We start from the raw sequence: 64,429 nt of genomic DNA on the forward strand, positions 1-64,429 counted from the left end.
GTAACATTAAAAATTTATACTAGGCTTATTGATTGATAGCAACAATCTGACCTGTCGTTCCTTTTGCTAACTAAATTATAAATGCCTACAGATGGAACTATATTATTATGGCGTCTACATTGTATTGTGCTATTAAAACTATTTTAATTGTAGCTTGATCGATTCATTATTGCTACATTATTATTACAGACAATAGTATTTAGTAATAAATCTGCATTCAACGGCAGCGGAACATTCTAGAAATCCAAAATGGCGCGCTCTTAGTCACCGCTAAAGTTTATTGGCACTGCGCGTCGCCACTGCCGCGTCACCCAAAATTGCACACTTTAGGATGAGAAATCAGAAACGAAATTGCTCTAAACACTCATATTCTTGATGTTAGATAAATTACTTCCTGCTGGTTGGTACAATGGAGGCATCATTACTACCCGACCTGGTGAATAGGCCCTGTGCCGTGGGAGTCTCTCACGACTTTATTACGGATATATATTTTTTGTTTGTTCTAATTAACAGTATTTCTAATAGCCAGCTTTTACTTTAATTGTTCGTGTGTATTCAAAATCGTGATTATTTTGTATAATTTTAACGAATTAACTTTATGTCGACTTCATAATTATTGCTCCCGTTGGAGTGATTTTTATGTTCTCCAATTATGGTACCTACTCGGGCCAATATTATAAAACATATGCTTTGAAATTAGCAAACAGATTGAATTGTATATCCCTTAGATATGACGTCATTCCCATAATCATTTGGTAATTTTGTGAACACATCACTTGTTCATGAATTGAAAGCTCACTACAACCCAGCATTTTAAGTGCATAACTTGAAAGGAGATCGATATAAATAAAACACCAAATATCATTGTGACTCATGTTTACAACCACTCACAAATGCAACTTTTTAACTTTATAAAAGCAAAATTAATAAAACAAACATAATTATGTCTCCAAACTCATGGCATAACATGCGACAATCATTTTACACTTGTTACTTAGCGTATCATTAAATAAATACAAATTTACTTACGATTTATTATCGAGCAAGCATTTTAAATAATTGGGCACAATCCTAGAAAGTAACGTCCATTCAAAGAGACTATGTATAGTGAAATTCTACATTTTGTCAATTGTTAATGTTAAGCTATGGAATTAAGCCCTTCGGTTATAAACATTTATAAGAAATAAAATATTTCGAAAATTATTGCAATACAGAAGTGAATGTGTGAACAATAAGATTTACATTTCGATACAAACGTAAGGTAGTGTTGGATAATCAAATCAATACTTTCCTCAGACAAAGCATTTTTATAATTTTGCTATATTTTTGGTGTCACTTACTATACGTAAGCATACAATTATATTTTTATATTTAAACTTATTTAAGTAACTAATACCAAAAATTATAGATTATTATAACGCTCAAATACAAAGTAAAGATTATTTCGATTGGAACTTTGTTTTAAGATAATTCCGATGTTATAGAGTTTATGAATATAACGTAGCAGAAACAAAGACTACCTAACTACACAATTGGAAAAGAGTTTCTAGATATCAGAAACTATTTGGCCGTAAATAAAAACGTATACCTTCCAACATGAATGCACTCTGCAAATAATGTTGCAAGCCCAAAAATCGCAGCAGTTTCATTAAAAAGGCGTGATTTATTGTCTATGGTATATAAGTTTTACAAAAATATATATGTAACGTACCTTAAATACAACTTGTTTTGTCGCTAATCTATTAAATATCCAAAGCTTTCTATGAAAATGTAAGTAAATTGACATTTATTTCTCACACTACCTCAACACCTTATTTATAAATACATTAGACAGATCTTTTATAATATCTAATATTAAAATACGTACTTGACTTCCAAACTTATATAATAGCCTTTGATTAATGATCTATAATAAAGATATATGTTATATATATAGCCCAAAAAATACTTCATTCAATTCCGAACAACAATCAATAGGTGCACCTAAAATGTTGTCATTTAAATTTTACAAAATATACTTTTTTGCGATGGACGGATACATTTAAATGTTTAAGTGTTCGTCATCGTACAATACGTGCGTATATTGTAAACGCAATGTGAGAACAATATACTTATCGTGTGATGTACCAAATTCGCAAAATTGCAAGCGTTTTTTTTTTCTATAATTCTATCAAAACAATTTAGTAATATTTCGCGAAAAGCTTGCGAAACAAATGATAACAATTATTTAAATCGTACAAGTAGATAGATAAAATATGAACAATGGTGTATATTTATCAAAATTTATAAAAACCTACCTATTAGGGGTAGAACTAATTTTGTTCCTTTGCCGACTCTACGATCCGTCGAAGTTAGAAGCGTCATCAAAACCCTACACGTATAACCACTTATACTGACCATACAACTAAGTGTAAGATTTATTTCACTCTCACAGACCGTTGCTTATTCATGTTCGTAAGCATCAGAGATATGTATGAAGTTAGTAAATCGTCCATTTTGTATCCTAGCGAGGTTTCGCAGAGGAGTTTTGAGCCGCGCACGAGGTTCCCAATAGTCATGTGGAAGTATGTGTTACCTGACGACCAGTTCGATATTCTTGTGAACGGATGTGTGACGAGAATGTCCTGGAAAAATATTTAAAAATCTAGAATAGGCATTGCTAATAGAACACTTCATATTTTTTATTGTTGTTTAAAATTACTACTATCATTTTCAAAACTATTTCTTTCTATAAGGTCAATAAATACTATACGTTGTCATTTATATTTTTATAAACAAATGTGAATATTGAGACTCTACCCCCCTATATTAATAAGTAAAGCTCTTCCATACACTCAAGGTGACATCTTGTATGACTCTATGTAAAAGGTATTTTGGTATAGTGATACACTAATTGCGTATTTTTGGACAATGATAATCAGATTACTACGATTGATTGCAATATTAATCACATTCCGTGGCTATTAGCCAATTGCTCTTATCGTCTTAAAAAAGATAGGTACGTTTAATCCCCTTGAACTTTCCACGAACCGAAAAAGAAATTATCTCACCATAAAATATTGCCAAGTTACATAAAAAGAGTTAATTAAAACAATTACAAACATCCGCAACTAACAATAGTTTATTAATAATTCATTTTGCTTTACGGTTCGACATAAAATGCAACACAAGAAATAGCTGTCAATTGTTTTTTTTTAAATAATGAATGAATACCAATTTGTCAGTAATAATACATTATCATACCTTCGTCTGAGGATGGATCAGGCTGACACCATGTTTGTTGATGGCAATGAGAAGTAATTCAGGGTAGTTTGGCTCCGTGGTCTGTTTGACCTCGAAGAAGGCCGAGCCGAAGGTGGGCCACCGATAGATGACCTTGAGGAAAGTAATCTTCGCGTCTTCGGGGGTCATCCCGGCGTCCTGGTTGTATGAAGCGACGATGGCGCGCTTCCAGTCCGCTGAACTCTGCAGCTTTATTAGATCTGACGGCACTAGCTCGCGGAGCATTTGGCTGAAAATAAGTTAGTTCAATGTTACTCATTTTTGTTTATAATAGTTTGGTAAATGTGGATACTCTTAAAAGCCGTTTTGAACTAATGTAAATTTAATCTACATTATTTAGTTCGGAGATAAGATGATCGCGTTACAAAATCTTTCACTTTTAGAGGAAAATATAACGTTGGATTCTAGATTGGCAAATAAAAATCAACAACTATCCTGTCTCTTAACCGTGGATTTAAAAAGACGGTATTCGTTAAGTGCAGCATACTCGAAATTAATTTCGAAAGACTGAATAAATTTCTGTGAAACTAAAACCAAATTCGACTTACGGTATAGCCTGTAACTCTTGCTTGTTGTCTCCGAACCTGGCCCGGTACGCCAGCGCCGCCAGCCGTGCAGCCTCCTCGCGGCCGCAGCGGTGGTACCCGCGCAGCAGCTTCGGCAGCTCCTGGTGGAAGTGGAAGATCACGTCCGCCGCGCGATCCTTGCCGGGTACTGTGTTCGTCCATAGCTTCTTCATAAAGAACACCTAAAGAAACAGACATTTGTTAAGAAATATTTTTTGGCCATCATCAGTAATATTAAATTGAAGGGGTTTGGAAACTTTTAAGTAACCCATTCAGTTTTAGTTTTAGATATTCAATATTTCGGCTTAGGGGTATAAAAAGTTCTAATGAATAAGAATTAACATAAAATTATAATTGTTGAACGTATGCTAACCTGGTAAGTGAATTGCGGAATAATGCCGTCTCGTGTAGGCCGCGCCTTTTTAATCCAGTCAGTCAAGTGCCTCACGAAGTCAAAGAAGAAATCTCCTTCCGGCACCGATATTACCTTATCAGCTATCTTAACGAACAAACTAAACCCTTCACTGGACCTGAGATTCAATCTCTGAGCAATGTTCTGACAGAAGTCTTTCGCTCGAGTCGATGAGTCCACTTCGAACGCCTCATCGGTATCATCTGGAAAGTAGACTTTGTGAAATATCTGTGTAGTCTTGTGTTGTATCGCTTCCACTTCCACTTGGTGTGGCGGATACTTCCGCTGGCCGTTTCTTAAAGTCTTTTGCAGTCTTTGGAGTGAGTCTTGAGCAATTGGATATCTTCTAGTCCTAAGGAATAGCGTGAGTTCGCGCAGCAATCCCTGACTGCACGCGAAAAGCCCAGCAGCGAGCCACATCAGCTCCCAACCCCTTTCCTCCGACATTCTGTTCCTATTGTCTGTTAATTGTTTCATTATTTGGCAGTAAATTTCATCACGAAGTATTTCATGTTTCAAAGGCCCATCAAAAATATGATCGGTGTATTCGTTTCCTATACGAGGACGCTTTGATGGTAAGTCACCCATGTATTTGAGTATCGCTGTGAAGGCAAAGCAAGCTTCTTCAGCCAATTCTTCTTTAGCTTGCAATTTCTTCAACAACGGTTGTTTTATTGGTTCTCTGGAGTGTCGCCATAATTCTTCCGCACCACCCCTCTTGGCTGTGGAGAGTGTGAGCGCTTTGGAAGCGGTGCGTTTTGGCGGTAATCTGAAGTGATCTAGAGCATACTCTAGTAGCGTATGAGGTTTGTCTCTTGTTTCAGTGCCATTGAAAGTACTAGTTGGCGCTCTACGGCCATGTTGTGCGCCTTCTTGACAGAACAGGGCTAGAATGTCTGGTGGGGGTTTGGTTAACGCAGGCAATACGTACACTGTTTCCGCTGGAAAATCACCTCTCTCCATACTCCGTTCACAACGTCCGATACACCAACCATTATTTAACACTGACTCGCCAGTGCTGTCTTCCTCTAAAATTATCAAATCTCCCTTTTGGAATGTTAGGAAACTGGACCCTTCACCCGGCGCTTTATAATCTTGCAATGCGATCACAAACTTCGATCTCTTTTTCAAACCTTCAAGGAAATAAACTACTAAGTCCCGAATGTCTTCCGCATTAGGGCTTTGGAACGTGAATTCCTCTCCTCGAACAGTGGAGAGGCTGAAAGTTTGCGTAAACACTTTATTTGTCTTTTGACTTGACACAGTTGTGATCTCAGGAAATGACAATTCTAACAGCACTTGTTCCTGATCATCCACTACATAAACACCAGTCCAATTAACCGCGATTATGACGTCATTCTTGGGTAAATTAGGACCAGAATTTCTATACGCTTCGTAAAATCTCGAGAATAGTAACGGCCATTTGAATTTTGCGTAACTTACAACGTCTTCTTTAACCCTGTACGCGGGCACTTTTTCTTTCACGTAATAACTCTTTTTATACGCTTGCACAACAAGCGCACCCCATCTATCAACCGCTTTTTCGACACCTGTCAGACAGTAATCGGGTATGTAATTAGGTAACAGCGTATACAGACGTTCAGTGTTCATATCTTGCCCGTATTCAATGTAATACTGTTGCGCGGCGATCATTGCCAAGTCTTCTTCCTTGTCGCATCTGTATTCGCCGAACTTAACACCCCTAACCACTTGTTGGTAAATGAGATTAGTTGCGACTTGATCTTCGGTAGGGTCATGCCACGGAGCGAAGATTTCCTTCCTGAAAAATAGCCTCCAAGGAGCATTCCTTTCCTGCGCACCTTGTTCTTTCGCATACTGCTCACATTGTGATATAGCATCCATTACATGGTCGCCTCCACTGCCAAGCGAACTAACTTTATCAAACAGGGCAATGTAAAGAGAGAATCCGAATTGATCTCTCAATCCTATTTTGTCAGACAACTGATTGCATAGTTCTCTCGCAGTTGTCGCCGAATCTGCTAACAATGTCTTTGTGTTGCCATCCATAAATGTAATTGGTAACATTATAGGCTTTTTAGATTTAGTAGCTTGCAGTTCTAGCCAGGACGGAGGCTGGTTTCTAGTGCCATTGTTGAAAGTTCTCTTCAAACGATCTTCGCAGTATGGCGCGTATCCAGGTGGTCCTTCCCTTATAAATGCTCTGAGGTAATTGACAAACTTTTCACTAGGAGCAAAACATCCAACGCATAAAGAAAGCAGTATCCAACCTCGAGCATGTGATGATTTCGATGGATTGTTGGTGAGCTGTTTGCAGATCTGACAATATATTTCATCTCTGAGTTCCGCGCGAAGGATACCGTGACCGATAATGAAATGAAGTTTCTCTAAGTTAGAAGTTGGCCGTGATTCTAGCCATGACTGATAACTGTCTGCGGTATACTCCTCGTCCTGAACAAAAAGGAATATTTTATGACATTATAAATTTAAAGGAAAATATTTAAATGTCACCTTTCTATTTTGGTATTATTTGTAAATATTTTAATCTGAACTAATCTGATAATTGCCGGCATGCCAGACAGATTAAAGTAAATATTATTTTAGTAACATAATCCATATTATTGAAGATATAGTCTACCAATAAATCAAACCTACCTGAAGTTTTCTTCTAACATCTTCACCAAGTTTGTTCTTTCTTTTCAACGTTAACGAAACCAATTTATGCCTTATCGACCTTGGTTTTTGCTTATTAAGATATGCATCAGGGTCCACTCCCATCATCTGCGCCTCCTGGAACTCCTTGGACCTTATGAAATTCCTTCCCAAAGTGGCAGTAACTTTGGACATGACCGAAGTGTTATCTCGGTCCATCGTGTGATATCGAGGCTCCGGCAAGTCTCCAGTGAAACGCAGTATCGTGATCCATAAAGCTTGCGCGGCCTGGAATGTGATTCCATTATCACTTCACGTAGAACTGATTGATGTTTTTGATAATACTGAGATTTTATGTTACGATAAATTTATAATATAACCAGATAACATGGTAGAATGAATCGGGAAAGACATATAGGATTGCAATGCCATCATAATTTGAGATCTTTTTGCAATGACATATTCGATTAAACTTCTGTTGTTCAGATTCGAAAAGTATTAAATTTAGATTTTAACATTAAAAGAAATTTAATTTTGGTTATCAATTAGTTATAACGTTGTCATTATTAATAAGAAAATATATTAAACCGATAAATTATGCCGATGATTTACTTAGATAAAACAATTGATCATTATTTGTCACTATTCACAAAAATTACTTACCAACTGGTCTCCTTGAGTGTGTAACGGCAATAAAGGATGCTTGAGTGGTTTTCTTGAATATTGATGTGTGACATTTCCTTGGAAGTAAGTCGCAGCAAACTTCTGGAATTTATACTCCGTGAGGTCTTCTTCATCTTCCGAAGTTGTCTGCATTGGCGTCACCATCTGTGGCAGATTTTGTTAATAGTTTATTAATTGAGTCTAAGACATCTCTTTAATATTTTTCTTTCATGACTGGCTTTTGCTAGTGTATAAGCCCGTTCCAAGGATAAAAAATGCCTATAGGATTTAGAGATGAAGTAACTAGTAGTTAAAGAATGTTTTTGGATGGGATTACTAGGTCCGGAGATCACATCCTACATTTAAACTTTAAACTTATTAGTGAAGACCATTAATCATTTATTTAAACGTGCCTGAAAATACACATTGTCATTTCGTCTTTTACGAGAGTCATCAAAAATTCGACTAATAATCCACATTAGTTCTTAACTATTGACACAATATGTTAAAATCCAACACGACCACTGCACAAGGAAAATACGTCTAACACGCGTGAAATTCAAAATAAAAACGCATAAAGTTAGATAGCACTAATTTAATTTAAGGTGTACTTGACGATATGCAATCAATTAATTTCGTTAATAAAGATCTTCTGATATTGTGAATAAATGCACAATGTACAAGTTGTTCCTACCTTCTGCTGCTGATAGAATCGTTGCGCTAATCGAAAACAAACTGATATCGATATAAAAATGCTTTAACGCGTAAATGGAAGCGTCATTATTCATATTGCGTTTTAGAAGTGCAATAATATATTATTAGGTTCAGTTTATGTTATCTCTATATCGTAGCTTAGAGGACAGCGTGTTATGTTGCCGCGTAGTTGTACAATCTGACTGATATTTTAGTGCGTTCCCGCCATTGCACTGGTCATCATTATCATCATCATCAGCCCGTTACATTCCACTGCTAGACATAGGCCTCTCTCAAGGTACGCCAGAGAGCCCGGTCTGCAGCATTATCTATGGTCTTATGTAAGTTGCCTTATATTTGCAAAAGAATTTACATTCAATCCTAAATAATTATAATAAGTTTCTGTTTTAGATCCCTTTTATCTATATTTATTTTTATTAAAAACATATTACTAATGCCACCTTTAATCGTGGAACGCATAATTCATAGATAACCATAAGCTTTGAAATATATTCGTAATATTAAGTATTTTGCAAGTTAGCCCGGCGCGACACTTCCATTTTTACAATATACGAGGTTCAAAAGCAATAGATCGAGATGAGATAGTATGCCATTAACTGCTTCCTTGTAAGTGTTTTTGAATGTACAATCAATATTTAAAAATAATTCTATTGTTAATAGATTAATTTAAGATTGCATATCGTATATCTCTTAAGATATTTTAGGGACTTTTTGCTGTTGGTAAAGTGTTTTTTTAGCCTGGCAATGTGACAACAATCTGGCAAAAACGATAAATCTGATACCGTTCAAAATTTCCAACAAACGACATAATGGCTCTCGACGGTCGTTAAAATTATGTCGGCCTATCTTAAAGCATCTGAGGTTTATTCAGTCGTCGAAATAAACCCACCACGGCAATTTTTCACTATTAATACAATCGGGTAGAAAGGTACTACACCTGATAATACAAAGAAAGAAGAACACAATATGAGCTATTTTTATGTTATCTTTACTGCTAATTCTCCATCAGATGTTAATCCAATTTAATTATATAGACAGACATTAGGTCACGTATATGTCAGAGATAATCCTTCATGCTTCCATATTACAACGACCTAATTATTAATTTACAACTAGCAGTAAAACATCGATAACTTGAAAACAATACCGATAAGATTTGCGGTCTCATAAAATATCTAGATACTAGTACGTTTACTTTTATTCAGTGTAGATTAGGAATCTTATTACATCGTTACAAAGCATATAATATCTGGTACCTAACCGGCTGGCATAGGTATGTCGAATGGCGCGGGATAATTATCTCTCGTCAGTCGATACTCTCTGGACCCCAATCCGCTTACCATCAGGTGCGGTAAGGCCACTTCGCCGTGACTTTATAAAACAACACCAGTAATAACTCAAAATTACTCAATGTAACGATAGTTTCGATCTGTAGCATGTTTGTACATAAATATGTCCCAAATACTTGTATTTACTATGACAATTCTGATTCCACTTCAAGACCTTTACGCCGTGCCTGTCATTATCGAGAAGCTTTTGGACTTAAAGTAGGTACTCGTAAATTTACAGATAAATAAATCTCTTAATGCATGAATTAAACCACGTCTCATTTTACAACCGACCACGATTCTACTAACGAACAAATGAAAATGCTTACCTCTTGTTGATCCGCTCTTTGCTGCGGCAGATCACTGAAGACAGAGGTATCTTTGGGCGCCGGTGCTTCGCTGCTAGAGTCCGGTAAGAAGTCGAACATTGCCTCAACCAGTTTACTGTCGTCAACAGGTTCGTCTTGCTTCCTCGCCGCTTCTTGGAGCAACGTCCTCTTGGCTTCCAACTGGCGCTTCTCTTCAAGGGCTAATTCTGCTTCGCGCCTTTCTAGTTCATACATGCGCTCCTGCAAAGAAATTATAGATTTTCTCATTGTTATCATCACGATACTCGTTTTACCTTGTAAAGTTGTGTCTTGAATACAGTTGTAGTATGTTTAAAATATAATACCAAATTAACGAATATTTCTGCAGAAATCTGTAGGAAAACGACGATTACTCGATTTCGAATTGACGATTAAATTGTGAACGTGCTAGTAACTGCCCAATACTTCTAAGTAGATAAAGTCACGGTCGGATGAACGTGTATCATGTTTGTAACCAAATCACTTCACAACATATAACTGATATAAATCAGGCTTAACGTGGATATGACACTTCAAACAATTCTACAGGGTATGCCAACACTAACATAGCGTAGGTCCATGACCATGTTCTCGCACAGGCACTTGAGCCACACGTTCATCATATCGCGCCGCCGCGTCCGGCCGGGCCAGTGGATCGCGCGTCATTACGTGTCGGAGACGCCTCGGTTACGTGCCGGCCGTCCAACCAAGACGTTTCATAACACTTATGCTTGATTGACCACTTCACCTTACGCGAAATATTAATGATTGTAAATTAGCGTGCCATTGCGACGCAACAGTCGATTTGCGGATCGTTACGGACTTGATTTGTTTGTTTTTAATGTTCCTTTCATCGATAAATCTATATTTTTTGTATTTGGAAGGAGTTGTTACGTAGTCCGTGACAAGTTGATTAGGCAACAAAGGACATGTCCGCTTTTTGTATGGGCGCTAGTCTATTTCGAACAAAGTCCAACCAATTCCAAAATCATTGGATATTAAAGTGGAAAAGGAGGATAAAAGGAGGATAAAAGGGGAAAAAAATAATTAACAGTTATTCTCTTATTCCAATTTCTTATGAACATTAATTTAAAGACAAATAAACTAGATTTTTGATAACTTTACTCTTATTTCAATAGGCGCGTTTTAAGACTTATCCAAATATATATAAATTATCTTGGCTAGAGTTTCTGTTAAATACAAAACCGTTTTTTACGAAGTCCTTTACTTAAGTTTAACTCTTAAGAAAAACATTGTTAAATTTCCTGTAGGTACCTACTAGGTATATTATTCAAAATGCTGTAGCTGTCTTAAAATTATTTTAAAAAAGTTATTGAGGTAGTCTCGCTGACTTAATAATCAAAAAATAATTACACAGATTTTGTAAATACACAATACAAATTGTAATTGAGACTGTCCCTTGATTAATGCAGAATTTCTTTCCGTCTTTTTCATATTTACCAAGAGGTATTTTAATACGCAACAAACTACATACATACCTACTCATATTTTATTGAAACGATAATTATAATTACATAAGGAATGAAATAATTCTGAGCAGTCATTGGGTTAGGTATTTTGTATTAATTTTCTTTTATATTTTTCAATTTAAATATTATTCATTTATCATTTTTTTAATTTAGAATCATTAAAAATTTTAATTTACTATAAACAGGCGAAGGCCACTGTCCGTACAACCATCCTTATTACTTAATTAAAAAATAGTATAAAAAAATATTTACCTGATCGTAAAAGCCATACTGAAAGTTATCACATAATAAAGAGCATGGCTTCATCAACAATACGCAGTGATTTTTCAAACACATTATAAAAATTATATGACATTTTGGCAATAACTCAAAACTGATATAATTTTCGACATAGACCGCTGAGGATCTAGGCGAACGTTTACGACAGATGTCGATTATCGAATGTGATATATTGTCGCTTCGTTTATTGCCCAGCACTTAATTTGTATATCTGCACTGATAACTATTTTCATATTGTGATTGGCAGTTAGTTGGCGAAAACAATGCCGCAAAGGATCCGCCCAGAAAGTTCGATTGTTTGTCTCAGGGTTGTTTTTTAAGTTCCATACCTAAAGAATAATGATAGAGATAATATTTCATTATTTATCTAACTGTGTGTACGTGGATTCTTTTCACAAATACCATTGTTACTACCAATTTGTTGTGTTAGGAAAGTTCAATCCATTTATAGATACCACTTAAGGTTATAGCTTAAGGTCCATTTTTCATACATTTTGTTTCACCTTTAATCTGGGTAACTAAACAATTTCGTCGTATTAAATTTTAAAGGCCGAAATATCCATGCATATTAATTATTTTTACGTTATTCTTTCAACTGCGAGAACTAATCACTAACTAGACGTGAATTTAAATTCTTTACTTGTCGATACTTGTTTAGTTACCCAGATTAAAGGTGAAACAAAATGTATGAAAAATGGACCTTAAGCTATAACCTTAAGTTAATTATTAACAATTTATAATTATATTAATTTCATAATCAAAGCAAATTATTGATGCTCCTTTACTGTATAAAGGAATAAAATTAAAAGAGTTTAATTAAAGTGTATGTGTCAAAATAAATGTACGCAACGAAATAGTTTTGACTAAATATTCTGTATCATGTCTTTTTTTGTTTGTCTTAATATATTCGTTCTATCAAATAATATAGAATAAATGTATTTATACAAACAAAAAAAATTATGAGATAAAAAAAATCATAATAATATTTCGTTACCTACATTTATTTTGGGAAATACTCCGAAACTTATGTTACACCTTTGGCAATTAAAATCGAATTTTATAAAATGGTTATCGATCATTAAATTTAAGTTTACAAAGAAAGTTCTTGATGCTGCCAATAATGTTATTATAAATCGTAAGTATTTGTTGCAATTTTTTAAAATATTTTTTTATACCCTAAATGTAATATTTGTACATCTGTTTTCAGTGGCTATATTAATATAAATAAAGTACTGGTCGCTTTGGAGTTAGTAAACTAAATAGCACATGAACTGATTCTGTAGATTCAAAATCACGAAACGATCTTCGATATCTTTCGCCATGTCGTGATATATGGTGATTCATAATCAGTAAGTGCGATTTACGGTGGCCTAAACAATTTCTTCTTTTATTTCTGTTTCTTTTCTTAAAGACCCGGCATTTGCTGCCGGCTTTAAGGAAAATATCATTCAATTCAATTTAGAAGTGCACTGCTAAATATTGGCCTTCTTTAAAGATTTCCAAACTTGTTAGATATCCATTATTCTACTAATATTTTCATTTAAAAAAAAATGTATCTAGGTTTTATTAACTAGAGTAATACTCTGTACTTTACTAGTTTTGCCTAAACTAACTAGTTATATCAAGTTTTCTATGGATTTCCAGAATTTCCTCATACTCAGGTACATTAACGTATTAATGTACCTAATGTATAAAATTGGATATAAAACCGTTTTTACTATAAGAACTTGTTTTTTCATGGGTAGGCTGTAAACATTTTACATGAATCCTTAATTATATAATTACATTTTATATTTTATTCTTTCACATATTCTTCTACATTAAAAATATTTTCTTAGTGATAAATATTTACTAAATATAATTTTTTGTTACTTATCGAACCATTAAATTATAACCAGATCTTTTCTTACCGATCATATTATTACGAGGTTAAATATTTTTTTCTTGCCAGATATATAAAAACTCGTTAATTTATATAACAATAAATCCGAAATCATATAACAAATAAATCATGAATAAAGCCAATAAATTGCTGATCAGATAAAAATCAAATCAATCTGTAGATGTACACTACCAAGATATTAAAGTTACCTCGAATTAGCGCAAAATGTAATAACAAAGAATAATTTGACCAATTATTTGTCACGCAGATCTTAATTATAACTATCTAAAATCTATCGCAAATCAAAATGTAGTTTAAATTTGATTGTGATTAGATATTGGACATCAATTGAATGCCGACGATGATGAAGTGTGTGATTCTAAGCCTGTATCATGCGATTATGATCTATAGGGTACACTGCGGCATGTACCAAGATTAGAGTAGCCTTGTAGGCCTCAGACGGTATGGCGCTATTATATCGAACGGCAAATAATAATTTGTAGACACTTTATAAGGACTAAGATTTTTTTTTATTGAATTATATCACCAACCAAAGCTTATTTCAGATCCAAAACCTCCAAAAAAATAGTAATAGGGGTTTTTATTATTACATGAATGTTCAACAGTAAAATACAACGACTAATTATTTAATTTCAATATATAATAAAGAAATATAAATTCACTAACCCTGTAGTTCTGTTCGGCGATCTCCTTAGCGCGCGAATTGCCCTGGTGGTGCAGACGCTGTTCCTCTTGACGGCGCAGGCGCAGCGCCTCATTGTGCGCGAGTGTCTCTTGCCGCAGTCGCCGGTAACGCCGCATCGCGATCAGTCGTCGCGCGTGACTTTGGATCTTCACGATCGCCCACATCTTGTGGCCGTAGGATCGGCGCACCAAGTAGCCACGGGCTGCTGCCTGGACGTATCAAATAAAGATTAATATAATTTTAATTAATAGCAAAATTATTAAAACGGTGCAATTTTAGGAGGATTAAAACAAGTGTTATTACTCGGCCCATAGTAATATCAAGAGAAGTAAGTAAAAATCATGTAATTCGAAGAGAAGACTAAGTCGAATTTATTTTAATTTCGCCCGATTACTCACTTGTAACGCAACAATGTGACCTCGCAGATGCCGGAATCTATGTGCGAGCACCCTCGCTCGAATCAAGGCCTGAAGTCTTGCGTACCCTACTTTCATCTTCTGGTACCGAATCCTCTGCAACTTGCCTCGCCAGTGACGTTGGATAAGAATAGCCGCTGCCCTCATTTTCAAAAATCTTCTACGATACACCCAACCCCTAATAGATCTTTGGAGGATCAATATTTTTCTTGTCAACACACGGTCTCTTTCTTGCTCTAGGAACAAATCATGAGCATCTTTGAGGAACACTTTAGTATGACCTAATTGGTAATCAGATTTACCGAGTACTTGAGCACATATCTTGGCAGTGGCCGATCGGCAGTCAGTCTTGTGAGCTGGCGGTACACCGGAAATCAAGAACCGATATCTCTCGACGAATTCTTTGAAGCTATGTCTGATTGGGTAACCGGCTCTTCGAATCCTGATTGTTTCCATCATTCCTGAGTACCGGAGTTGCCTGCAGCATAATCCACGGTCGAACATCATTGGTTTCTTGAACTCGTTTGGTTTAATACATCGTATGAAGAAAGGCTGGCATGTCCCTAAGGTCCTCATTAGTAAGTCTAGTGACTTTTTGAACTGAGTGGAAAGAGTTGGAGTACGTTTTCTAGTTTCCGAACCCATCGCTATATCATCCTGGAATATGTGCTGTAGGAACTTGTTAGTAGAAATATGGATGAGCTGCAATAAATCAGCACTAAATGTGTCCCGATTTTTCTCCAGAAATCCTCGAGTATCGTAAAACACAATTCCAGCGAAGTGGTTCAGACCGAAACTCGTATTGATGTCAGACTTGGGCTTGAGGTAGTTTCTGTGAAGACCGTGTGTCTTGTGAAGTTTTGCTAGCATAGTTTGGTCAGTGCCCTTTGGGAATTTAGATTCTTCGTCGATTAACGCCATGATATTAAGCTGTTTTAACGCAATCAGGTCTAATGCATCTTGATTATCAACGAATTCAATATGTTGCCAGTTGATACCTTCGTGGTTATATTCTTCCTGTTCTAATTTAAAAATGTGTCGAACGAAAAACTGTTGAAGATTTTCATTCGCAAAGTTAATACAAAACTGCTCAAAGCTGTTGTGGTCGAAATTTTCGAAACCGAATATGTCTAGCACTCCTATTGCTGTTCGCATTGTTGCTTTCGGTTTGTAGATAGCTGCGTTAATCTTCTTTACGATGGTCACGAAGAGTCTACCGTAAATGCCTTTTACAAAAGCATCTCTAATATCTACCGACTGGTCTCTACTTAGAGTTGATATGACTGTTTCACCGTGGGCGAACAAAGTCTTTCTCGTCAATGCACCAATCAATGATTGTAAAGGAACACCTAATAAATTCGCAACTCTTCTTACGTTCCCTTCTTCTTTTATTTCAGTTGCGTCTAAGTTATCTACGACCGTGGCTTCATACTTTATGTTCCCGCAATGTAGTACGGCGGCTAATAGTTTTAGTATTTCCCATATTTCTGGTTCTGTGAAGAGCAGCACTTTCATGGCAGATCGTATATCCGCAAACTCTGCGGCGTCATCTCTACCTTCACATGTGAAACTGCCTCCCTATAACAATGTAGTATAATTTACTTAATTTTTTTACTACGGAGCTTTTCAATAAAAATATTTATATTTAGTATTTTTTTTCTTTCAAAGTAATATGCACAAGGACGACAGCGACAAAACAGGAGTCCTATAACTAAGTTTATTGATAACAGTATATTATCCATTTTAACTGACATAATTTAAATGTTATTTCTTATATAAAAATTCTTAGTCATAAAAGCTATAAGTCGAGATATGAAAATTATTTTAAAGGACTTATGGAAGTAGAGATGAATTTAATAATACAGTTTAAGAATACGACTAAAAACTTGATTTCACTGCTCCAAAGTTATACGTATTTTTGATCTTTGATTTTGTATTAGATTATTTATCGATAATAAATCTATCTTATCTTAGTTAATCGTAGAACTTCAATAGATTTGTCATTAATTGTACTAAGCCGGCAATATTCATTATGTTTTTTGAAAGTTACTGCTACTCTCAAATTAATTCTACTTTTAACACGGAACTCAACAGTCGAAAAAACTGGCGCCATTTGATTATCTAATAAAAAGTATTTTATGATTTATTGTTAAAACATGGCAAGCAACAGGTTTGATAATACAAATATTTCACACTGAGAATAATTTTGGTTGGTATTTATATAATTCCTTTTAGTGATGTATTTTGTAATGTAGGTTAGTGTTTAAGTTGTAACCTATTTATAAATATCTACTATAAAAAGATTGGTAAAATCTGCAACATTAATGAAAATTTAATCTCAAACTGCAATTTCTCTGGTTCTAAAATGAAAAATAAATTTTACTACGTAGTTTCAGAATAGAAACATAATTTATCTATGTATTAATATATGCATTTCCATAATATAATTGTTATATTTGTAACAAAGAAAGGAATGAGCTTCATATCGTATCTTTAAAATCTTATTACATTTAGAGTGCAGAAGTTTAGCAATTATATCGAACTATCTATTGTATTTAATACTTACTGCAGACAAATATCTATACTCCGAGGGATCTCCTAATTCTAATTTCTTCTTCTCTTCCTTCGACAGTCCAGCAAGTAAGCAGTAAAAAACGTGGTAATTCCTTTCTTCAGTTCCTTGGGAGACTATTCTAGATTTTTCTAGAAGATATTGTTCAATTTTAGCTCCTTCAATGACTCCGGAGCTGCTAAAATGAATGTCGATATATTTGCCGAAACGCGACGAGTTGTCGTTTCTTACGGTCTTTGCGTTGCCGAATGCTTCTAAGATTGGATTGGCTTCTAAAATCTGAAATTTAAAAACCCTTTTATTGGTATTGTTAGTTTATAATATTATAGATTGATAAATGTGACAGTATCTGTCCCTATTTGAAATTTCAATTACTTTGATTATATTTAGCTATTAACAGCGGCGATAGCCTAGTTGGGTGTGGAACGGACTGCCGAGACGAATGTCCGCAGGTTCAAATCCTAAGTCAGAGGCACACACCTCTGACTTTTCTAAAAAAATCATGTGTGTTTTCTTTGTGAATTTATCGTTCGCTTTAACGGTGAAGGAAAACATCGTGAGAAAACCTGCACATCTGAGAAGTTCTCTATAGGAATTTCGAGGGTGTGTGAAGTCTACCAATCTGCACTAGGCCAGCGTGGTGGACTAAGGCCTAATCCCTCTCAGTAGTAGAGGAGGCCCGTGCTCAGCAGTGGGCAAGTATATAATACAGGGCTGTCATTATTATTATTATTATTATATATATTTAGCTATTTACAACTTGATTTCAGTATCAATTTATAGTATTCATTGAGAAATAATAAGTAAGTTGCTACTAATAAACCAACCTGTTGTTCTATCCAAGAATGTTTCCCGCTTATCGCAGCTAGATACTGCAATATCAATTTGGTAGATTCAGTCTTGCCCGCCCCTGATTCCCCGCTGATGACGATGCATTGGTCCTGGCCATATCTGCGCATATGCGCATATGCATTGTCTCCTATAGCGAATATGTGCGGAGGCAGTTCGCCAATCTTCCGTTCCTTGTACAACTTGATCTGGTCTGCCGTGTATATCGGCAGGATTTGGTATGGATTTACTGCTACTAATATTGAGCCGGTGTAGGTCTGAAAGATAATAAGTTAGCCGTTATTTGTTTATTCTAAAATAATGAGTGGTTTAAAAAATTACTGCCTCGGCGCGGCGGAGTAGTTGTCTGACGGTACGACTGCAGTTCGGAAGTCTCGGATTCAAAATTCCCGGGTCGGGCAACTTGATATTGTGTTATTCTACGCTGTTTGAAGTCTGGCATTTGTTCCTAATAAGGCGATAGGTTCGCATCCTATCACATCATGGGATCGAATACACACGGCGGAAAGTGGGTGCAGTTCAGTTGCGCTTCTGCCTACTCCTTCGACGATTAAAGGCGTAAATATGTATGTGTGTAAAGTAAAAAAGGATACTATACCTACTGTTTGAAAGGTTTAAAATCAATAAAAAAAATCTTTTAAATATTAAAAGTTCGAGACTGTCAACATCGAATTCAACAGATAAAATTTCCAGATATATGTATTTAGTTTTATGATCTCCTAACTATGATTCACGCTGTACCCAACCAAGTATTACTTGCACGAGTTCATCAAGCATCCTGACTCAGAAGAAAAAAGTTTGCTGTGAACGCCCTAACTGATATACAAACTACAAAAATTCTAGACGTTTATTAATTATAAATTCAAAATTCATAAATATAACAAATAACTTTATTCTCTCTGTACAATAAATCTGTAACTCTAGTTTTAATTAAGTAGGAAATTTGTCAATTAATTTATAATCAAGATTATCATTATCTATATAAAATGATTTTTGGATAAGACACGTAACGATGTCTGAGGTGTGGTTTAAACGATTTCAGAGCCAATGAATAAATGTTTCGTGATTTGTGGTTCATTTTAATCAAAATATGTATAAAAATTATCAGATCTTGACAGATACTAATTAATTTCTTTATCGTTAGTTACGCAGTTTATTATTTCCAGATATTTCTACATCAATGTCGCGAATATGGAATTGAGCTTGGTGACATGTTTATGGGCATAGAATCACTATACTATAAATAAATACAGTCTTACATCCGATGTTACCCACTGCGCTGTTTTCTAGTTAGGTCTACATTCTGATCTATCATCGCCATCATAGATAGAGGCTACCTTAGCTTTGTGCGTCGCAATCACTGCTTTAATATCATAGATTTTTATAGGAGCTGGTAAACTGCGATCACTATCACGCATAGGCTATTCGATACCATTAAATAATAAGTCCCGAAATTGAAAATAAAACAAATACTTACATAAATGAGATTCTCGTTGTACCGTATGAGCAGATTCCTGAGTATGCCGGCCTCGTGGAGATCGCCGAGGGAGATCATATCCTCGACGCCGTGCACGGAGGTGGCGTGCATGGCCTTGATGCGACGCTCCGGCGGCAGCCATTGCTCCTGGCCGTCGTCATCGCGCACTCTGATGCGGCGGCCCTCGGCGGCGAGGACGCGTGCGCCGATCGCCACGTCGAACTCCCGCCCCGACACCGGTTCGATCCATATGTAATCGCCCTGGAAAAAAAAACATTTACATTGTTATAAACCTTGGAATATCTTTCCAACTACTCCAACTTCTTCACTCCTATCATTTCAAAGCTATATCATTCTTCCTTCTCTACCGTAAGAACGCAGTGGAAAATCCATATGGACTCGGTCCAATGAGGAGACATGGTATAGGACTATAAAACCCTAAGTAATTTTGGTGTGAAATTCATCGTCTTACGTTCGTCAGCATTAGGTATAATTTAAATTACCCTATTTTTTGCATCCGATCTGGGGGAGTGTTTTTCATGTTCTATGAAATGTTAGTCACTAATCCATCAAGTGTCTAAATGGAGTTATCCTTTGGCACATGCTAAAAGACGTCCTATATGTTGCGTTTTCTAACTTGGGCTTACATATATATGCTATCGAATACTGTACCTAGTACATATATTATGGCTATAAGTTATAAGTATATTAATTGTTGTAATCGTAGTGTTAAGTCTGCTGGAAAATCTAATAATAATTAATTATAGGTACATCAATGTAAACACAAAGCAGTGATATTAAACATAAATATAGAAATTACATCATTAAGCACAAACAGGTATGATTAGTAGAATTAACAACATTTGGTATTCAAATTTTGAAGTAAGGAATTCAGCTTTATTCGCTGTATGTAGTATATTATTTAGATTTAATTATCTAACTGTATTTTATTTTACGTACATATATTAACTCAATTAGTAGTCGCAAGCACATTTCACGCATTAGAAGGTCCATCAAAAATGTTTAGATAACACTTTTCATGGAATTTATTGATGGAAATGTAGGAGAGAAACTAAGAGATTTTCTTGGTGGCACGTAATGTGGGTAAGTGATAAAGCGCAAGGGCACTGCTTCACTAAGCTAAAACTCCATTTTTGTATTGCACTGTGAATCAAAAACTAGATGGAACTAGATTTTATATCACAATAAAAATAATTCGACCGCGATTCTATAAAATTAATCTAAATAACCCTGACAGATTTCAGGACACCTAGGACTTGTTCATAGAATTATGAAAGAATCCGTATTACACAACAAATAAATTATAAATCAACATATCTCAATGGCCTCATCTTAGTTTTAACAATCAGTGGGGACATCCACTTTCTACAAGCGGTCTATCTACACACAAAATTAACCGGTAACCAACAATGAGACGTATCTAATCGCATTAGGAATGTAATATTGCAATTCAATCAATAGTACGTAACCAAATAAAAAGAAAGTCATACAGCCAAAAAGATCGCAGTTTATCGTTGATGCATCATTTGATGTTGTGTTCCATATTTAAATGTATGTAATAAAAATATATTATAATTAAAAATCCGTACCATTACGTATTAATTTAATTAAGTTATGGTCGCATTAAAGTGTATAAAATATTCGGTGGAGCTGATCGTATGATGTTTGTTGAACTGTAATTTATTCATTCATTCATTATTTCATACATTCGTTCTCGTATTCATTCGTGTTCATTCACCATATACACAAACGGCATAATATAGGTAATTTACCTATATCCGTAACATTGAACGTCACAAAAGGCAAACGTTTATCATGGGACACTCATTAGGTGAAAGCGTTTATTTGGAAACGATTACAATTTATGTGACTATTAGGTGTTGCTCGCGGCTCCGTCCGTGCGAATGTCCTTCTCCAGAATAAATACAACTATACCCTCTATCCTTATGACAAATTTTAACCAAGTATGTTTAGCAGTTACCGCATTTATTTCTAAATTTTAACAAATATAAACACACAAACATCTTTATAAACTGTCACCTTCGTAATATAAGCAAGAAATAAAATTACCTGGCCAGGTAAAGTTAATTTTTAATATTCAATTAATATACTAAATCTATAATTGATGTTTACACGTATTTAACGTTTATGCATCAACCATAATATTTAAGAAAACGCCGAACGAACCAATATCTACTCAATTAAAGTGTACTCTCAAACAATAGTAAGTAGGTAGTAAAAATATAGAAAGTTGCATCCATGTTTGTGCAACCCATAGACGTCTGCCGATCATTATCTTATAAATTTCGTGAAAGCGATCGTCAATGGCTCCAATACGAACGGAATGCTTAAGAGAAGCTATTTAATGTAACATATTATGTGTTAGACACGCATTGCGTAAGGTTCAAGTGAGATTTCCTAAGAAGTAAATGCATTCATCCGACAGTTGCATTCCGATAGCATACTAGATATAAGATAGAGCCTAGATACATACTATCAACCCTATATTAAATACCGTCCCACTGATGGGTCAGGAGCCTCTTCTACTACTGGGAAGGATTAGGCCTTAGTACACCACGCTTGCCTAGTGCGGATTGGCACACTTCACAAACCCTCAAAATTCCTTATGGTTAACTTCTCAGGTATACAGGTTTCTTCAAGATGTTTTCCTTCATCGTTTAAGCAAGCGGTAATTCGCATAACTTTAGGAAAGTCTGAGGTACGTTCCCATGGTTTTTAATTCTTTGGACATTCGTTTCGGCAGTTCGTCCCAATCTTTACTAAACTATGGCCACTTTAATAGATATACATATCAGATTGTATATACATAGATATGATTTGAGATAATAGCCTTTATTAATATGAAACGGTAAAGGGAAAATCGGCCCTAATTGGTGTACGGTTCCGTGGTAATTACTATAAACGAAAACTGTGTCAACACCACACTCGATCTGATACATTGTTCATCCTTTTTACTTTTCATAAATTAGAGATATAAAATATTTTTACAAAATATGTTTTTTGTAGCACTTTAGAAATAAATACTTAGAATGTGTAGGAGCCTGGTTATCAACGATATTGCATAAAATAACTTAATATAAATTTAAACTGATGAACTCATGCCCATACGTAAGGGCTTCTGGTATAGGTACAGAATTCTAAAATTATTTCCCCTATCTACATAGGAAAATGGTGCAATAATATCGCTAAGATTGATCTTGAGGGAAATTCCAAAAGTGGTTTTATATAGTTATGTAGTTACCTATTTACATGCCTATAGACATTTTCGCTTGCACTCTTAAAATATATCTATGTATAATATATCTTATAATGTGTATTCGCATGTCATTGATATATATAACTCCTTAGATCTATATAACCTTACTTAACTATATCAAGACTATATATTTTATAAAATAAGTCGGCTAAAAGTCAGGTAGTTAAAAACAAAGATGAAAATTATATTTAAATAACTTACATCGAAAACTACATTACTATCCATGACATAATGTTGCACTAATAACTTGAACAAGCACAACAGATCGAAAACATAGCAACGCGCGGACTGGAGTCAATAATCTACAGTTTTATCACAAAAGCTGACCGCAATCGTCACCTAACTCGTTCAATGTCATGTCAGATAACTTCATTCATATTCATGCGCTTTCTAGTTTTGAATACATTGTCAGTTTGCATACATCCTTGCATATTTGTGTAAAGTCAGAATTGTCTTTTCTAAGTATTTATCAAAGATTTTGTCAATTCTAAAGAACAAACAGATTAGGCAGATTTGTACGCTGAAATATACATTCACATACTAATCTTAAATAAATTATACTAGAATGTCTCAACTTTCAATTTCATTTATCTATCTGTGACAAAATTTTCACAGAAATAACGTTGTCAGCATTTACGATTAAGTCACGAACGGTTACTAATTAGGACGTATTAGAGCTTTGCTTCGAAGACACGAAACCTAGAAAATCTCTGCTGTTTGTAGATTTTGCGGAAAACCTCTTATTTTTCTCCAAAAAATTATGACTTTTTTAAATAACGTATAGAGCTGGCTTCTAGAAACTTTTAATAGGTCATAATGTGGAAAAATGTAGGTTTTAAGCGAGATTTTGAATAGTAAATTTGGAGCGGTCGACTGCCGCAAGTAATTCTTAACGTGGAAGCAATCTTGGATACTTGGACTACTGCAAATTTTGCAGCTTGCAATTCTTGCGCCAAATCGAATGAGTATAAAACTTTTAAAATATTGCTGCTAGTGTTAACGCATCTTACGAAATACATTGGTGCAAGAACTTGCTAGCCCAAACGTAGCACCATTACACTGGTTATTGTTGAAAACCGCAGGAAAATCTACGGACGTAAAAATCATCTCCGGTGCAAATTCTTACGTCCTACTTACCTAAACAGAATTGACACAAATATTTACTTCAATTAAAATCGTAAGATTATTTAAAATTATGGATCAAAATTAATTAAAGTTGATTAGCGTAAAATTAGTAAGTAAATATATCTAAACGAATCTACTCGACAAAACTGTCAATGTTCAGATACGTTTATTAACTAAATTACTCGCTACTTGACTAAAATATTCTTAGCGTAGTTCAAACTGACTTTAAATATGATGCCAAAAATCTATATAGCATCAAAATAAGATTATTCCACAATTTAAGTCGCTAAAATATACTTTTACAACTGCGCAAAAAGCGAATGATTCCAATACAGCCACAAAATAGCTGATCATATCGATTCTAAAACTATCGGATGTGTGCAAAAACAACTGTAAATGTTATATCTTTAAGCTATAATGCATCACGCCGCCTTATAATATTTCTGATAAATCGATCTTCCTCCACATTACAAAGGTTTTACTTATCTGCCATACTTTTTAAAATCTCTGTCATATACAGACTTTTTTAAATACTGCTTTCGTGTATTAATATTAGGTACAGTTTTCATATACAGGGTCATTTTGACATTGCGTTATTAAATGAAACCACATACTTATCTATTTGGATAAAACACTTTACAATAAGTTATTTCAGCCGTAAAAATAAAAAAGTGAAAGTGTTTCGAACAAAATAAATATTAATAATAAGTATTTTTAATTTTACATGCCCTAATGCCACTACTACTACTCTAAATGAATTCGTCGCAGCGGCAATATCGTACTTTCAGTCAGAAATACACTCACATACACGCCATATTCGCATTAAAATACAAAATGATCAAAAAACAGAAAACTAAAACATGGATTTATGGTGAAAATATTGTATGTCAGCAAAGGTGAAGACGAATATTATGTAGTTTAATTGAGTAACACAATGTCAAAATGACCTTGTATAACTAATATTGTCTTAATATTTTAAAACATTTTCTGGATATACAAAACCTTCAATAAGCATGCAGACTTAATGTGCCAGTCGTGATACTTCAACAGCAAACGTGTAGAGCACATTACACGTTTATACCAAACACACGATATTCGTTTGAGTACGTCTGCACTTGCCGACGATCATTCTCCGCCTTTTTTAGCGAATGTCACCGGTTTTTCCGGTAAATGATGACCGATTGAATAACAGAAATGTTGAGTGATAGAAAGTTCATATAATATTATACATACATATGGAATAGATTTTTTATATTCAGTAAAAACTGTCCCTTTCCATTAAAATGATAAGGAATGAAAGTTTATGTACATACGAATACGGATATTGAGGATTTAATGTCGGAAGTAAGAGATATAATTCAATTGGCTGTATACGTAATTTTGTTACGTATAGAGGTTATTTTTTATGTAATTACGTAAACTAAGGTCAAATGAGAATAACTTTTTTATAAATAAGCACTGTTCGGCCAAAACGAATTAATGCCGTCTTACAAACAGCTTGATTTAACACAGGTAAGTTTTATATGTTAGTCAATTCTACAGTAACAGTCTACAGATTTCGCAGAATGAAACAATAACCCAGTCTCATTTTTATGACGCAATTGTTTTATGTGAACCAGTTTAGATATTTCGTCAACAGTTCCGAGCTGTGAAACTAGTTCGGTCCTAGTGTCCCTCCCACTCGCGACAACTTGATGGTTAGTTTGGACAGCGCACTCTCACTCTCGTTTTGGCAATGTCCTAATTTGTAAAGCCATTACGGATATAGATACTCTAATTATAAATAGTTTGATTGTTATTGCTTCACTTATATTGATAACCTTGGACAAAAAACCGCTGAACAGGATTACGTTTTTATACAAAAACAATTTTGAAAGTTATTTTAAAATTAATTTTACGTTTTTATTTTTCTAAAATCAAAATGTTCCCGTACGGACTGCTTAAAGCAATTGTGTTTAAGAATAAAGAATCTTTAATTGATTACATTGATAGAACATAATGCTTCGCAAACGGATCGTCAACATTCCCGCCATAAATCACCGATCCCAACACAGATAAAGAGTATTATAACTAGAGTTCAACGTAACAGCGACCACAGAAGGCTTTACTGACAGTAATTATAGATTGTTACCCGATTACGCAGAGATAAATTAAAAACGACTCAACATAATTGTTTTCTTTGCTGGGGTTTGGATTCATTTTAATTAATACCTCACTCTCACATTTGCACAGGTGTTGTACGTATTCACGTATGTATTGGTCAGAGAGGTGAATGCCCCCGAACCGAGTGCTGGATTCTGTGGCTGGCTGATGGAATGTGTTGCCAAACGCATTGATCGGAACTCGACGAGAAAACGTTACCGCTTTGGGGAATAAGTAGGCTCACGGCGTCATAATCGTAAAATATTTGCCGGCAAATATTACATTGTACGCGGAAACGTCTGTTCGTGTGCCCCCGACCTCGTTATACCCAAGTTTTCGTTTAAGCGTGTTTTACTTTACACAATATGACAAAATTAGGTTTCCTTTTCTTAGTGTAATTATTGTTTACGTTCGTAATCACTCGTACACATGCAAAATTACATGTTTGCTCGAGTACTCGTTCTTATAGACATTGTGTTATATGAAGCCATATTATACACGGCAAGGTGTTTTAAAAGAGCTAGGTGTAAAAGGATTTGCACATAAATGTTAATATGTAGATATTCTAATTTAAGTAATCATCAAATGTTCCAAATATTAATTATGGATTGTCCGAAAGAACCATAGATACTGGTGAACTCTATTTAAAAAAATGCCCCAAAACGTAAACTAAAAAACTCATTTCATACTTGAAGGTTTGCACTAAACCGTCGGTCATCTACTGCTGATGGAAATTGGCCAAAAATTATGATTAAATGAGCCATTTGCTTATTTAACAAAGTCTTTTAATAATAATATCACCACAATATTATATACTGTCCTATTGCTGGTCAAGGGCCTCTACTACTGACAGGGATACTCGGAGTCGTTTACCGGTGAAGAATTATATTTGATAAAAACGACGAAAAATGATTTTGGCCAAGTAACATTTTTTAGGTTGTTACCTATTTGCCAGAATCGTAAACATGCATATTTAATAAAAGAAACCGAATAGATACACGAATATTTCGTCTGCAATCTACATACATTCTAAATTTCGACAACCTGTAATAAAAAACATAAACTCGTATCAAAAAAGACAAGAGCCATCGAAACGACAAAGCAACTTTTACATTATTTGTCTATTATGAAGTTGTTAAGTGAAGAAGCCTTGAACTTGGTTCGATGTTAAATTTATGCTGTCTCGTCGTGTAGCGGTATCCGGTTTACAAACACCGCATACATTTTATTATAATACGTTGATAAACTCGATATTGTATGCTATAATCATCTTACTTTCTAATGTTTCCAACTGTCAACATGAACTCAGTCGACGCGTTAATCGAAAGGTTCTTTCAAATTACTACCACGCCATTGAATTGCTAAGAACTCATTTTGTCAAATAGTAACAGACCTACTTGAGAGCAATATAAACTGTTCGGTTATGGCAAATCTATTTCACTTGCAAAAAAATCAACGGAAAATAATACCCACGTTATTATTTTTTAAGACGAAGCAATTCATAACATAAATATAACAACAAAAAAATTAAGTGTATTATAAAATGCGTGGATGTTATTTTTACAAAGCATTAAAGGCGCCAAGCGTAATGTCTAGGAAGTGGCTTATAAATATTAATGACCAAACTAGATTTATTATTTGAAAATATAGTGTAATAAACTAATAAAGTAAATGTAAAAAATGGACATGACCACACCGGATTATATACATTAATCCAAAAACAGCGCCGACCGCGTGTGAGGGAGTTATCATGCGCAATTCCTGCGCTCACCAAGTACAATGAAATGGGGTGAATGGATTCATGGGACGAAACGACACTTACAATATTATTACATGCTTCAAATAAATATTCCCATTTGCTTAAATATTTTTACGTTCAAGCAAATAGGAATTTATTTGTTATGAAAGGTTAACCTCGCTGAGGGATACTAAAAGAATGTTATTTGGGAGTTGATTATAAGTACTGACATTATTGGGCTGGATTTATGAATTAAATTTTATTTTTATTCACACTATCCCCCCTCCCTTCTCATTAACATTCAAACCTAACTTTTGATCATTTATCGTCAAATCTTACCTTTGTGACAGGTAAAGTAGCAGGTATACAATTTGTAATTTAAAAGACGCCACTTACCCTGGTAACAATCACCATGATGACGGCGGCATGTGGTCACCGGCGCGATCTGGAACCAGGGGAAAATACGTCAGTCTTGTTGCACGCTTCACAATCGAACAAATCACATTATAGGGTAACAACTTAATACATAGACAATATATTCCTACAGGCACGGTGGCATCTTCGGTATTTAATACTATATGAGTCATTTTCCCCAGTTGTTAACTCAGTCCAGTGTTCCCAAACGCGGAATAACGATTAAGAAAACGATTTCCGCATGCGGGCCCCTAGTCCTACGGAATGATTAATATAATATCTCCCAAACTCCGCATTCGGGTCCCACCGGCTTATAAAAATGATTTCCGCTTGCGGTCACTGTGACATGATTAAATAAAAATCTCCTGTACTCCACATTCGGGTGCCACTACTTACGAAAATTCCACATACGAGCCCAATGACATGCGTGAACAAAAAGTGTTCCGCAACCCAGAATGCGGAATTTATGAAATAAGCCATAAAGTTTACGCCTTTTTTACATATTTTTGTATAGTACATTATTCTTGTGGTAAATAATAGTAATTTTTTTAGCATCAATGGAGTCATCATTAAACTCTTTTAGCTAAAAATACAGAAGTATAGGTAACGGTAGGTCAGGATTCGTTGGATTAAAAAAAAGCAATAAAAAATATTTTAAAAACATCATCAGGAAATATAGTTGTTTACATTATAAAGCAATTTCATGTAAGATTTTATTACTAGTATTATAACGAGGCCTCCAAATTATGCAAATTGTGAAAATTACATTTGTTTTAATAATTTCATTGATTGGCAATAATGACTATCTCCTAGCTTGTAAACTAGTCTAATTAATATAACCGGTTCTTAATTATCTTGTTTAATGCTAATTGTTTTTCGAGTGTTTTTTTTCGTACATCGTTTACATTTATTTCTACAAAATTAAGAATAATAGATAGTAACATTTTATTTGTTTCATTATATACATTGTTATCAAATTATTTATATTTATAATATCCATGATAGCGTAATCGATCGCATCGTTATAATTTCGAAGATGTAATTATAAAAAACCCTTAAAACACAATTACTGAACCTTTGGAATTAAACGAGGTAAGAAACATTAGGTAGATTCTGCCTCATAATATAAGTATTATATTCCTTTTGAAGAATCTAAATACTTGAAGTAAGCACCTATCATGTATATTACCTCACCACGGATGTTCATGGTCTTACTCACTAGACATACGTTGTTGTCATGCACAGTCAATAGTACCCAGTCACGATAATGGAAACCTGCCGTTATTCCTTAAATAATAATCAAAGAAGCGCGGATGTCGCCGCCATAGCAACCAGTTCGGACAAATTCCTCCGAGGAATAAACCCAGTGAGACAAAGCGGGAATTTTGAAAATCGACGAATTTATTTTGACAATAAATTGTCAAACTAGATAAGATAATATTTTAATGGCATTACAAAAAGTACTGTTAGATTTTTTAAGACTGCTTTTTGACGCATGAATATCAACTTTAACGTTACAAATCTAAATGCGGATGTTAAATGCAAGATATTTCTAGCAATGAACTTGATATCTAAAATAACTCGACAGATTTTTTAATTTACTAAAATCTAGGTTGCCGTTTTTATGAGCTAACAAATTCAAAGTGATATTTTCAAAATTATTTTTAGAAAGAGACCAACGGTGCGTGAATTTGCATCTAAATAAAACAAGTTTGGCGGACAGCTCTTACATATTAGATTTCTAGGTTATGGAGGACATTGAGTATCGAATATAACCATGATTTCTATACAAAAATAGCATGTAAGGCATGGTCACGTAGTAAAGAGTGCGGATATCTTTAGGAGAGGATTATTGCTGGTGATTACGACTTGAGAAAATTAGAGACTCAGTAAAAATACCGAATTCCAGAGCCTTAAAAGGAAACTATTATTTCACAAGCACTCGATCAAACAATCATCGACAGAACAATGTACCGGTCACGGTGGAACTGCGGTCTTTCATAATGTATTGCGCAACATTTAATTGTCGCCATTGTTTCTTAGGTGCATTTTAGCGTAACACCTTGTACCCAGTTTATCAAAACTGGTCAGGGCAGCCAGATTCACAAGTAGATTAACCGTTTATTCTACAAAACATTTGATATCATCAGATTTGTGCAGGTTGATTGATTTTAGCGTCTCATTGGATTCCTGATGAAATAAAGGTTTCAAATCATCTTGTATGCGTTTCGGACATAACTAATAGCCCAATTGGTGCGCCACTTATTACATTAGGAGTGGATATAATAATATCAGTCCTGTATTTTATACTTTTCCACTGTTGGGTACGGGCCTTCTCTACTACTGAGAGGGATGAGGCCTTAGTCCACTACGCTGGCCTAGTGCGGGTTAGTACACTTCACATGCCTTCGAAATTATTATGGAGAACTTCAGGTGTGCAGGATTCCTCACGATGTTTTCCTTCACCGTTAAAGCAAGCAAATATGTACCTACTTATTATTTCGTTTGCATTTTTAAACAGCTATTTAAAGATTTTTATTTACCCTAGAATGTAAATTGCACTTTTAAATTTCGGTGTTTCCGTCAATACGTCATCGAATCAATTTAAATTATATATATTTATTATCTCAATACTCAATTAAATTGCAAAAATAATCGTCTACCTATAATTTGAGAAAATAAAGTTACTAATGTAAATTGTTAAAGCTGGCAAAAAAACTAAAAAAGCAAGCGATACAAGAATCGAACTTATATCATATTCGGTGCTTTATTTTTATAAATATTTTTTCTTTAAACCGGTTACATTGTTTATTATCTTAATTTTGGCACTTAGAAATCAATATCTGACCTCATCCACTGAACAGCGTTTATGTCATCTCGTTTATAATAAATATGACAAAATCGTTTTTAAAGTTTGACATTTGTTTTTTTTTACTGGGGACTTGATATTTTTTTTACTTGACACTTAATATTAGGCACAGAGCCTCACTGTGCCTAATATTAAGTGAAGTAGAGCCCAAAGATATTATGCTAAAAACTAATAATTTTTAAAGGTTTACTGTGGAATATGAAGTTACGGTTTCTACAAATAATATCTTCATTCAATTAATATTCAAGACTTACATAATTAATAAATTATAATTATACATAAAACTTAAAAATCCACATACTTCGCCGAATCATAATTTCGCAATTATTTTAAAAGTACCACACTTAAGCCAGTGAGACGAATGCATATATTGAAGATACGTATATCCTTTTATATACTATGATATACCAGCCTTATTACGTACTGCCTACTACTGAGCACGGACCCCCTCCACTACTGACAATGTTTAGGGTTTAGTCAACCACACTGGCCTAGTGCCGATTAGCAGACCTACCTATCTATTTAACAAGAAACTACTATGCATATATTCATACTATTTGCTCAATAAACAAACATTACTTAAATGAACAAAAAAGCGTCAAGTCAAAGCATTAAGATGACATTATAATGGCTCGTTCGTGATCCAACTTCGGCATGGTGCGTGCTTGGTCAATGACGCACGTGGACGGCGGAACTGATCGCAACGGAAGCTCTTTGTGAAGGGAATAAGGGTGTTTATTCAGTTTTATGAATAGTGAAATGTATGTAGTGTGACATATATTTCTTATAAGTTTTTGAGACAAATTATAAAATTCCAGTAGAACGTGCAGATATTAAAACAATATTGATGCTCAAATGAAACTCTTCTTCGTGATTGATAGCGGTTTTTTGTATTCTAATTTTCTCCTCGCGTTCTGAAGGCTGCAGTCTTCATGGTCACGGGGGAGACCGAAGTGTCGGTCGACCAATATCTCAGCCCTCACCCGAAAAGTCGGGAAAAAATTAATATTTAAAAAGTCGAGATAAAATCCGCAAAATAGTTTTATTGCAATGTTTAATATCCGCAAAAACATGTCCAATTTTTATGTACCGTCTAAGTATTATAAATGTAGATTATATGCATATGTTTTAACAATTGTTCATATTAAAATACAATTAAATTATATGTAATGTAAAAAAGTAACAAAGATATTTAAAATGTTCAACATGATAGTCAAGTTATCATGCATAGTATAAACTAAAAAAATTTAAAATGAAACTGAACGACAAAATTCAAAACATGTTTCTAACAAGAATTTCCGGTAACACAGACTCTCCAAAACAACTACGAAAGGAAACGTGAATGAAAATATTAAGAAACTGTTTTGCAAAAGGCACATTGTTTTGAGAAAAAAAGCTTTTAAAATGTTGTACGTTTACACTATGCGGTGTTTTTCTTAGTTTGATATTTAAAACGTATATGGGAAGTCGCGAACGAAAAAAAATTACAAATGTTACGAAGTATTGACTAAATATTATATTTATTAAGACTAATATATTTGTTAAATTTTACAAAGATTTATACCATTTATTTTATAGTAGTGCGCGCTCTACCATAGACCATCGCAATTGTCAGTCAGCTACAAAGTCAAAATTTCATAATTATTACAAACAATAACAAAATTAATTTTACACTGCTTATAATAAAATATTATGCTTTATGAATAAAAAAAATATTTAATCGTAGCCTAACTAAGGTCTATGGATTACAAAACCGATAAAAGAGCTTAAATAAATTATATTCCTAACACATAGAATTCATGTTGATGAACAGATCTGTCGATAAAATTAATTTGCAAGCGTGCCACATTCATTAGATGAAGTGTGAACGCAAGCTTAATCCAGTTTAAATAACACAAAATTTGTAAAATTGATCCATTTACATAATTATATTACGAAATTAATTGCTTCGTCTTTAGATTTTAAGTTAATCAATAAAAAAATACAATATACTTATAGCGACATAGAAGACCAAATTCTATTAAGAATTCAATACGAGTGTTGGATGAGGTTATCTTATATCTATGAAGTGTGAGTTAAAATCTCTAAACCTTGAGACAATAGAGAGAAATGACTGATCATATCTGTTACATAATTTTATGGGCTATTGTTGCGTTAGTTTATGCGTGATGATATGTATCCCTGAGGAGCTATCTACGAATTATTACATCATGATATATATTGTATATGCTTAGCTAAGCTATTGGCTGTTCAGTTAAATTCCTTTGCGTAGAAGTTACTTTTTTTGGTTCGAAGATTATGAAACTACTTGAATCTAAATCATTGTTAGTTTCTTACGAAGTATTTTAATTTTATTTTTGTTTTTTTTTTATGTAAAATAAGAGATAAATGTAAAGCAAAGGCAATTAGCAATTTACATTATTCCCAAGAGCCTGGTGCTGCATAACTAATTAATGTTATAATGAAAATAATTATGTATAATGTGGCTGATGTGATCTGAATGTTTACCAAGCTTTATAGACATAGCCAATAGATGTAATTAAGAATAAACCCCCCTAAACTACTCAAAATAACAAATCCATAAACCCAACATTGTAACAAACATTTGCGAATCGGACCAACATATTTTGTCCTTTACCCAGAGGTCGTCAAATGTCCTCGTATGGTTTAGGTGCAAGTGGCAAGCGCCAGGTGTACAATGGAAAGGTGTGTGTTCACGGTGGACGGCGACGATAGCTTCCTGCGACCGGCGCGGGAAACGCGATCATGCGCAACGACAGCCACGCGCAATATGCCGTAATATCGATAAATGTTAGCGGCAATGCTTTACGGCCTACGTGCACCGTACACATGGTAAAAACAGGGGCTTGATCTGCGTAATTTTCCGGGTTTAACCTGTATGGATTAAGACAGGCCGGCAAAATTCTGCCAATCGTTGAATGCGAACAATGGTCGATTGTTTTTGACTACAGTGCATAGTATCAATATTCGTTATCAGTACTTCAAAATACTACCGCAATATTTTCTGATACGAAGGTACTTATTAAACTTATAGTCCGTCTGATCTTTGTATGGCATTTGGATAGTATTAAAATGCGGTTAAACCTTGGCTGCAAATACTATGTATATGTAATCAGAATCGTATTGGCTCGATCGCCAAATGACATCTCATAGTGGACAGACCCAACGCGGCAAAGGAATTTTACGTATTAAAATACAATAGTCCAAATTATTTGCTTTACGCAACTTGAATAATACATTTCGTAACTAACCTTAGGGGGTATGCCTTTAACCTTGATATATATGATCGAATGTATGTGTATATAGCTATATTGTGAACGTTATGTTACAAATTATACCAAATCAACTTTATGTTAAAAATCCCACTACGAGGTAAACAAATGTATAAGATAATAGAAACAGAACATAAAGAAGGTAGTAATTCAGCTTAGTTTATTACCAATATAAATATTAAAATATTCACATAAGAATTAGGGCTATTTTAGCTTGACGTAAAATTTTATTACATTTATTTTGACTCTAATTGGAAACTAACATAAAAATATTTTTATTTTATAACACTCAAAACATGTAGGGTATAAATCTAACAAACAAAACTCAGTGAACATAGTTAACTGTGATTTATGGATTGTTTCCGACATTCGTAATTATAAAAGGATATAAACTTGAGTTTTAATTCATTATCATATTTTTGATTAGAATCGTGCACATTAAAATGATATGTAACTTCATTTGGCTCGAATGCTTCCGATAGGGTTGTCACTGCTGAATCAAACTACACAACTTGGAATTGAATGTTACTTTTTAAGAACAACTAAACAGGATGAAAATCTCTTATTTTATAGCTCGAATATTAGAGAATAGCATGAAAGACTCCATGATCACGATAGTTGGGAAACGTAGCAACCCTACAGTTTAGTAACGTAACAGAACATTGCTATTCATTTGCATAGTTCTCCATATGCAGCGCTCTTTCCTCTCGTGTGCAATTTGCATATGCCTGTTAAATCATTATACTGTAGAGGATATTGTAGGACGCGATTACGTTAGTCTTGTGTACATAAATGGATATTATAAAAAAGCTGTTTATAAGATTACGTTTTATTCTACTACTGAAATTGATTTAGAATTTGTTTGTATTAATTAAATAGGTTAATAGAATTCATTTACTGCAATCTGGCATTCCTTTAATGTACCTAATTATAAAGCAACGGTGTTGAAACTATATAATTCCTACATACATACATAACATCACGCATTTTATCCCCGAAGGGGTATGCAGAGGCGCAACTAGGGCACCCACTTTTCGCCAAGTATGTTCCGTCCCATGATGTGATAGGGGGCGAGCCTATCGCCATATCGGGCACAAATTCCAGACTCCGGGCTGATACTGAGCAGAAAAACCCAAATATCACTTTGCCCGACCCGGGATTCGAACCCAGGACCTGAGAGCGTTATTGTACCGGACATGCAATACAACTACGCCACCGAGGCAGTCATATATAATTCCTCTTCCTTTTAAATGGTTCTTAAGAATATAAGTAAAATTGATTTTGTTACAATCATAGAATCTTTACATATAAGCCGAAGAGTTTGAACGCGCTAATCTCAGAAACTGATAAACTGATTATGAAAAAAATTACTAATAGGAATGTACATTACTCTTGAGTGCTAAAATCTATATTTTATCATAAAAAATATATAGCGGGACTTTTATTCGGCAAAAACCTTTTCGCGCGAGTGAAGCATCAAACAAGAGCTAGTTATTAAATAAGCCCATTATTCTACGAGTCGCATATCTCGATTGCATAGAAAATACCTAATATGAGCGCAGTATCTAATTTATGTATAGAAAGCACTAATTCTAATTCAGACTAATCACGGATTCAACTCGAATCCGATTGTAAAAAACGCCGCCAAACATAGTCACGTAGATGGAAGCAGTCCGTGCATTTTGTATCAGGGCCCTTATTCTGTATGGTAGTGTGAACGCGTAACGCGGCCGTGTCATGTTATCTTCGAGAAATGTGCGTGGAATGGTATTCTGTAAGCCAAATTTCTATAGTCCTAAACATGATGCGTTGTGTTACGTGCTTTTTACACACTGTTACTGTGTACTGTTACATAATAACGTGCGAGATAGAGAATAAGGCCCCTGAAGTGTTTTGTTATGCGACCCGCGTTCCTACCGACCTACATTTAGAATTCTTTATACGCCCATAAAACTTATATTTTTTTATCGGTGCACTGCAAAGTGACCCCACTACACCTTATCATAAGGGTGGGGTGCAATAAAATGTCGACTGACGTCAGATAATCACCCCTCGGTAGTCGACGGGGCGGGGTGCAAGAGAACGTCGACTGACGTCAGAAAATCACCCTTCGTCAGTCGACACAAGTATGCCGTCCTGTTGGAACCGGATATACATAGGCTGATCCCGAAACTATGACGGCCACTATGGCGGGTTTTAACATGCTGTGTACGGTGATCGCTATCCGGGCGGATATAAAATATATCTTACCACTAGCATTTGTTAAAATGAAACAAATGAATTTGAATGAGTAAAATTTTCTTTAACAAAATGCTGAAAGTCCAAGATACGTTTTGTATTGTTAAGTCGAATGTTATATTACAGAAGAATAACATCTCGTTTTACGACAGAGAAAGCAAAACAAAAGTCGCTTTTACTATTCAATATACATCTATTGTTTCCGTAATAAGTAATAATAATGGATTAACGCATTAGAAACAACATAACATAAAAATACAAGTATTTCGTAACTTCTATGATGGTTAAGTAAAAGTAAAATTGTTTCTTTAGAAGTTTATTTTAAATACGGAAATGTTTTCCAATGCGTTATATAAAGTATCGCTTCTTGTTTAAAACATTTGTAGTACCCTGATCTGAATTTAAGAATATGTTTAATTGGCTTTGACGTGTATTCTGGATTCCATAAAGTTGCACTGACAAAACACGTTTAGAATACCAAACAAATGCACAACTCACGAAGAAAGTTTTTTTTGTTATATTTTAGCGTTATTGTCATTGTTTTCTTTCCTGCATATTTTTAAAACCCGTATTAGAGGCCGATTGTTAGTCTAGATATACTTTATCACAAGAAATATAAATTCATCTAAGCGCCGCCTCACACTTTTAAAAGATACAAATTTCACTGAGATTATTATCGCCTGATTTATCTCGGTTTCAGATAAGACTTCAGAGCGTTAACGCAACTAGTTTATGTTACAAATAAATATAAAACGATGAAAATATTAATAACAATGTCACATGCAATTTGTTTTCCGAAGAGTCGCGTACGAGACTATTTTTCTGTGATAAATGTAACGTCACTAATACATACTGTCTCTACAGAAACTTGCCAATCTACAGTGTGATAAATCAACAAACACTTTCGCACTTAAATTATTAGCACAGGTATACATGATATTAGAAAAGATAAACTCACATTTAACGTCAACCGAAAGCGTCATCTGATTACGACAGGTACAATCTAAATGGAAACTGTCTATTCACATCCTCGCGTCATAAAGTTCTTATCGCGAACGGGTTGTGTCAACAGCGACTGGTAACCTAACTCCGTCTACCTGCAGCTCTAGAAATGATAAGGACAAAGGCGGCATTGTTTTGTGAGAGTTCGGCAAACCATTTAGATTTGAGTTCTCGGCGTCAGTAAAAAGCAAGTCCTGTTTTTCGTCTTCAGTATTTAAAATTTTATTTTATTTAGGAAAACAAACAGCACATACTTATAACATATGAATTAAATACAATAATTTTTACATTAGCCAAACAGTTTCCTCAAATATTTCCAAATTGAGGACAGCTTTCAGATTTTCGATATTTGACTAAATAAAATGACACAAGAGCCACCAGTTAAATAGTTTAATCTAATTTGATATTTACAGATTTTTTTGGTGTACAAAGGATTCTAGTTTTCGTAACTAAACGCGTCAACCTTGAGAAATTCTAGTCCGGGGCAAAACGAGCCAAAATACCTACGTATTAAGATGTCAAATTAAAAGAACAGATGAGAGATTGTGGTTAATTTTATGAGAACTTTCATTTGGATAATGTCTCCCATAGATCCACTATGTTACGGCATAGGAATCATTATTAAATCTAGCTGATCACTTACCCCATAAACTATGCTAAGGAGCCATTTAAGGATAAGATCCGTTCCCAATAAAATATTGGATCATAACAGGATGGTCATAACATAGTTGAGAAGTTAATTATCACCTCATGCTAACACTTGGCGTAATCGTCAATATATTTGCGACTTTTCAACAAAATAATATCGACTTTGTGTCCTTTATGCACAAAGATGATGATCGCATTAGCCAAATAACGCAAATATTTGCTCAAATACGCCAAGTGTAGCGCCAGGATTAGAATGTCGCTCAAGATCACCCGTGTCGTGATATTCTCATTTATATCTGTAATAGGTTTTACAAAATATATACATTTTAATGTAAAATGTCTACTCAGATAACATGAGTAACACGCTTTGGTTATTTTAAATGGTGAATAGCTTCTTACAAACTACTTATTGTCTCAAACTGAATTTTTTATCGTTTAAACAGTTACCAGTGGCGTTGGATCCATATAACCCGATACCCGCCTTCGAGACATCCTTTTCATAATAAATGTGAAAATTCTATTTATTATTAGAACGTTTTGCATACCGCATATTAGAATATTAATATTTGTATATTGTGTCGGGTTTGGGAAAATTTCACCCTTTGCCTTACAGTTAAACTATTATTTAAGTAGATTCTCAATTCTTTTTAAGACAAACATTAACTTATAACATCATATAGATAAAATCAAAAGAAATAAAAATGAATCGATCTTTACAATACGAGTTCATGATAAAATGGTAAACACACAAAGAACACGTGAGATTACGTCGATCAATGAGCATTAGCATGTTATATGGCTTCTACGTGACTATACAATATCCTTTACCAATATTATAAAGTATTACACTGTTTGAGAGTCATGTTGTGCAATATTTAATGCAAAAATGTTTAAAATTACGCCTATATTCAAAAACGCCGACCCTTTGATAACCAATATTAGACTTATGTATGTCTTTCAATTAATATAATATACTGTAAGTATTATAGCTTTTTATGTAGTTTAGATTATTAAATTAAAATTTCCAGACAAAATCACGCCGTTTAGATCTATCTTTGACTTTGGCCTCCTTTATTTTTGAAGTTAATTATCATTGACAACCTTCATAACGCAGCGGGCAAGTAACCGGTTGACGAATCGCAAAATAAGATTCAACAGAGGAGCTAAAATGTTCTGCTGGTTCACTTGAAAAATAGCCAAACCCTTCTCTAATTTCTAATGTTTATAACAGGAAATCCTTAAGAGTAAGTGGCAAAATGTTTACACAATACACAACTCCACAGGTGACAGTTGTAGAAGTCCTTAAAAGATTGTATAGTCAAAAGAAGACACGAAATAAAAAAACTGGACAGTTCTTAAAAAAGTATATAGTTAAAAGACGACATAAAATAAAAAAGCTGGACTGGTTCCTTTCAGGTGAAATAAAAGCGACAAATCTAAAGTCTTCCCTTCCAAGTTCATTAGTATTGAATCCAAAAATATCAACCATTGAACAAAATCGAACTGCGAGAACATTACAAACACTTCAGTGCAAGCTGACGAGTGTTTATGTAAAATTTTGTTTTGTTTTTAAATATATATAAACGAGTATGGTTTTGTGAGTACCCCGGTCACGTCCGAGGCAGACTCGAACTGCCTGACCTCGCCCGCACTGTCTAGTGAAAGTCGAAACGTAAATAAAAACTGTTTTACAATTCTCGTCTCGTGCCGCGAATCCGTCGACATTCTTTCAGGCGTGGTGTTTCCTGTGCCTATTTTTTTTATGTTCAAAATTAGATTGTTTTTTGTTGTCGCTTTTGCGGGGTTAAGGCTGCGAAGTCTTCGTAACACAGGATAAACTTTATTAAGAAACAGGGATTAAATCCGAAAAATAGTTTAATTTTAATAAAGTTTTAATTTATAATCAAAAAGTAAAAATTTTATGGCTGACTTTATTATATAATCGACTTTACTTAAATAATAATTAAATATTCTCACGTACCTTGACTTATTATAAGTGCAACTTTGTTCGCCTATGTGATGAATAAAATTTTATTTTATTTATTATTTTCTTGAAGTGCTCTTCTAAAATGTTCATCTAAATGAAGAAAAAAAAATTGATATCTAAAGGTTGATAGTACAGAGCGAACAGCTGACAATACAGTTATATTATTTTTAAATAATTAGTTGTATATGGCTATAGGAATGAAATTATATTGCGAACTGTACTTTAAATATAGCTGTAACCACGTACAAGTGTTTAAACTCGTGAACAAAATGATATCACTCAACAATTGTTGAAATCAATTTACTTTAAGATAAACTGATAAAAGCATGAGTTTGTAATAACAACGTGTTTTAGCAGTTTTAATAAGTCATACAAGAAAATCAGCTGCCTTGGTTTATAATAATAATCACTGCTCAGTTATTCAAAGGAAAAAGTCCGCAGTGTCCTGTGTCTATCTTGGATTCCCTGACATTTCTCAATCCCATTTTCAGTTATTTAAAGTACAAATTACAAAAATTTATCGATATTTTAAGAATTACTTCCAAGTTCACAGTCGGTCATGGTCGCGATCAAAAGTCGAGGTTCATTCGATCAAAGCGATATTAAAACTCTCACTTTACAGTTTGTACTCTACGTGCATCAAAGTAGAGTATGATTTTCATTGTAGCAACGAATAGTATGACACGATTACTTACTTAAGAAATACGAAAAAAAACATTGGATGAAAATAAACCTTATCATCTCGTGTATTAAATTTATTTTATTTTAATGATTTGTATATCGTCGGCTTTGACCCTAATAAAGGAACGAAAAAGCCTATTCATCAATATTCAAGTTATAAGCAAATTGGGTAAGATTATAATCATTCTACACATTGGCTACAACTAGGTGTTGTTACCGGTAACAACATCAAGCGGGTGATGCCGGCATCACCTGCAAATGCCTATCCTATTATAAAAAAATCCCTAAGCACTATACGATGCCAACCACCTATTTAACAAAATCAGATTAAAAAAATTACTTGGAAATCAGTGCATCACAAAGTTTTTTCCACGTACAACCCAACCCACGAGATTTTTTACTACTACGCGACATCTTCAGCAGTAATCGTTATATTTCAGTCAATTTACATAAAACCGTATGTACTATTAACCTAAACCTTCCTTAAGAATTGCACTATCTTTTAGTAAAAACTGTACAAATATCCATTCAGTAGATTCTGAGAAAATCGATCACATATAGACAGCTATCGGGGATTTTGTTTTATAATATCTATAGATTAACTTACCAACTCCATATTTCATTGCTCGAAACTACCTATATCGCTTGCTGACCAAAATCGGCAAGCTGAACATAGGTATATCATAATACTAATTTATTCCAAGGACTACTCATACTACTAACATAGGCAATGCAGGTCTCAGCTGACGTCATTTTAAAAACATTTCAAGTATCATTCTCTTTATTTGACCACATGACTGTTTTTACGGAATTTTGATGATGAAATAATTGAATCATATCCTACTGTTATTATAATTAAGTTATAATAAAATAAATAAATAAACATAATACATATTTCAATTAAAATTATTAAACAAATTAAAATGATACCTGAAAGGGCTGCGAACCCCATTCATAGTAATTTTTAACTGATCTTATACATTCGTTATTTCTATGTGCTATATATATAAAAGTGGATTTATAAACCGGCTATACCTAACTGGGGTATAATGGAATAATTATAGGTGCATTGGCGTTATTGAGCGACTGTCAATATTGACTGACAGTTTGTTCAATGATGTGTAATTATGATAGATATTGATTTAGCATATTTTTGAGTCGTTGAATACATGGAAAGGATAACTTTGGATTCATTTACTTTGCTGTATAAAAAACTACAATGATATGCAAAATGGATGAATATTAATTTGGCATCGTATTGAAAAGATGGAACGGAGAAACTTACAGTAAGTTACTCTGCTCTATACATACCTATAATTTGTATTATATGTTTAACCGTATCTGTTTCAAAATGGCGATCAGTTATGCCTATACAAATATTCGCGTTCTCAAAAGAAGTCTCCATGAATGTAGACATCTCATTATTATGGAAATGGCATGCAATGGTGGGCGCATTTTTACGACTGCTACATTCAACACAAATATTTGTACTCTGTGCAAATATTCACCACCGTTATTCCGATGAGATTAAATAAAATAACTATATAAATCTTTATTATATTATAATTTATTAAGTGGAGATAGTTTAATCTTAGTCGCTTGATCCTATAATGGTTTTTAATTGAAACGGACCGAATTCAATAAACAAAGAGGCTTACCGTAGAATAATATTTCGTAATGATAAGTTAATTTGAGGTTCTTAAGAGAAAAGTCCCTCATCCTCATAATGTCATACTGGTTTAAAACGTCGCTGGTCAATTCTATAGAATGTCAGAAGAAAATTCTTTAAGTCGACGACGATTAAAATAACTGATGTTAAAGTTGGGCGGATACACTTAGCGTATCTTTTAGATTCACCCCATATTTATGAACAAAATCTTCACAATGAAGATGATATTCATATTCAACTAAGAAGAAATAAATCGCAGACGATACAGAAACCTTGAGATGAAAATGTTTCCTTAGACTCTACATTAAACTTCGTTGAAGTCTTTTGTACGTACTATTTAAATGAATATTTTGAACACCCCAGATAAGATAACGATATTTTAAAATTTATAATATGATAAATACGATAACATGTAATTCATAAAACATTATCTTATAATCAAGAAACCTTTTATTCCTTTTTCCAATGTATTATTACTTTTGTATTAAAAACAATCTAATAAATCAATATGAACATTGTACATGTACTATTAATTTTAGATAATATCATGAACTTTGCGTGTGGAGGAAAACTTGTACTTTGCAATCTACGTCTATTTTTTACCACACAAAAACATTCCGAATGGGAGTTTATTGGACGGGTATAAACTACGACCAGTTAACGATTGTAAAGGTTAATTTTACGATAACTATATTGTCTGCAATGTATAATAGGTTTATGTTGATTTAATATTCTGAATAAATGGAAAGAAAATTTTATTCTTGGCGATAGAGTTGGTCGCTTATCACACACCATTTCTATTCCTATAGGCATGGTTTAAGGGTGTTGATTTATCGGCAATACCGGCCACGATTCATGATGCTTTGATTTAATTCCCAAATTAAGGTATACTGTGCTTCAAGAAAATGTTTGCTATCATATTTTATATAATTAATTAATAATTACCGCTTTAGCGTTTACAAAATAAATTATATGAATGAACAAATTATGTAGGCCACATTAGGCCTGTATGATGAATTTATATGTACAATTTCAGAAGTAGGAATAGAATGCCAATATCCCACTTTTCCCACTTTCTTTCAAGAATCAGTGCTCAATGACACATTCTGACGTGACTTTATGTTACCATGACACTGGATGTAGGCAACCGGGCGCCACACAACGCTCTTGTTTACAACTTTCCATGGGAACTTAGACGCAATTACGTCTATTGTGTTCGCGAGAGCGTTTACTTACTCCACTCAATTTCTTTTCGTACGCGCATACTTATAACGTGTATGACAACTTATTTAAACTTGACTAGCCTTTACCGCGGCTCCGTCTTTGGAATACCGATACCGTGGGAATCGTCTGCGGTAGCACGCAGATCACTGGGCGAACGAGGGAAACCGCAAACTATGACTAGTTACTGTGTTGCAGCTTGGGGGTAACTTTGTACTCTTCTACATATGTTACACGAATATATGCGATAGATTTTATCAAGTTTCTCGGGCTCGAAGGACCAAAAATATGAATGAATACACCAATATAAAGCTCATTTTATATTGACAATATACACCTAAACAGTACTTTAATAAAAGAAGTAGGTAATATAATGTAGATATTGCACAAACACAGGTATTTCCTCGCATCTGATTGAATGACAGGAAAACTCGACGATTTTGCCATGATACGTTGCAAAACGTATGTGTACACTCGGAGACATGCATAAAATTTATGCGGTTTCCCGGATATGTACTTATATAGAAGATGCCCATTCAGGATGTATTGGTAACAGTCGAAATTCCGAAGTCTAGTATTTTAAAATTGAAATAACTTTGATATGGGAAAATGAATAATCCAAAGTTAAATCATACATGATAACAGGTAAAATGATGTCATGGATCCTTTATTTAATATTTTACTTACTTTGCTTATAGTAGCTTATCGTAACTCTAAAATGATTTGAATCCATCAATGTAATAAGGAAAATTATCAAAAAATTCAGAGTAGACCTCTCGGTCTACTACACTGCACACTACACAGTAATTTGTCGTTATTTTGAATAACATAAATATATGCAGAGTGACAACGCATTGCTTTAACTATTTCACTTCTAAAATATTTTCAGTTTCCACAAAAGCAAACTCAAAATATGATTCATCATTCACACCATACCGAGTCGACTTTTAACGAAACTGCCGAAGTATAAGGAACGGCAAAATAGCGGTCAGTGTACCTGTACTACTTAACAAAACCACACTAAACTAGTTAAAAAACATTATGGTGCATGACACTAATTAATTAATCAATACATTGCATCGGGAAATGCATAAAATTGCAATTAACGTCAATTAACTGCGTGAGCTAGGTGTCAATTAAAATCCAATAAGACATACACGCGTACCGTTGAGATGAATTTTTACCTACATATTTAACGAAGTCTACTTTCTTCGAACGGTACACCCGCTAATTCCATAACGTTTTAGCTAAAACTACTTTCTTCAAAGAGTACGTGAACAGGAATTATGAAGTGTTGAGTGTCAGTCACACCGACACATCGAATATTAAAGTGCCATAATTCACGAGTAAACATCATTGCCGTGCCGACTACGTGGAAGAAACTCGTCGAGTTCGCGCAACTAATGTGGAACAATGCCTATCAAATGTGGTTGTTAATGCGATAAGGTCTCCAAACAATGATAACTTTCGTATATCTCGCATCACCTGACAGGTAAACATTCGCGGTTCATGTCACGGCTGACGAAATTTACCGTTAATCCGCTGCTGTGAGTGGCTCGTTCAGACTCCGCTCCTCGTCATATCACAAGCACATGCACTTTGTACCGATTAGATATACACTGTGTAATGAACACTTCACACGGTCACCGATGGTCTTCGTACATTTCGTCGATCGGTGGATGAGCGCGAGGGCCGCGAGTGCGCACGGGACCAGCAAATGCGACGGAGCGTGAACGTTAACCTACCTGTTGCGCTTGCGTGTCGCCTGTCGTCGCCCACCGGTCCGGAGCGACTGCTTTGCCGACGCGCCGGCCGCCATTTTCAATACAACCTCCATTGTATCGCTACCTACTTTTGCTGACTAGTAAAACTCGTACGTTATTTACTTATGAGTTATTTCTTCTTTACAATCATTATTATAGATCAGTATACTATCTCAAATATCATATTTTTCGTGAAGAGATAAGCGCGAAAGCCTTAAACTGTTTTATCTATAACTGCACTGCCATCTAGGAGTAAGCGACGTAAATACAGAAATTGTCAATACAATCAACACTGTTTAACTTTGTTTGAAATAATATTGATTCCTACTATATCTTTGTAAAGTCTATTCATTTCGTTATAACTGAGATATAAAAATATATGAATATAAATTTGTTACTGTTAATGATACATAAACGGTATAAAAAATACTTGAAATAATAATAATAACTGTCAAGGTTAACCAAGAGAGGTTCTATCATTGATAAGATATAATTAGTTTGCAGCTATTACAATAGATGGAGCTACTATAGATATAAAGGCTTCAATAACTTTGAAGGAAAGTTCTAACCCTTAACTACTTACCTATAAAAAATATCAATCTCACTTAATTTTTGGTCGACGCCACACTTTTTTACCACACTTCAGAAGTCATGGGCTCAAATTTTACGAACGGCCTGCCCGCCTCAGTGACACAGACCCTTAAGAAATTAAATTTTAGAGAGATAGTCTTATTTACATGTTTAAAAAACACACACAAAGTGCTGTCCATCTTGGGAGTAGGAGCTCTAAACTGGAGGGTCAAAACCCATATACCTGCGCTGACACTGGATTGAAGAGGCGAACGGAAAAAAATGTTCATAATCATTTAACATTAAGATCATTAAGATATCCTTTTAATACATTTTTAGATCCTTATCTTTATATATGTGCATATTATTCATGTTTTTATAGCATTTTAAAAGGTTCTTAATATAATTATAAAGTATGTAAAATGTCTTAATAAATAAAGTTCAAAAATAGTAAATGTGAGCAGACATCCGCACACACGTTTCCGGAAGCGTCTAAATTTAAGAGGAGAAAAATACTCACGGTATCAGGCAAAACTGAATAAGTAGACACTTTAGACTAATCTATTTTGCCTGTTATAAGTATAAACACAAATCAAATAAAGCAAACCACAGCAACATACAAAACAGCACGCTTTTAAACGAATGGTAGGTAGGGTGCACCTTTCCTACCATTTGGTTAGGCGTGGTACACTCTGCCTACCATTATCTGTCCTACCATTCTCCTACCTACGTCCTACCTACCCTGCATACCCTGAGCCCAGGTTGTATCCTGGGCTCCCTTTTTTCACCAAGTGTGCTTCGTCCCATGAAGCTATAGAGGGCGAGAGTAGTGCCATGTCGGGCACGAATTTCAAACTCAGTGTTGATATTAAGCAGAAAAACCCAATGTTATTTTGTACGACCTGAGACTCGAACCCCAGACCTCAGAGCGGTTGTTCTACCGCTAGCGGTTATTTTATCTAAATGTAGAGTCGTGCTGTCGCCTATTTAATCTACAACATAAATAGACCAAGAAACGAGCAACAACTCCTCATAGAAAATCATTGTAAAAAGCAGTTTTGCTATATCTTTCATAAAGGTAGATATATTACTGCACCATGGACCACCTTGCAGGAGGACGCCCAATACTGCGCTTGCCGAAATGTGGTCTCTACTCAAGAACTTTTTTGCTCTACCCGCTGTCAGTTTTGCAAATTATTTTCTCTGACTATTGCTACTTTTGCCAGTTAATTTGGGCTCTATGTTGATACGAGAAAGTAACCGTCTACCTGCATATTAAGTTTTCAGGACTAACTAATAAACCGATTTCTATAACATTTAGTATGAATATATGATAGTTTGGAACCCAGAAAGACATGGGTTACTTTTTTTTTCAGGAAAATACATAGCAGAACTTTTATCCCGAAAAATTTTTTCGTGGGCAGAGGTACGAACACAATTTAGTATATTATAATTTAAAAAGCGACGATAGCCTAGTTGGGTGTGGAACGGACTGCCAAGACGAATGTTCGCAGGTTCAAATCCCAAGGGCACACACCTCTGACTTTTCTAAAATCATGTGTGTATTCTTTGTGAATTTATCTTCGTTTTAACGGTAAAAGAAAACATCGTGAGGAAACCTGCACATGTGAGAAGTTCTCTATAGGAATTTCGAAAGTGTGTGAAGTCTATCAATCCGCACTAGGCCAGCGTGGTGGACTAAGGCCTAACCCCTCTCAGTAGTAGAGGAGGCCCGTGCTCAGCAGTGGGCAAGTATATAATACAGGGCTGATATTATTATTATATTATTATAATTTAATAGTCAGAAACCGGGTTATTGTTTTCCATGTCCCCTGCAGTTGGAAAAGTCACGAACTTCTAACTTGTGGTTTATATAATTCTTTCCACTGCACATTATTCATGATCCGCCAATTGCATTAAACGATGTGTTGTTTGTAATCTCACGGGTGATTGATAATCTACACGTGTACACTATATAATTATATGTAGTAGGTACATATCGCACCCTTAGGAACTAAAGTGAGCTAACTCAAAATTTATATATTTTCGGATTTTATTAAACGACGTTCCAAAAACGACGTTTCCATGCTCTATACCCTATGACGAGAAAAAGGCAAAATTATAGAATAGACACAGAGATTCTCACTTTCGACGACCGCCCAATTCACGGCCTTCTATATTGTTTTTAAGTCTTTTTTTATTCGTTTCCCACAACATCTTTTTTGAGTTAAGTCACCTTAGTTCTAAGGGTACGTATGTATGCTATATGCAGGTAAATCTAATAAAAATAAACAAGATTAATCGACATTTTTTTTCTCGTGATTTCAAGGAATCGGTCAAATAATTAGGTGCTGGGGGTTTACAAATTAATCGTGTATTTGTAAGGTTTGTCGATAACGATCAGTCAATATGCTACAATAAAGACCAAGTTTATATAACAAATCGAAACAATAAATCGATTTAAAATAATCAAACACGGTCTCTAGCCTGTAAACGTCGAATCCAAATTTGTACGTTCATTGTATTCACATATAAACGACATTTCTCCACTCAGTGGATCTTAAATTGTTTTAAAGTGTACTTCGAACGTTCGAAGTAACACGATTCTCCCCTGAATGACTACATGCAGCGTGTCATGTAAGAATGAGATTAAATCTGTTTTATCATGGTTATTAATTTTACCAAATTTAAATTATATCTTTATCCGTGACCAGGACGGCTGCAGTCTTCAAAACGTTGAGGGAAAATCATAATGTAAAAAACCGCGTTAAATCTGAAAAATAATTTTATTTCAATATCTAACATTCGCGTAAACATAAGAAATCATTTATTACAATTACAATATTTCACTCAGTTCAAGTTCACGCTACGGCCAAGAATCACTAATAAATCTAACAGTGTTTCATTCATTACCGTAACTAGTGCGCAAGGAACTGTTATTGACTCATTATTAATTGTAACAATAAATATTCATAGTACATAACTCGACCACGTCCAATGTCAACATTATTCTATGTCGAATATTAATGCATATTGTTTACTTTAAACGTGGGTCGGTTCCGCTTTGAACTGTTTTGTTTATTAGGCTTCGCTTGAATTATATTTTTGTTGTGGCATAACCTGATGCACGACCTATACCAAGTTATAAAAGGTGAATAGTTAACACAGTCAAAATAAACAATTACAGAGATTATTGCATTTAATGATTATAGACTGTCTCTGTGGCATAGTTGTATAATACGACTGCAGTGCTGATGTCTCGGAGATCCTCGGGTCGGTCAGTGTTGTTTTGCTCGATATCAGAGATATCCTATAGAATAATATATATCCTAGAGAAGCCCAGCCCTCTTTATGACAATTTGTGACCGAAATGACGATAAGCTCGCTCTTCATCACATAATTGGACGAAACGCACGCCGTGGGTACGTGGGTATAACAGACGCACCTCTGCCTGTGTATGATTATAGAAGATGAGTGAGATGCTGACTTGATAAGTATGACTGCGCTTATAACCTCCAAATATTAATTAAAAGATGATCATAATTACCACTGGCGAAAGTGTCATTTTTCGAAAGGAAACCCGACACAACATACAGGTACTAATATACATAAATGCGGTTTGCAAATCATTCTAATGATAAGTAGAATTTAGGCATAAATTAGGAAAGGGAAGCTGGCAGGATTCGGATCATATGGAATCTTCGCCACTGATAATTACATTGGATTCAAAATCAAACACGATATTGGTGGGATATTATTGTTTATTTAAAAACTAGATATTACATTGTATCTATCCACTTTGACTCTACCATAAGTAACATATATGTGCACAGTTGTACATATCGCATTTTTTTTTTAATAAAAATAAACCATATTATTATTCCATCAATATTGGCTAGATACGTAAATACAACTTATCCTTTTACAGATGCGCATCCGTAATAGCTAAAATAAAATATAAAGTGACTAACACTGCTAATAGTGGAACGACCTTTTGAAATGTTTACTCAAAAGTGCGCTATACCTTGCCATATCTTCCGATTCAAATGCTATGTTAAAAAACGTAAAAACCAAACGTGACCCAAATGAACAATCCACGATAATTCCACGAATATAAACATCTTCGCATTGTAAACACATATATTAAACATTATTTATTGTTTACGACGACCTATCATAATATAGAACCGGACTTTTATATTTTACTATAAAATGGACATGATGCATTAAAACATAGTTGGCTCATAGTAGGTTATATTGAGATCGTTAACTGCAAAAGTACCTCGTTGAAATACTGGATATTGCGTCACACGTCTATTAATTATTAAAAATATTTCATACTAGCTTCCGCCCGCAGCTTCACCCGCGTGGATTTCGGACTTGGGGATGTTTTTTTAATTTATGGTGGTATGCAGGTGGTCCGATTGTCCGGTCAGGGTCTGATGATGGGATCCTGGTGAAATCGAAGGAACTTTTAACCATTAAGGTTGCAGACGCGACGGAAGCTTAAAAAATGGAGTAACTTCTCCCGTTTTCCCAACATTTCCCTTCACTGCTCTGCTCCTATTAATTGTAGCGTGATGAAAAGTATACTATAACCAGCTCAGGACTATGAAAAATAATTGTACCAAGTTTCGTTAAAATCCGTCGAGTAGTTTTTGTTTCTATAACGGTTATACAGACAGACAGACAGGCAGACAGACAAATTTTTTACTAATTGCATTTTTGGCATCAGTATCGATCCCTAATCACCCCCTGATAGTTTTTTTGGAAATATATTTCATGTACAGAATTGACCTCTCTACAGATTTATAATAAGTATAGATAGACTAGATTTGGTAAGGTAGCAGGAACACGTTTGATGCGGGCCGCTTTCGACAGGTCCGTCTGGAAATCTTTGAGGGAGGCCTATGTTCAGCAGTAGACTTTATGCGGCTGATGAACATGATGATGATGATCTATTAGATTTTGCTCGCGGCTTCGCCCGCGTGCAACAGCTTTCCGTGATAAAAGTCCCGATATATATTGTCCAGCATAGGCTTTTTTATATAGATTTTATATATTTGGATATAGATCCTTACCAGGGGCTCAATCTCTATACCAAATTTTATAGAAATCGTTTGAGTAGAATTTGAGTTCAAACAGGCAGACACATGCGAAGGAGAAGTAGCTGTAATCGTTATATTTCTGTCAATTTACATAAAACCGTAATGTACTATTAATCTAAACCTTCCTCAAGAATTGCACTATCTTTTAGTAAAAACTGTACAAAAATCCATTCAGTAGATTCTGAGAAAATAAATTACATAATACAGACAGTTTTTGGGGACTTTGTTTCATAATATGTATAGATATACCTAGTCTTGCCATAAATATTGTAATAAAGAAAAAAGAAAATTGTTAACTGCAAATAACATTTATTACTTTTACAGTGTGTCAGTTTAATACATAAATATAAAACAATTAAAAATATAAAAAGCTTATTCGAAGTGGTCTCCATTGGCTGCAATACAGTCCTTTAAACGATGAGGCCAGTTATCAATAGAAGCACGCACTCTTTCCATGGGAAAATTCTTCACTGCCAATCGTATAGATTGTTTTAGGGACTCCAAATTATCATGGCGTTTAGAGCAAGCTGTACTCTCTAAAACTGACCACAAATCATAATCCAGCGGATTAAGATCGGGACTAGACGACGGCCAGTCTTCAGCTCTGATGAAGTCCGAAACGTTCGATTCCAACCAAGACTGCGTGGACCGAGCTTTATGACCCGGCGCCGAGTCTTGCTGGAAGGACCATACTTGGTTATTGAACATGGTGATGTTAAGGGGCTTAACTACCTTCTCAAGAATGGTATCTTGATACACTTGTGCCGATGTTTTGATACCTTTTTTCACAAAAATATGGCTCAGTCACTCCTTCATAGCTAACACCCCACCAAACCATCACTGAAGTCGGATAATGTCCACGTTGCACTCTGTCGACTAATTGGGAAGCTTCCTTAGAGCTTTGAGCATAAATACGGTCATTTTGTTTGTTAAAATGTTGCTCAATTGTAAAAATTTTCTCATCCGTAAACAAAATTTTTCTGTGACCTCCCTTTGCGTACCGCTTCAGTAGTTGTTTCGATTTTACCACCCTATTCTTCTTTAAATTATCAGTTAAGAAATGGCCAGTGCGTCTCTTATAGGCTGCAAGTCCTAAGTCATCTTTTTAAAAATACGCGACATGGTTCTAGGTGCTATCTTCATTTCCCGAGATAAAATCTTTTGCTTTCGGACAGGATTTCTTCGAATTCTTTCCCTTACTGCTTTGACCACCTTTTTCGTACGAACACTACGTGGACGGCCAGATCTTTTTCTGTCACAAACAGAGGAGGTCTCATTGTACCTATTAATAGCCCGGTACACAAACATTTTACTAATACCAAGTGTATGGAGAGTTTTAAAAATTGCATTTGGCTCCATACCTACTTTGTGTAATGCTATCACAGCGATTCGGTTCTCTTTATCACCCCACACCATTTTAATATCGCAAAATATTTTACAATGTATTGGCGCCAAAATGAGAAAACACAATGAACAATCGTATAAAAATGACAGATTCGAAATTCAAATGTAATATTTTTTTATAATTAAGTGTAACAGTATTTATGGCCAGACTAAGTATATTGTTATAATTTACGTCTATACGTGTACTTTTGTGTATGGTGTATAAATGTGTGTTCCTTCTTTCTTTTTATTTCGGCCCCAATGAAATAGAAAAATCATTTAGAGATATATTCGTAAAATATCAACTGGGTATCATCACTCTTCAGAATGTAGGTAATTAGTAACATCATGCCACATGAAACACCTTTACGCTGTAAGCACTCTGTAATCTTGACCATAATATTCCAAAGGATCTTTCCTCATACAAATGATATCATAATGTTTAAAAACACCAAGTTTAATCCCAGGTAGGGATTGAACACATTGCGCGATCATTGACCATTGAACACTAGAAGAATTTGATGGTCAAAATGGTCAGATCAGAAAATTCAAATCAGATTAGAGAATCTAATAGTAATCTAAATAGGCTCTCCTATGTATTTGTTTGCTTAGTACGATAAAATTAGGCAATTTTTTCTTAATATATTTTACGTTTTTTGAGCGAGTAAATAGTCGATAATACATGGCTTCATCCTTAGAGGAGGCCTTCACCTACAAAGGAGTCCTTGCATATACTATATAAACAAAAAAACAAGAACAATCTTCTTCAAATATTAATTAGCAGAGCTTTCCGGCGTTTTTGCCATGTCTATTGTAATCAAATCTAACAGCTCATGTGATAGAACTCTTTCTTTAAATTTTATCCGTAGTGCTATACACCTAGCTTATCTAGTTGTAAACGTCCCTCCTTGAGGTTAAAACTCCTCCTCAGTTCATTATTTTGTCTCCCGCTTTGTTATGGAGGGAAGTGGACAATTAACATTTCCAACTCCTCCTTATCTTTCTATTTGATTAATTTCGTTGCGGGATAATGACAAATTAGTTTTCTCTGAGACTCGACGAGCTTCAGCGCTCAGTGTCATAAAATGCGTGCCACTGCTAATCCTGGCTTACAGGAGTTGTAGTGGTAGGTGTGAGGGCGCGAAGTCTCTAGTAGAGCACAATCCTATAAAAAAAAATTCTGCACTATATTAATTATAATCAAGAAATATTATTATTATTATTATACATTACATGGCTTCCTCATTGGCAGTGTGACAAGTGCCTTAATACTAACGTTATGTATGAGAATGACATATCCCAGCGATAGTCTTGTCGATAGCATATATCATTCCCATATTTTTCTGTAAGTGTTAACGAATCTGTAAAGGTATTTTGGTTAAAGGTAATATAATAATGGCTAAGAGAATTAACAGGATGAGGAAGCCATCAAATCGTTAAAAGAATAAAGATTTCACAGTTGGCCTTTTTCCATGGCATGAAATTGTAATAACGAGATAGACGGTAATAATTAAGTAATTATATTTTTACATTATTTTTTTCATAAACAATTCAATATAATGTGCGGAAGTGACACTAACCTTCAAACTAAGTGAACTTGTCATAGCGGTAGTTAATGCATATTACAGAGTAACTTAATATAAAATATGCTACGAAATAAATAAGTTGAGATTTTATAACCTATTTTACCTTTTTAATTTTTATGGAAAAGATATAAAAATAGCGATTTCCAGCTATGTTCTGTTGGCAGTAAATTAAAAGAACAATATATAATAAATCTTTCTTTTTGAAGTGTACTTTTATTCAAGTATATACAAATTTTAATTGGTGGAATGTCGTGTCGGAGTCAGATGTCTATCAGTATATTTCAAAATTCTTCCTTTGATGAAAAAAGGGAAAAAAAATTACAAAACATAGCGAAGTTTTATCATAAAGAGGTTGTGAATATTTGTCATAAAGATATGATTTAAAATTATTATTTTCTACATACCTGTGAAATCAGGCTTTACCGATGTAACCGTTTATAATTATTATGTAAATACTTCGGCAGTAAATGATCATATAATGTGAAATAGTGGCCTCTGCGATAAAATATTAAAATGCTGAATAATTGCCGCGGATTCGCCTGCGTTAATAGTCCAAGCTTAAAAGTAGCCAATATTACTAAGTAAGATTTAGATATAGCTGTAGTGAAATATAATTACATTTGATCGAATTTTCCGGCTATTTTTCCAATTGCGTAATGTGGGAACAAATAAATTAAATAAAATATAAATTAAATACGTCGTTGGAATCATGAGTTATATTCATCAGTTCAAACAAAACAGCACTGTCAGTTTTCCATGACATTTTCATTTTTTCCTGCAGCTTTCCCATTTTTTCCGTCTCCTTATTAAGAATAATATCCAAACAGGTTCAGTCGTTTTGAAGTACCAACAAACAGAATTTTTTAATATACATAAAAGACCATAAAATTAAAAATAGCCGATGTAATCAAAATATATGATAATCCAATAATAATAAATAATTTTACATAATGTAAAGTTAACGAATTATCCACCTGGGTCCGTGTTTTGAGGTCATGTGAATTATTTTAATATTAAAATCAAAACGGAACTTCAAAGAACATCATTTGAATAATATTTATGTACACAACATTAGTAATTTATTTAACTTTGTGTACGGCGTATTTTAGCAATAGGCTAGTTAAAATAAAACTTTAAATGTATGCGGCCATTTTTTTAAACCGACCCCAACATATTTTTTAAGCGATCAATGGTGAGTCTAGGTTATATTATTAGGCTCTATGATCGGTCAAGTTATTTGCAAATTTGTAATTTTGTGGATACATATTTTTTTACACTGGGATCACTTATGTACCGTCAGACGAGCTTGTTCCTCTCATCATTTACAGCTGTTTCCAATAAAAGATTCCAATCTCATTTCTCAATCTTTAATCCGATTTTGAGAATTAGCCAATCAAAATAATTCATATATAAGCATGTCAAAAAACTTTGTTTTAGATTGATTGCAAATAGCCATTGGGATCGTTTATTGAAAATGGCGATTAGTTGTGTGCAGAAACAAAATTAAACGTCCGGCTTTTCTTATTGCTAGAGTTATAAAAGAGAATGAAGGATTCAGGATGGCCTTCTATATATCCAGGTTAAAAAGGCTGTCCGACATTTCTGCATAACGAATTCTGTTTACCTATATCACTAACTTAGTTTCTTTAGTTTCCAAACATCAATTGTTTTCACTGTGGCTCTACAATATAAATGGTATAATTTAGTTGTGTTGTGACAACAGGATAAGAAAATAGAATTTCATTTCGCTTTATTATCGGTGTTGACAATGAAGAGATTAATGGTACCTGACGATCGTAAAATATTTTATTACAAACGTTTTATATGTTCAAAGTGATGTTCTTCGCATATTCGTTGCGGGACAAGAGTGATTTTACGTATTATTGTTACAAGGAATTATTTAAATTGGTGTTTGCGGCTTCGCCCGTACGTTAGTTATATGTTAGACCTTTAAAAGATGCTTTTTTACAATTGCCGGAATAAATATTACCGTGTCTGTTAACCCAGGATATGGGCTATCCATACCCTAAATTTCATCCTGTTGTAAAGTTTCGACATTCACTTCTGCAACATACGAACGTCTCACCAATTTTTTGTATTTATAATAATAAGAACTAAGAATAGGATGTTTTACCTATATCTCAATATATGCTAGCATCATTATATCTATTTTATAGCTTTTTTTGTAGTTTACAAATGTAAACAATAGGATACGAATACTTATTTAAATTTTAAATTTTTGTGGTATGTAGATTAATCTATCTGTTTAATTTGAAGAATTTTATACTGTCTTTATACCTACAGAAATTATTAAAATATCCTCAATATAAAACATATTATACTTTAAATATTTATTCTAATTAAGTAACAGTGTAGCGTCTGATTGACCTACAATTATAATTAATTATCTAAAATAAGATGAATCACATCTATCACATGTAAGACAGTTTACCTAGCTGCTTAAGTCAATAAAACATACACTGTTACTGAAATAGTAACCTTTTTTGTTAATAACATAAAGCTTTAAAAACTATTTGTGGCTTCTTATAATTTAAGAGATGCACACTAAATCAGCGTCTGTAGCCCGAAAGAATTACTGCACAAATAAAATCCGTAGCAAAATCATTCAAATTGAACATTGCGTATGCGCATGTACGCCTAAGTACAAGGTTGGAACCAGACATTTCAACGGTATGTGAACCGAGCTCTGTGTTAACGTCTATTATGCCAAATCCGGGTAAGAGTTCAACGGTGATACTAAAACCAATGCAGAAATATCAATTCATCTGAATATTATTTTTAGCCGCTTAAAGTTTCATGTTCTGTAAAAGTCTACTAGTAAAAAAAAATGCAGCAATGTGACCCTACTACACTTGATGGTAAGCGGAGTGGGATTATGAGCAATGATTACCCCCTCGCCAGTCGACACAATTATGACGGCCTCTTTGAACCGGATATATAGGCTGATCCCGGAACGCAACACTTACTTGGACCACTATGGAAGGTTTTAACACCTTGTGTATAATGGTCGCTGTCCGGGCGGATACAAATCCTACCACCAGCTAAAATAATATCCATATAAATTCCTACAACATACGTCATGCAGGAGATAAAAGTAACAATATATTTGACTACCGTAGATGGTCAAAATAGCAGCATACTAACGCCGTAATTACTTTAAGATCTGGGGTATTCATACGTCAGGAAAATATATGTCTAATGTGGGTAGTGCGGAATTGGAATTGGTGGTTGATTGAGCATCACATCAAAAGAAGGGAATAATTTCAGCGAGCTGAGTGTAGATAGCAAAAGATACGCTGCATTTGTATAAACGCGAAATTCATTTGATTACTTATTTATGTATAACGTGTATACATAAATAGACGAACTATATAATTATTCAATAATGACGCTGCATCTCAAGGACGTTTAACATATTATAATCTAATGAAATCCGCCTAATAATATTATGCTATCAATTCGTCAGAATTAATTATTTTTACGTAATCTTTCCTATTAAGTATATTTATAATGTACTAAATGTTTGAATATGTAAATTCCGAGTTAATGTGAATGTTATTTCGTATCACGAAATGTAAGCAACTTTATAAACTGCACATAAGTATCATTAAAACTAATCAGAGAACTGCGCAATCCATGCTAATAAATAAATTATCAATTCTAAACTATGTATAAAAAATATATCTTATTCTGAGTCACTACATGAAAACACTGGCAATAAAGGATCAATAAAGATTGCCAACACGTCATATTTTTTTATAAAACTCGGCAACATAATTAACACCTAAAACAAGAGAAACGTTTTTTTAAACCAATTAAAAAATAAAACATACAATTTACCATAAACACAGCTGTGGATTAGTCACTCTTGTTAATAAATTCTGGCCAAATTAAAATTGAAGGAGGATATAAAAACTATATTGTGTCTCTATTACAGGTGTAGTGAGATTAGTCACGACAGCTAAAAAAAGCATTATTTATGCAATAATCGAACGATGAGGCTTTATTATGCGGGGATATACTAGGCTGAGGCCACATAACAGTGTCAAGAACAAACCTGTTTATTTAGGTTCTGCGTTGCATTGTCATTACTATAGGTCCCCTGGCGTGTATATGAATTTGTAAAGTTAGGCTTATATTGCTATGTCATGATAATGTCTATTGATTTTATTGTTAGAATCTATTTAATTTTTTATCATAAAAACTAGAAAATAACGAAATAACCAGATAATATTTTCATTAGTTAATATATTAGTCAGGAAAACGTAAAAAAAATGGAAAGAAAAGCTGATCATAATTTATTTATTAAACACGTCAAACAACTATGTATAAAATGAGGTACAGACTTTTTAAATTATTATCTAAAAAGAGCTCGAGAGTGCTTGTCCTTGTAAAAAATATTAATATTACATATAATCGTGTTCATGTCATATGAGATGTGAATGTTTTGATTAGCACCAGTTCAATTTACACAAAAAAATAACATTCTATATAAAAAGGAGATCCACAAAGTGCATAGTGTAATACCTTTATGACCTTTTATGATAAATAAATATAAACAAAACCATATTTGATCTAAAGATGCTATTCGATTTTACTACAAAAGGTACTTGATAATAGACGACACGCAAATGAGATAAGACAACTGTCCTACATTGTAACCGTTATTGTAAAACATAACAAAGATATCTGTTGCCTCTATTTGATTAATCATTTAAGGTAGCTATTTATAAAGCATTTAAAGATTTATTTGACATCTAACGTTACAAAAAAAGAAACAAGTAATATACTTAATCTCCATAAATCGATCGTGTTCTAAAAACGAATTGCCATCTAAAATCAATCAGTCGGTGCAGGTTTATTTATTTTGGAGAGATGTTTAGTCATTAAAATTCGTTGAACGTCTTGGCAATGTCTCGAATACGGACGTAAACGGGTGAATGTACAAATGAATACAAATTCAGAAACCGCTATGTGTACGCGTCTTTAGTTGTTTGCCGGCGCGAGTCAAGTTCCGGCTAGCAGTGAGTTCCTAATTATGATAAAACGAGCAAAATGTTCAATATTACATACGACTGCGTTGTGCGTTCCCCTAAAGTATCCGCATTTAATGTTTACATTTGTTGATTAACGTCATATCCGGCTGCGTTCGGAAACCAGGATACGGTCATTAATAAGGCAGTCAATTAACGTCTGTCATATTATACCTAAGTAATTTGTCATTCGCAAAATCCGCATCGCAAAAACTAGTTGCTTACTTTCGAATTGCATTATATTTTAGCTCACATTTAGAGGCCTCTACTTCTGCCTTGCTTTGCATAATTTTAATAAAAAAAGGTTAGAAATATTGTTTAGCATATTTATATCACCGTTAAATGTGAATTATCGCTTGCTTTAACAGTGAAGGAAAAGGAAACCTGCACACCTGAGAAGTTCTTTATAGAAATTTCGAAGGTGTGTCAAGTCTACCAATCCGCACTAGGCCAGCGTGGTGGACTAAGGCCTAATAACTCTCAGTAGTAGAGGAGGCCCGTGCCCAAAAGTGGGCAGTATATAATACAAGGTTAATATTATTTTATATTTAAATCTACCGCTGCCATATTTAACAGACCTTGAACGCTTTTACTTAAGAATTTAACCCGGATAAAACTTACTAACAGCAACGTTAGACTCGACTACGGAACCGTTGGGTTGATGCCCAACGCATAATTAATGCCATATGATGTTGGCATTAATTATGCGTTCGGAATGCGTACAAAAACCCTCAAGATCCGCCACATTTGGAACATCTTGCTGTACTATCTAATTATGCTATTATGTGCTTCACGCACGCACGTCACGTTATTACATTACGTTACGTTATTAGGTACAGGATATTAATTAAATATTAATATCAAATAGGCCCAGGTCACGGGCGATAAGACAGACTTAATTTTTAAAATATATTTTGTATTGTCCCATAGATAGCAACAATCCTCCTTTACTACTGAAAGGGTATGAAATATACAAATTATTTAGCAGTGGTTTAAAGGATTATCACAAATATAAGTATGGATTTTCTAATCCTACCTACAAACATTAAAATTCGTATAGCGTCCACAAAATACATTAAAATCGCTAATGTGAGACCAAACTAGAGTTTTTTAATGAATGCCTTCGATGGGTATTTGACCGATCCGGGTAATATGTTAATCTACTTAATTTACATAGAATTCTATTGTAAACATAATCAGACTGCTAATTGATGGTAGACCCCACGCTAGAACACTTACGTAATGTAGCCTTAAGTTTCAAACGCATTGCATAGTTCATATCTCACACACACAAAGTAAATACGGAACTGATAATGACTAATTTGTCATTTTATTCACGCGCTATGCAAGGAAATTAACTATGTCAGGTTTTAATTATAAAAATATATGCGTCGGTCACAAATGCTCAGGATATAATAACCAAGTTATTATTTCTTTTTAAAAATAAAAGCTAAGGTGGATTACATCCTCGTAAGCTGGGTCACTGTTGAGTTAGATTTTGGAGATAAACCAACCCATGGCGAGTTGCAGTAGGTGATGGTCCCATATAATAAGGTTTTAGAGAAGGCCATTGCGCCTCATTGGATTTATAAGCTTGTAAACTGCAACTTTTATGAGAGCAAATAAGTAGCAGACAGCGGTTGATTTTGACCATATCAATTTTCATTTATTTTCAACTTAAAAGTCTTATTCTATTCAGTAAAATAAAGTCATAAAAATAATTACAGTATTGTCAAAATAATATAACAGGCTATACGTAACGAACCTATTATATATGTTAGATATATCTTTTATACAACATATGAAGATAATATAATCCAATATGTCTAATTAAATATGTAAACAATTAAAACTACACGTGTAAAACACTTTAATAAACTGTAGTATGAAAAACACGGTCAATGTACTTTTATTTAATGATTGTCTTTTATTCAACAATTCACCACCGCACCCAAGCATGCCGTAAAGGATATTCCACAGTGTCAAGATTACTGATCTCTTATGTTTACGCGAATATTAACCATTGAAATTAAACTATTTATGGTTTTTTTCGCGGTTATTTATATTATTATTTTCTCCCGACATTTCGAAGAGTCTGGAGTCCGACCCGTGACCAAGAAGGCTGCAAAGTTTTCGAAACGTCGGGAGAAAATAATAATATAAATAACCGCGATTAAATCGGTAAATAGTTTTATTTCAATACTTCATTATTCTTTAAATTAAATTACAATTTTGTTTGAACACTCAATAGCATCTAGGCCAATAAGAAATATAAATATTTTGTTATAAAATTTAAATATCGAAAGTCGCATATCGCTTACTGATGGTGGCTATCAATAAACAGTCTAATATTTCTAAAAATATTTCTAAAGTTTCGATTCACATAGTAGTTGCTGCATGGCCTTTGTACCAGGACTACTAGATATTAATTCCTAAAAACAACAACAATTATACTCACCGTAATTTAAAGATGCTGAAGTATTTTATTCATATTTCTTCTCTACACTATGCTAATACATAGTCTTACACTCGCTATTCAGATCGTTGCCAAGTGAAAACGTGTTATTGCTAAAAATTAAGATGTTTTAAATCGATCGCGTCTTATAAATCTTTGTCTGCCATCTATCACATTTTAAAAATGCTCCACCGCGACTCTACATATAGCTTTATATTGTATTATGATAAAAAAAAAATATTTTCTACATATTAAAATTCTTAACACTGAATGGCTGACAGTCAGTACTTTTAACGAAAGAAGCGTGAAAAGCTTTTTATTTTACTTTTTTAAGGGTAGGTACGTTCCAATGTAGTAACTTTTATATTTCGAAAGCGTTCATTTTAAGTGTAATTTTAAATTAATATAACATAACAAAAATCTCAATATCAGAGGTCTTTAAAATTAAATAATTTATTTCAATAATCTCGTTTTTCCGCAATTCTATCCAAATATATATAAATTATCTTGGTTAAAATTATTGTCGAATAAAAAACCTTTTTTTGACATCTACTTTGGTGTCCAGGTTTCTTAAAACGTTCGTGAACATTAAAAAGGATTTTTTAAATTCACCGATTATTGGAGTTAAATACATTTGCCTATTCACATTCTAATCTCTAATCACAGTTGATACAAATCTTACATCGTATCGAAAACCACACAAATTTCTCAGCAATATAACACTGTGGTTTGAAACAAATATTTGTGGGTACAAACATTTGCTTCCATGTCAAACCACGGTCACCCGTTTCACTCAGCTAATTTCACACTGTGTACCAAGATTGTTATTGACTCGATGCCACTTAGTTCCTGTTGCATGTTTTCTTTACCATTAGCTTATACGATCAATGTTTAACACGTTTCTAGTAGATTATAACAAAAACTCAGTATTGATCCCCCGTATTTGGACGTGGGATTACCCGCGCAGACTTGCAAATATTCTTAATTGGTTGATATCAGAGATTAAAATACAAATTAATTGTTTACCGATTCTGAAAATCTCAGTGCATAGAACGTCTTCATCGTACATCATTCTCTTGTAACTTGCAACTGCTCTAGATCTTTCTATGTTCTCGAGTGACAATTTTATTGAATTTTTTTATTACTCTTGTATAATTTATTTTATACTACAATACACACACAACATCACGCATTTTATCCCCGAAGGGGTATGCAGAGGCGCAACCATGGCACCCACTTTTCGCCAAGTGTGTTCCGTCCCATGATGTGATAGGGGGCGAGCCTATCGCCATATCGGGCACAAATTCCAGACTCCGGGCTGATACTGAGCAGAAAAACCCAAATATCACTTTGCCCGACCCGGGATTCGAACCCAGGACCTCAGAGCGCTGCCGTACCGCGCATGCAGTACAACTACGCCACCGAGGCAGTCTACAGTATACTACAATATATTGCAATAAATCGTCAAAAATTAAAAATAAATTAAAATGTCTACCACATTAAATGTAGTACATGTCCATAAAAATTTTGCGCGTCATTAGAAAGAATTTATTGGTGATAAATCGGGAGGGAAAAAAATTATCACTGGATCCATCCTCGTGAACAATCGTTTGTATTAAGCGCAAATATTTGCCCCTGTTTGATTTAATTACCACTTGCAGTTCCGGATGTTTACACTACACTTGTAGTCCGATGGTAAAAAATTTGCTTGTTGGGTGTACTAACTTCTAAATTAATCAGTATGATCAAACCCTAACTACCATTAACCTTAGTTGGTTTTCCCACTCTCGGTTTTCCCGAAACAGCGGTCAAGTGCTTTTATATTCACTTATGTTTGTGTATAATTAAGGAAGCTCTTAAGTCAATCTTTCCGATAAATTCATAGAATCTTATGTCATGGATGTAATAGAATTATGCAAAAGGAGAACTACTATCGGGTTGGTAGAATTACCTGAGATAATTGTATACCTACAATAAAACAATTTACAGTCTTATATGGCAAAACAAGTGATTCTTTAATCACTTAATACAATTGCCACGATATCGATATTTCCATTGCGATATTATTTCTTGCAAAGGATTAATAATTAATATTTCCTATGTGACTCACTTTTAACATAAATAATTATATTTTTATACGTAATTGTTGAGTATTTATTTGAACTAAATATATCCTACAAATTATTATAAACTATAAATTATAACATCTTTATACCTCATAAGAATATAGAAAAGATTTATGTTACATTAAAACACACAATAGATACAGTTGTTATAGATTTACTACCTATGTTTTAGTAATTTATGTAGCAATTTCACTTTACCATCCTTTGTTCAGGGCACGGCATATCGGCGTCAACTGTCGTCTCACAGTCCCCCCTAAATATAACACACCGTCACAAATTCATTTCATTTAGATTTCGCATAAGTATATAACGACGATGACGACGCTGATGACACCAAAACGTAAATACCAACATTTCACTGCAATTTACACCCTGTCAAGTTGTATATTCAGCCGATGACTCCGGCAATACCCTGCCCTCGAGTACTGAGTTCTCTTTAGATTCC

At 34.2% G+C, this 64,429-nt stretch overlaps 1 protein-coding gene across 3 annotated transcripts; it reads right to left on the bottom strand.

Moving 5' to 3' along the window:
• Positions 1–859: 859 nt before the first annotated feature.
• On the bottom strand, positions 860–45,710 carry LOC115443733 (myosin-VIIa). Of its 3 annotated transcripts, none has more exons than XM_030169262.2 (14): positions 45,472–45,710; positions 28,314–28,362; positions 19,615–19,875; positions 18,116–18,394; positions 17,283–17,567; positions 14,699–16,294; positions 14,282–14,509; positions 9,926–10,165; positions 7,555–7,719; positions 6,895–7,179; positions 4,222–6,690; positions 3,831–4,030; positions 3,244–3,511; positions 860–2,624 (listed from the first exon to the last, which is right to left on the bottom strand). In XM_030169262.2, the coding sequence occupies exons 2-14, from the start codon at positions 28,329–28,331 to the stop codon at positions 2,418–2,420; spliced, it is 6,501 nt and encodes a 2,166-aa protein (XP_030025122.1). In that variant the 5' UTR covers positions 28,332–28,362; positions 45,472–45,710; the 3' UTR covers positions 860–2,417. The 3 variants fall into 3 exon arrangements, with proteins under 3 accessions (XP_030025122.1, XP_030025123.1, XP_030025121.1); XM_030169263.2 differs by lacking the exon at positions 45,472–45,710 and adding an exon at positions 37,690–37,708; XM_030169261.2 differs by lacking the exons at positions 28,314–28,362; positions 45,472–45,710 and adding an exon at positions 23,114–23,152.
• Positions 45,711–64,429: the final 18,719 nt, after the last annotated feature.

The sequence above is a fragment of the Manduca sexta genome, chromosome 23 (genome assembly GCF_014839805.1).
Source record: "Manduca sexta isolate Smith_Timp_Sample1 chromosome 23, JHU_Msex_v1.0, whole genome shotgun sequence".
NCBI classification, from domain to species: Eukaryota; Metazoa; Arthropoda; class Insecta; order Lepidoptera; family Sphingidae; genus Manduca; species Manduca sexta.

Coding starts and splice junctions, on each gene's coding strand:
- LOC115443733 (XM_030169261.2), bottom strand. CDS start 23,137: ATGGATAGTAATGTAGTTTTCGAT. Junction 16,295..17,282: donor AGTATAGATATTTGTCTGCA/GTAAGTATTAAA, acceptor ACATTGTTATAG/GGAGGCAGTTTCACATGTGA. Junction 14,510..14,698: donor GTCACATTGTTGCGTTACAA/GTGAGTAATCGG, acceptor TGATACGTCCAG/GCAGCAGCCCGTGGCTACTT.